The sequence below is a fragment of the Pituophis catenifer genome, unplaced genomic scaffold (assembly GCF_029215685.1).
Source record: "Pituophis catenifer annectens isolate HBS135680 unplaced genomic scaffold, rPitCat1.0.hap2 SCAF_7, whole genome shotgun sequence".
Classification (NCBI taxonomy): domain Eukaryota; kingdom Metazoa; phylum Chordata; class Lepidosauria; order Squamata; family Colubridae; genus Pituophis; species Pituophis catenifer.
In genome coordinates, this window is record NW_027256887.1 from 9,197,057 (window position 1) to 9,269,145 (window position 72,089).

The 72,089-nt window shown below is 44.3% G+C and overlaps 1 protein-coding gene across 3 annotated transcripts; it reads left to right on the forward strand.

The window, feature by feature from the left end:
• The first annotated feature begins 12,337 nt into the window (after positions 1–12,337).
• On the forward strand, positions 12,338–37,601 carry PTHLH (parathyroid hormone like hormone). Of its 3 annotated transcripts, none has more exons than XM_070947510.1 (4): positions 12,338–12,479; positions 16,337–16,470; positions 29,524–29,928; positions 37,380–37,601. In XM_070947510.1, the coding sequence occupies exons 1-4, from the start codon at positions 12,465–12,467 to the stop codon at positions 37,387–37,389; spliced, it is 564 nt and encodes a 187-aa protein (XP_070803611.1). In that variant the 5' UTR covers positions 12,338–12,464; the 3' UTR covers positions 37,390–37,601. The 3 variants fall into 3 exon arrangements, with proteins under 3 accessions (XP_070803611.1, XP_070803612.1, XP_070803613.1); XM_070947512.1 differs by lacking the exon at positions 12,338–12,479 and adding an exon at positions 16,076–16,087; XM_070947511.1 differs by lacking the exon at positions 37,380–37,601 and having other exon boundaries at positions 29,524–29,932.
• Positions 37,602–72,089: the final 34,488 nt, after the last annotated feature.

Genomic DNA, 72,089 nt, shown 5'->3' on the forward strand with positions numbered 1-72,089 from the left:
ATAGGAGTACAAAAATGGCCTTTCAGAGGGTTAAGTGATAAAATCCTTATTTAGAGAGTACTGAGCTCACATTTTCAAAACAATACGCATCCTTGTCCGCAGAGACATTTCCCTAATCCAGTTAAAATACCTCCCTCCGTATCTAAGCAGATTTACTTTCTACTTAAATGCTACAACATGACAGAGAAGACATCGAAAGTTCAAGCCAATTATACCTTTTTACCCTCCTAACTTTGTTAGTACCTGTTCCACTAAATTGCTAGGGGGGAAAAACAACAACAATCAGTTGTTAAAACCCGGAATGTTAATGAGTTGCCCTTTCAGTAAATCTTCCTTAAAGAGAAAGATTTCAGGATTCAGCTGGTTGTAAAATATAAGTGGTAGAAGAAGACATAGTGTGATAAAGAAGGGGAGTCCATTTTGTTTGCTTGCACAACTGAATATAGCAAGAGACGTGGTGACGTCACAGTGGCTTAATGACACTGGAACTGCCGGACAGAAATGTTCTGCACTCCGGCGGTTCGAGCCCGGCTCTGTGAGATGGAGTGAGCTCCCATCACTCAATCCCTAGTTCCTGCCCTTCCAGAAGTTTGAATGCACAGAATATTGTGAGTAAATAAATGGGTACCCCTTGAGGGTGAAAAAAACCCCTAGCTGTGTGTGTGGAGAGCAGAAGCCGACACCAGATGTGGCCAGATACAAGGAGGAAGTCTAGAAACTCTAGAAAGAGTGCAGAGAAGAGCAACAAAGATGATTAGGGGACTGGAGGTTAAAACAAATGAAGAACAGTTGCAGGAACTGGGCATGGCTAGTCTAGTGAAGAGAAGGACCGGGGATGACATGATAGTAGTCTTCCAATATTGAAGGGGCTGCCACAGAGAAGAGGGAGACAACCAGTTTTCCAAAGCACCTGAAGGCCAGACACGGAATAATGGATGGAAACTGATCAAGGAGAGATTCAACCTGGAAATAAGGAGAAATTTTCTGACATCAACCAATGGAACAGAAGTTGCCTTCAGAAGTTGTGGGAGCTTCATCACTGAGGGCTTTCAAGAAGAGACTGGAGTACTACCTGTCAGACATGATGTGGGGTCTCCTGCTTGGGTGGGGGGTTGGATTAGATGACCTACAAGGTCCCTTCCAATTGTGTCTAATCACACTTGGCCAATAAAGAAATTCTATTCTATTCTATTCTATTCTATTCTATTCTATTCTATTCTATTCTATTCTATTCTATTCTATTCTATTCTATTCTATTCTACTCTACTCTACTCTACTCTACTCTACTCTACTCTATTTTCTATTCTATTCCAAGGCCCCTTCCAACTCTGTTATTCGATTCGATTCTACTCTACTCTACTCTACTCTACTCTACTCTACTCTACTCTACTCTATTTTCTATTCTATTCCAAGGCCCCTTCCAACTCTGTTATTCGATTCGATTCTACTCTACTCTACTCTACTCTACTCTACTCTATTTTCTATTCTATTCCAAGGCCCCTTCCAACTCTGTTATTCTATTCTATTCTATTCTATTCTATTCTATTCTATTCTATTCTATTCTATTCTATTCTATTCTATTCTATTCTATTCTATTCTGACACGAGGCAAGTCAAGACTGGCAGAGGAGCCTGGAATAGCCAGCAACCTGAGTGTCGCTAGTTAATTAATGTAAAGTTAGACACACACCCCATCTCCATAGTGCTCCAAGGATAGACGCACAAGCGCCCGAATGGAATAAATTAGCAATTAAGGCTGTCAGGACTGCATTGTGTCTAGCATGTGTAGATTTCCCTGACATTGTATAGCATATGCTAAATAAACAAACTTAGTATAGCAATCACATTTATGCAATGAAATCCCTGCTCCTTTTTTACATGTGTCATGTGTACACACAACAAACTTCAATTCTACTGTTGTGGAAGCCATTTTAAGTTTACACACACACACACACACACACACACACACACACACGGAGATCTCTTGAGGGAGATCTCTAGTAGCGCATGGGTGTGTTTTCCAGAGGTCAGGAGCAGAGGTGTGTTTCAGCAGGTTCTGACCAGTTCTGGAGAACCAGTAGCGGAAATTTTGAGTAGTTCGGAGAACCGGTAGTAAAAATTCTGATTGGTCCCGCCCAGTGGTGAAATGTAAAATTTGTTACTACCGGTTCTGTGGGCGTGGCTTGGTGTGGGGGAATAATGTGACTGGGTAGGCGTGGCCAACTTTTTTGTTTTTACTTTTCAAAGCATTTTTTCTACAACCTCTTCGAAGAGGTTGTAAAAAAATGCTTTTAAAAGCCTCTGACGATCCCAGCTAAGCCGCGCGATCATCAGAGGCTTTTTTTTTTTTTACTTTGAAAAGCATTTTTTCAGCCGAAGAGGTTGTAGAAAAAATGCTTTTCAAAGTAAAAAAAACAGCCTCTGAAGATCGCGTGGCTCAACTGGGCATGGGTGGGGGGGGCAGGGATTTTTGCTACCAGCTCTACCAATCGCCCACCGCCATCACTACCGGATCGGGCGATCCGGTCTGAACCAGGAGCATTTCACCCCTGGTTCCGCCCCCATCTATTCTCTGCCTCCCGAGTCCCAGCTGATCAGGAGGAAATGGGGATTTTGCAGTATCCTTTCCCTGCCACGCCCACCAAGCCACGCCCACCAAGCCATGCCATGCCCACCAAGCCACACCCACAGAACCGGTAGTAAAAAAATTTGAAACCCACCACTCGAAAAAAAATGGTTTAATGCACATGTAATATTTTCCGTCTCTATTAACATTTAATGCAATTTCTAAAGGCATTATAGCTAAAACAAAACAACAAAAAACCCCATAAAGATTAGAGTTACATTTCTATTTATTGTTTGTTTTAGAGACACTTGGAAAAGGTAAGCTAATCAAGGCCCAGTTAAGTGAACTGATGTTTTTCATTTGAACCCGTCTCTGAGGCGATAACACACAACAATAATCATAATTAGCTGACATGCAGATTGACGTATGAGATCAGCATACTTGGATTTTTCTCACAGTGCTCAGGAGAAAATGGTATTCCATAATCAAGCTGTGTCAACCAGGTGCTCAGTTCCTAAAGTACTGAGGTATTGAGGTATTCTTAGTAACAGAGACAGTTCCAAATTGTTTAATTAAAAGACGGTCTACATCTTCGCTTATTGGTGTTCAGCTTAGCTTGGTTTTACCCGTGTTTGCGTGTGAGAGAGTACATGTGTGCTTGGACTTCCTATGGTGGACAGAGGTGGTCCTCGACGTACGACCACAATTGAGCCCAACAGTTCTGTTGCTAAGTGAGCTTTGGCCTATTTTACCTTTCTTGCCACAGTTGCTAAGTGAATCACAATTGATAGGGCTTTTGGTTAGGACAGGTAGAGGAAAAAGGACACCGCACTAGGAGGAGACTCTATGGTGGGGGAACTGGACTTCCGGTCGGCTCCAGAATCGAACAGTTAGGACATTTGTGGCTCTTTGAGGGTTTAAGGTTGCCGACCCCTGTCCTAGAAATCTACCTGCTGGACCAGGTGATAGCAAGGAGCAGGACTTTGCAGTCAAAAGCCCAGGGCTGAAGTCACAGATGGAACATGAGAACATCTTCCTTCCTACAGAAGCATTTATAGTGATGGTAGGTGAGATTATAGACTGGCCCTTGGACAAAGGAGAAGGAAGAAGGCAGAAGACTTCATTCATACTGTAGCTCCAGAGTCTAATTCTGCTAACCTGGTGGCCAAAGATTAAGGTCTGCAAAATGGAAATTTCCCATCCCTTCCCTAATTTTTATCAATCCTTGAGGGATTATTCTCTGAAGTGTTAGAAACCATGGATTTCTCTGGATTCAAATGAATCCTGAAGCAGAGGTGAAGTCAGTCATTGGAGAGAAGATTTGGGGCTTCCAAGAGAAGTCTTGACCTCGGTGATGTTCTAGTGCCAGTCTTCACTTCTGCAAGCTATTTTCCAAAGCCGCTGAAGGCCAGACAAAGAATAATGGATGGAAACTGAACAAGGAGAGATTCAACCTGGAAATAAGGGGAATTTGTATGACATTGAGAGCAATCAACTCATGGAACAGAAGTTGCCTTCAGAAGTTGTGGGAGCTTCATCACTGGAAGCTTTCAAGAAGAGACAGGACTGCCATCTATCAGAAGTGGTGCAGGGTCTCCTCCTTGGATGGGGGTTGGACTAGAAGATCTCCAAAAGATCTCTGTTATTCTGTTATGCAAAAAAAAAGTATGAGAAGCTGCAGGAAGGTTCAGGACAACCATTCTCACGAGGCTGTATGAAAGTGTCAGAGGTATCTGAAAAAAAGACGTGGGAAAGCTTGGCAGTTGAAATCTCAGATTCTATGCCTGTTTCATGTTTTTAAATTATGTATATCTACCTTTACACTGTGGCTGCCTCTGAACTTCCCTCCCTGTCCCCCACCCCCAAAATGCTAATAAAATCTGGTGTCCAAATGAAACACGGAGGACAGACAAAGTCTTCTCTTCTTTCAAATTCAAAATTGATTCTAGGAACAAAGAGTCATGGAGCGGCTACATGAGGTTGCAATGAATTCTCACTCACGCTGCTTCAAGAATGCAATTCATTCTCCAGAATGATTGCAACGAGGACAGCTTGCTCTGCCACAGAACTTCTGTCATCGCCGATTAGATCAATTTATACTCTATCCTTTGAAATAAAAAAAAAACATGTCCTGTGATCGAGGTTGATAAGACTTGCCTTATGCACGACTAGACTTTATGACCAGGAAAAAAAAAAAAAAGACAAGAAAAGTATTTCCCATATAAGTTCAGGTACATTTTTTTTTAAAAAAAAATAATTTTTATTGTAGTTTTTCTTTTCCAAAACTCTAATACTTATTCAAACAGACAGTGTCATTTTTATATACTTTGGATTAACAGTTCACATAAAATCTACATTATATACATATATATACATCCTCAACTTCCTTATGAATATTACCTGTTTTTGTTTCTGTTGTCTATCCACCTATACCATTTTTCCCAAACCGCATAATATTCCGAATCCTCTTTTTCTTTTAATTCTAAAGTTAGTTTATTCATTTCGGCACATTCAAATATTTTTTGGATAATCAATCCCTCTGATGGTAAGTTATGTTCTTTCCAATATTGCGCGAACGCAATTCTTGCTGCTGTTAGTATATGTAGGATCAGATATCTTATTTTTTTTTATTAAATTTAGTTTTTAATATTCCCAGGAGAAATGTTTCCGGATTTAACTCAATTTGGCAATTTATTAAATCTTATAGCCAATCTCGTGTTTTGGTCCAATACTTTTTCGCTTCGGGGCATAACCACCATACATGAAAGAAGGTACCTTGGTGTTGGTTGCATTTCCAGCACTTGGGGCTTAGATTCAGGTACATTTAAAGCTTCATCATGGCCATAAAATAAGATCACCCTTGGAGGTACTTTTTTGGGTTCATCGGTCCACCATGGGGCTAATTGAAAATCTACAGGTAGACATGGGTTATGATGTCACTGCAGCTTCTACATAGACCCCTCGGTTTAAAAATGCTTTTCCGTCCTTCCTTCTCTTTGAGGAATGTTAATGAGGACCAGAAGATAACAGAATAACAGAATAATAGAGTTGGAAGCAATCTTGGAGGTCTTCTAGTCCAACCTCAAGTAGGAGACCCTATACCATTCCAGACATGTCCAGGTAAGTGATGAAGCACCCACAACTTCTGAATGCAAGCCATTCCACTGGTTAATGGTTGTCACTGTTAGGAAATTTCTCCTTAGCTCTAGGTTGCTTCTCTCCTTGATTAGTTTCCATCCATTGCTTCTTGTCCTGCCTTCTGGTGCTTTGGAGAATAGCTTGACTCCCTCTTCTTTGTGGCAGCCCCTCAAATACTGGAACAATGCTATCATGTCACCCTTGCTCCTTTTTTTCATTAGATCAAACTAAGCCAATTCCAAGAAGTTGGACACAACTGAAGGATGCTCCTACTTTTATGTGCCCCACACATTAAAAAAAGAAAACAGGCAAAGATTCAATCATACTCTTGTGACTGCTGTCTCAACTCTTTTTATCATATCCTACAGCTGTCCCAGAGCACAACCTCAGTTTTGCCCAGCTATTCTCATGCTATCCTATGCAAACTAGGATCTCTGATCTAAAGACTGTCTTCAAACCAACATGCCACATCCCATCAACTACGACAGGGGTCTGCAACCTTAAACACTCAAAGAGCCATTTGGACCCATTTCCCACAGAAAAGAAAACACCGGGAGCCACAAAACCCTTCCTGTGCCTGACTATTTCTTGACTAGCATATATAGTTGAATTAAACGTTCTGTTTTCTTCTGAAATTTTCCTTTTCTTGGATTTATCCATGGTTGGCCTACTGGGGGTTGAAAAGCTCAATAAATTGCGTGCCGGCGGGTGTTGCACATTGGTGGTTGTGACTCATATTTTGAGTGACAGGGAGCCACAGCAGAGGGGTGAAAGAGCCACATGCGGCTCCAGAGCCGCAGGTTGCTGACCTCTGAACTTAGGAGGAAATGCACTGTACCTGACACATCCACACTCGGGAGAACTAAATTGTATTGGTTTTATTTCTACTAAGGTTTTTGTTCTTGCTTAGTGTTCACAAGCTGCTCTAAAGATAGTCTAATGATCACAGCATTCAATAAATCTAGTGCCACCCCTGATAATATCCACACTGCAGTTGGGATGTTGGGTAGACCTTTAAAAGTTAGTTCCCAAAGATGACCAAGATACAGTCCTTCAAAGATCTCAGTCTTTACATTTGTTCATTTCATTTCAACTTTATTGTCATTGTACGTGTACACACAGTATACCCATACAACAAAATTCACTTAACACCCAAAGATCAGGTCCAACACACATAATAATCCCCAAACACACCCCCACCCACCATAAATTCCTCACCCCTAAACCACCCAAACATCCACGCAACAGACCAAGTAATGCTGTCCAACAGCTCACCGATGGTGGCCCTTTAGTTCATTGTTGAGTGCAATTATAGCTCTGAGATAAAAACTATTCAGAAAAATGTGTGGTCCGAGTTTTAATTGTTCTGTATCTTCTGCCAGAAGGCAACAGTCCAAAAAGATTGTAAGCAGGATGGGAAGAGTCTCTGAGAATGTTATGCAACTTTTTCAAACAGCGAGATTCGAAGATGTCATCCAGGGCTGGTAGCTGGAGTCCAGTGATATTCTAGGTTCTCTGTAGAGCGTTTTTGTATGCTACAGAGCTGCTCCCATACCATGCAAGAATGCCATATGTCAGGACACTCTCAATGGTGCTGTGATAGTAGGACAGAAGTAGATGCTGAGATAGATTTATCTTCCTGAGCATTCTCCTGCATCCTGCAGCCACCAAAACTGAAGATGCTTACTTTTTTCTTCCATAAATTTTATTACATTTCATTATAAGATAAAATACAGAAGAAACAAAAGTTGAGAGAGAGAGAGAGAGAGAGAGGGAGGGAGGGAGGGAGGGAGGGGGGAGAGAGATAGAGAAAGAGAGAGAGAGAGTGGGGGGTGACTTCCAACTTTTTTCAGTGCAGTAAAATACAAAAACGAATACAATCGCAACCTTTAGCTTGACACTTCACAACATTTCAAGCCATATCTATCATGACAAAATCATTCTAATATCAAAACCTAAAATTATTATTTTTTCAGTTTCAAGCAAAAAGTCCAGAAGTGGTTTCCAAGTAGAAACAGCTCTAGATAAATCCTTCTCTTTAATTAGATCAGTCGGTTTTGCTATGGTTGCTACCTCCATCACCTTCACATCCACTCTTGCATTGTGGGGAAAACAAAGATACTTTCTTAATAGAGTAAATCTCATGTTCTTCTAAGATTCTCCTGACTCAGCAAAGGATAACAATGGTGTGTTTAAGATGACGACGCAAAGCTAGAATGCAATTTCAGGAATTTGTTGTGCATTGGTATACCTAGGGCACAGACATGCATGCATTGTCATATACAACCTCATCTGTATTATATGGTTTTAATTACTCTCGATTAAGGGCAGCCTTTTCCTGCATCTTTGCTTGCACAGACTTGACTTGGTGAAGAGGGACCAAGGATCTGCAGCGCTCTTTCCTGCTCCCAAACGGCTGTTTCCCAACAAATGAAATTTCAGAGAGTGAAGCAATTCACTTCCCATCTGGACTGCTGTGAATTTATGCCAGTTTCCTCCTGTTGAGTCAGCAACCAAGGACAGATTTCACGAGGAAAGGAAGAGTCAAAGGCAATTAGAAAACTGTGTTAAATTCTACTACACTTCTATAGAATGGAATGAAATGGAGTAGGGTAGGGTAGGGTAGGGTAGGGTAGGGTAGGGTAGGGTAGGGTAGGGTAGGGTAAAGTAGAATAGAATAGAATAGAATAGAATAGAATAGAATAGAATAGAATAGAATAGAATAGAATAGAATAGAATAGAATAGAATAAGTTGGAAGGACCTTGGAGGTCTTCTAGTCCAACCCCCTGCTTAGGCAGGAACCCCTATACCATTTCAGTCAAATAGTTGTCCAAACTTTTCTTAAAAACTTCCAGTGTTGGAGCATTCATAACCTCTGGAGGCAAATTGATCCACTGATTAATTGTTCTGTCAGGAAATTTCTCCTTAGTTCTAAGTTGCTTCTCTCCTTGATTAGTTTGCATCTTGATTAGTCTTTCATTGAGACAAGGATTAAAGGTTATGTAGTTAGTTTCCCTGAAAATACCAGCTTGGAGAAGGGAATTTAGAAAAAAATAGAAAAGTGAAGAAATGGGGAAAATCCCAAGCAGAGAAGAACGGACACTGAAAAAGAGGTGCCTGCCGTGGTATAATAGGGTTCACCAAAGATGGGGTGTATTAAGGCCAAGAGAGATGGAGATAGCCATTCGGGATTCCACCATGAATTCCTGAATCACCGGGAGAAATTGCTCCCAGATAGTACAGCAATACTAAATAGGGACGTGATGGCTCAGTGGCTAAGACGCTGAGCTTGTTGATCGAAAGGTCAGCAGTTCAGCGGTTCGAATCCCTAGTGCCGCGTAAGGGGGTGAGTGCCCGTTATTGTCCCAGCTTCTGCCAACCTAGCAGTTCGAAAGCACGTAAAAAAGGCAAGTAGAAAAATAGGGACCACCTTTGGTGGGAAGGTAACAGCGTTCCATGCGCCTTTGGCGTTGAGTCATGCCGGCCACATGACCACGGAGACGTCTTCGGACAGCGCTGGCTCTTTGGCTTTGAAACAGAGATGAGCACCGCCCCCTAGAGTCGGGAACGACTAGCACATGTATGCAAGGGGAACCTTTACCTTTGCCTAGTACAGCAATAAGAAAAGGACATGGAGAAATGGTTCGGATGGCATATTAGTTAGTTTCCCAGGTAGAACCTAAATATGTTCAGCAACTAAAAAAAAGGGCCTGGTGGCTCAGCAGACTAATAGCATTGTGATTAACACCAGCTGTCTGCAATTACTGCAAGTTTGAATCTCACCAGGCTCAAGGTCGACTCAGCCTTCCATCCTTTCTAAGGATGGATAGGTAAAATGAGGACCCGGATTGTGGGGGCAATAAGCTGACTTTGTATAAATATACAAAAGAATGAAGGCTATTGCTTAATGCATTGTAAACCGCCCTGAGTCTCCGGAGAAGGGTGGCATATAAATCAAATTTTAAAAAAAACAAAAAACTAGTACATGATGCTCATTTCAACGCTTCTAAAGGCTCCCAGGTGTCAGCCTTAACAGTGTTAACACAAGAAGGAGTTTACAACCTGCCGGGGGGTGGGGGAAACAGCATCTGCGGATTAGCCCTGGGCTGTAACCACCATGGACAGCTCACTGGGTCTCACCAGCTGGCCCAAGGCGCTCTCTCTCTCCCCCTCTCTCTCTCCCTCTCCCCCCCCCCCCCCGCTCTCTCTCTCTCTCTCTCTCTCTCTCTCTCTCTCTCTCTCTCTCTCTCGCGTGCGCTCCGGGGCCTCTGTGTTTTTCTTGTCCGCAATTCCTTTGGGATTTTGCCATGTCCCCCAGTCTGCACAATAAATGCCAACAGCACTCGGCAGCTAAGAATAGAAGGGTTTTCCAAAATTAAATAACTGACGCTTTCAATCTTCCTCAAGACTGAAAGACGTTCATTAAAAGAAATGCAGGAGATATGTGGACCAGATTAAAAAAAAAACTTGACAAAATTCCTTTTCCCTTCCCTTCCCTTCCCTTCCCTTCCCTTCTTCCCTCTTCCCTTCCCTTCCCTTCCCTTCCCTTCTTCCCTTCCCTTCCCTTCTCTTCTTCCCTTCTTCCCTTCTCTTCCCTTCTTCCCTTCCCATCCCTTCCCTTCCCTTCCTTCCTTTCCCTTCTTCCCTTCCCTTCCCTTCCCTTCTTCCCTTCCCTTCTCTTCTTCCCTTCTTCCCTTCCCTTCCCTTCCCTTCTGTTTCCCTTTCCCTTTCCCTTTCCCTTTTCTTTTTCCCTTTCCTTTCCTTTCCCCTGCTCTTTCCTTCCCTCCCCTCCCCCTTTCCCTCTTCCTTTCCCTCCCCTCCCCTTTCCTTTCCTCTCTTCCCTTCCCTTCCTTTCCTTCCTTTCCCTTTCTCTTTTCTTTTTCCCTTTCCTTTCCCCTGCTCTTTCCTTCCCTCCCCTCCCCCTTTCCCTCCCCTCACTTCTTCTTTCCTTTCCTCTCTTCCCTTCCTTTCCCCTTCCTTTCTTCTTTCCTCCCTCCCTCCTTTCTCCCACCTGTTACTAGACATTCCACAACAAAGTGCGTTGCACGAAAAAAAACGATCCTTGCCACGCCGCGCAGACTCCAGCCAGCGCGGCCCGATCCTTCACCCTTGGAAAAGAGGGAGCCTGTTTTACAATGCAAAGCAAGGGAAGTCAGGAGGCTCTCCCTGGGGTTTACGGGAATACCGGGGAAATGGGGGAGAAAATCCGTTCCTAGCAGGCGTGAGAAATCAACCGGCCTTTTTGCAAGACGACAAATGCCCCCAAGTCAACGATTCTCCGGGGTGTGTGATGGGGAAGCCCAGAGACTAGTAAACCACTTCGCTTGCTTGTTGTAAAATTCTAAGTTCTTGGCAGCAGCAGCCGCCGCCGATACACGTGCTCGCGCCGACCCCCCCCGGCGTTACCAGCTTGAGGCTTGAAACTTGGGGGTACCCACCACGGTGGGCTGCGTCTCCTGCCTGTTTTGGGGAGAAGGGGACCCACACATTGCCTTTCTGGCTGCCAATGTGTGGGTCTCTTGGTAGAAGTGCTGGGGCTAAGGAGAGATCCAGCCAGGCAAAAGAAGAGAAATGAAAAGAGAGCATCCAAATGTTGTTGTTGTTGTTGTTGTTGTTGTTGTTGTTGTTGTTGTTGTTGTTGTTGTTATTGTTGTTGTTGTTACTATTATTTGCTTTAATTTATATGCCGCCCTTCTCCGGAGACTCAGGGCGGCTTACAATGCGTTAAGCAATAGCCTTCATACTTTTGTATATTTATACAAAGTCAGTTTATTGCCCCCACAATCTGGGTTGTTGTTGTTGTTGTTGTTGTTGTTATTCTTTAATCTTTATTATTTAATTATTATTATTATTTAATCTATAGTGAGATTCACAGCCTTTGAGGCTGGTTAATAGCTCAGCAGCTCGAGTCCTTGGTTAGGACTCGAGCTGCTGAGTCTATCATCATCATCATCATCATCATCATCATCATCATCATCATCATCATCACTGCACTGCTTCAAAATTCGGAGCCCCCTTCCCATCGCTTCGGGAAGCCCCCTCTGTTGGCTCCCAGAGTTAGTCTCAACGCCCCGAGTCCAAGCTTTGAAAGGGGGCTCCCTTTCTCCAAATCCAAAAAGGAGGAAGGGGTCGGTTTGTTAGCTCTCCATCAGAGAGGCTGTGCCGGTGGATTCCCGTCCGGGCATGGTGGATGGGGGATGGACTAGATGGTCTCTAATCTTCCCCCCGACCTTTCCAGAGTCTAAGTAGGATTCAGTCCCGGAGCAGTTCCAGAACCGCGATCTTGCATCTCATCAGCCTGCGGGGAATGCGCGCCCCCTCGGGATTCGGGCGCGCAGACAGGTGGAAAATCCGAAGGAGGATCCCGCACGATCCCTCGACCAATGGCCCAGCGTGGGAGCCCCTCCCTCGCACCGCGATTGGCTGAACCTAGCGGGGTGCGCGGGCCGGTTCCTCTCAAGGCTAAGACGAGGGGGTCGCCCACCCAAGCCCCCCCCTCCCGGCCAGGGTCCTACAAAGCCCGGGATCCCGCCCGGCTCCTCCAGTGAGTTCCGAGAGGGAGCGACGAAGCGCACCTGCTCTTCCCGAGTCCCTTTCTGGAGATAGGAAGGAGGGGAGAGAAGACGCCCCCAAGGACCCCCTGCGGAAGAAACCCACCAGCCTTGGAGAGGCGCCCTGCTCTACCCTGCCCTGCCCGGCAGGCTCTGAAGGGACCAGCGCGCAACGAAGAGGAGGAGGAGGAGAAGAAGGAAGAGGAGGGATGGCCATGGAAAAGGTGAAGGCTGGAGGAGGGAAAACGGGGTGCGCGTCCGTCCCCACGGTTTTGACTTAATTGATTTCCAAACTCTCAGTCCTCTCCCCTACCCCGGCTCGGAGACGTGGTTTTTTTCGGGAAAGTAGATGGCTCAGTGGCTAAGACACTGAGCTTGTGGATCAGAAAAATCGGGAGTTCGGCGGCTCGAATTCCTAGTACAGGTTATTATTATTATTATTATTATTATTATTATTATTATTAGTAGTAGTAGTATTAGTAGTAGTAGTAGTAGTAGTATTATTATTATTAGTAGTAGTAGTAGTAGTAGTAATAGTGTTAGTGTTAGTGTTAATATTAGTATTAGTTCGATTTATATATGCCGCCCTTCTCCGGAGACTCAGGGCGGCTTACAATGCATTAAGCAATAGCCTTCATACTTTTGTATATACCTGCTTAGTAGGGGTTTTTGGCCCCCCCTGAGCGGTGTTCTATTTTATACAAAGTCAGCTTATTGCCCCCACAATCCGGGTCCTCATTTTACCTACCTCGGGAGGATGGAAAGTTGAGTCAACCTTGAGCCTGGTGAGAATTGAACTCGCAGTAATTGCAGGCAGCTGGCAGCTAAGTGCTACTTTAACAGTAGTTTAGTCCGCTGCGCCACCAGGCTCCTCAGGTTCTCCTGCGTGAGTAGGGGGTTGGATTAGATGACCTCCAAGGTCCCTTCCAACTCTGTTACTGTCCCCAGCGCCGAGTGGTACCCAGGGAGCGAAGGATGAAGGAATGGATGGATGATGGAGCGGGCGCTGCGAGGGGGCTGAGAGGGATCATTTGTTTTAGGGGGCGGCAATGAGCCCAGCCCCGTCGTCTTTGCCAATGGGAGACCAAGAGTTCCAACAGTCTTGGAAGGGAGGGTGTCAGTCCTTCCTTGCCAGGCACACTCGCCCCTTGGCCGCGTTCACACGACCGGCAAGTCAGGAAGACCGCATAGCCCCCGTCCGCCCCCTCCGAGTCCTCGGGACGTTGCTCAAGGACGCGCGCTGCTCTTAGCTCAGAGAAGCCAGGCAACGAACGTCTGAACGCGCTCCGAGAGATTAAGTTTGAGGCCCGAAAACCCCCGTTTCTTTGGGGGAGGCTGGAGAGCTGCGTTCTCACGACCCGCTGGGCTGAATACAGAGAACAGCCGTCTAGGGAGATTCTCAGTCACGCAGGTCACGGCTGTCCCAAAAGTGCTTCTCGAATTGGATTTTCTGGGGGGTTTTTTCCCCTTGAAGACGTTTCGCTTCTCCTCCCAGAAGCTTCTCCAGCTCTGACTGGATAGTAGAATCCTTCCATTCTCCCACCATCCAGTTAGAGCTGAAGAAGCTTCTGGGAGGAGGAGCGAAACGTCTTCAAAGAAAAACCAGTTGCCTCTTTGCAGGGAAAAAAAACCACCTTTGGGACAAGAGAACAGCTGTACAGACAATACAGCAGCTTTCACACAATACACCCATTGCCGCATTAGAGGCGAACCGGCCTTCAACGGTCCTCCTGTTGAAAGGCCAAGCAGCTGCGCTTGACCGGACGGCCTGGTGGCTCAGCAGACTGATAGCATTGTGATTAACACCAGCTGTCTGAATTACTGTAAATTCAAATCTCACCAGGCTCAAGGTGGACTCAGCCTTCCATCCTTTCTAAGGTAGGTAAATTGAGGACCCAGTTTGTGGGGGCAATAAGCTGACTTTGTATAAATATACAAAAGTATGAAGGCTATTTCTTAACCCATTGTAAGCCGCCCTGAGTCTCCGGAGAAGGGTGGCATATAAATCATTTTTAAAAAAAAAAAAAAAAAAAAAAAGTGGGGAGCGGCCCTTGGCGGCACGGGCTGGCACCTCCTCAGAGTCAAAGTCTCTAAACCAGGGGTGAAATCCAAAATTGCAAAATCTCCATTCCCACTCCACTCCAGGGGGAAGGATACTGCAAAAATCTCTGTTCCCTCCTCTCCTGGGGGGAAAGATATTGCAAAATCTCCTTTCCCACCCCACTCTGGGGCCAGCCAGAGGTGGTATTTGCCGCTTCTCCGAACTATTCAAAATTTCCACTACCGGTTCTCCAGAACCTGTCAGAACCTGCTGGATTTCACCCTTGCTCTAAACCCCACACACACGCGCGCGCGCACCCGTCGCCCCCAGACACCCGACGAGGGCAGCCTGTGCTTCGCCGTGGCCTCGTTTGCCGGGTCTCACTTGGAGGGCGCCCTGACCTAGACGTGACACCCTGATAGGGATTTTCAGAGGAGCCCAGCCAGACGAGTCTCGTGGAAGAATGGGGCCGGTACTGGCCAGTCTCCAGCTGAGCACAGCTGGCGGCCGGGGGGGGGGAGGGAGGTGGGGGGCGTAGAGGAAGGGCGTAGATCCGCCCTCCCAATACTTTTTGTAGAGGCCATTGGAAGAATGACAGGAGGGGATTCTGGGGGGGGGCGCCCCCCCCCAATAGACTGGCACTGCTTTTTGCTTGGATTCTTGGCTGGCAAGAGGGGACCCCCGGAGGGCTGAGCAAGGTGTGACCGTACATTCGAGACGGGCCCTGACCAACCCCCTCCCCAGAGTCGATCTGCTGAGGTTTGGGACTTTGGTTCCATGTTCCCCTGCCAGGAAGGCAGGAGTAAGGACTCCGGAGGTGTGGGAGTCCCAATTCGTGGAGGGCCAGGTCGTTTCTCCCTGCCCGATCATTCTGCGCAGGGCGAGGCTAGCGGTGGTGGGCTTTGGGAGCTGCTGCTCCAGTTGCCTGGTGAGGGTACAGCCGACCTGGATCCTGGCAGCCACCCTGCCCGCTTCTAGGACTCTGCCCTCTTTAACTCTCCCCTTCCCAAACGTTGGCCTCTCAGGGAGGCTCCATCAGGCAAGGAAGAGCTCGGGACCCGCCGCTGCTGCGCTAGATTTCTGCGGGCAGGGAGTGCGCCTCGAACACCGAACTCTGATGGGCAGCCTCTTCCCCAGTGCCTGGGTTCAGCCTGTCTGCCCGGATCCTCGGCGTGAGTGACAGGGCCGAGTCGCCCGCTCCTGGGCTCTTCTCCCCCAAGGGCTGTGGGTGGTCCACCCCACCCACCCAACCGGGCGGCCAGTGCCCAATGGAGGCGGGCATCAGTGGTGTGGCTGCTCTTTTCTTGGCATCTCAAGCTGGCCTCCTCCTCCTCTTCCTCCTCCCCATCCCATGGCGATCCAGAGGGAGGAAGGGAGGCAGAAAGGCAGCTGCTGAGAAGCGCAGCGGGCAGAAGCTGGGGACCTGAGCAAGGTACGGGATGGGGAGTCCTCCTGCTGGCCGGAGGGTCGTCGTTCCCCCCTCTCTCCTCCTCCTCCTCCTCCTCCTCCTCCTCCTCCTCCCCATCCCGTGGCGATCCAAAGGGAGGAAGGGAGGCAGGAAGGCAATTGCTAAGAAGCGCAGCGGGCAGAAGTTGGGGACTTGAGCAAGGTACGGGATGGGGAGTCCTCCTGCTGGCCGGAGGGTCGTCGTTCCCCCCTCTCCTCCTCCTCCTCCTCCTCCTCCTCCTCCTCCTCCTCCTCCTCCATCCCGTGGCGATCCAGAGGGAGGAAGGGAGGCAGAAAGGCAGCTACTAAGAAGCGCAGCGGGCAGAAGCTGGGGACCTGAGCAAGGTACGGGATGGGGAGTGCTGGCCGGAGGGTCTCCTCCTCCTCCTCCTCCTCCTCCTCCCCGAAGGGGCGTCCCGCGCGCCTCCGCCGCGCTCCCTGCTTGCTCCACGCCTGGGAGGTTGGCTGGCGTTTGGGGGCGGGGAGCCCACGCCTGGCGCCCTCCCTCCCTCCTTCCTTCCCTCCCTCTCCCCCCAAACCTTCCCGTTTTCCTGGCGTCCCGCTCCATTCGCTCAGCGCCACTTCTCTTTGCAGGTCCCGAAAATCCGCCGGAAAGCGACCATGTTCCCCAGACACTTCCAACAGTGGAGTTTCGTGGTCTTTTTGCTGAGTTACTGCCTGCCGTCCTCCGGCCGATCCCTGGAAGGCCACGGGAACGGACGCCGATTGTGAGTCGCTCTTCTTTTTTCTTCCTTTCTCTGTCCCGAGACTTTTAAGACACCCCACCGTAGCCAAAAAAACTCCAAAAACCGACGGGGCAGCCTTGTGAATGTCCTTTGCTCAGCTCGTGAAGTGATTGGCTCAGAACGACTCGGATTTTTATTTCCTCCTTGAAATATTTAAAAAAAAAAAAAATCCGAGAGGGTCAATTGAATGAAAGAACGGATCGGGTAGAGAGGATGACTTTCATCAACCAACCCTGAACTTCTTAAACTTTTATTCTCCCTTTTCTTCTCTGCCTCCCTTCACTTTTTGAATTGGGAAGGTTCCTTGGCGGCCTTAACCTTTATTTTTAGAGAAACGGAGAGCCAAAAAAACGACCCTCGCGCCGCTTGTTTGTATCGTGTGTCAAAAGAACAATAGCTGTCCTTAAAGGACGTGGGGAGTGTGTGAAGGAGAGAGAGAGAGAGAGAGACACAGAGAGAGAGACAGAGAGAGACAGAGAGACAGAGAGACAGAGAGAGACAGAGAGAGACAGGACAGAGAGAGAGAGACACAGAGAGAGAGAGAGAGAGACAGAGGGACAGAGACAGAGAGAGAGACAGACAGAGAGAGACAGGACAGAGAGAGAGAGACAGAGAGAGAGACAGAGTGACAGACAGACAGAGAGAGAGAGAGAGAGACAGAGACAGAGAGAGACAGAGAGAGAGACAGAGGGACAGAGAGAGAGAGAGAGAGAGAGGCAGAGAGAGAGAGAGACAGAGAGAGAGACAGAGAGAGAGACAGAGAGAGAGACAGAGGGACAGAGACAGAGAGAGAGACAGAGAGAGACAGAGACAGAGAGAGACAGGACAGAGAGAGAGACAGAGTGACAGACAGACAGACAGAGAGAGAGAGAGAGAGACAGAGACAGAGAGAGACAGAGAGAGAGACAGAGGGACAGAGAGAGAGAGAGAGAGAGAGAGAGAGAGGCAGAGAGAGAGAGAGAGACAGAGAGAGAGACAGAGAGAGAGACAGAGAGAGAGAGAGAGGGTTTGGAGGAAGAGCCTCAAGTGGGCATGTTCACATGCGCTGGGAGATTGCGTTTTTATTACAAACTACCATAGCAGGCATATTATATAGACTTCGGATGCTAAAAGATGGCCATAGGCACATTGGCACCGATCCCAGAAACATGGAGAGCGCTCTGGGAGAAAATACACAGCGCTTAAATCACGGCTTTTGCAATCCCTCCGTTGAAGGTTTGTGCCAACGAGCATGAAAACGCTCCGCTTTTGCATTAAACCGCTGATGGAGAGAGCCAAGAGGCAGTTGACTGAGAAGAAACAGGAGAACAGCTCCGAGTCTGGGATGCTCAAATGCCCCTCCGTGCTTATTTATAATAACACCAGTCGGATGACTGGAGCTGTGGGATGAACTCACCAGATCGATGCATCCACCCTGCGGTGTTGTCGCACAATGCTGGATGCGCAGATCCGAAGTTCTGCGCTTGTACTTTATTCTTTTTAGGGGATTGGGGAAGATGGGAAAATAAAGTGACAGGTTTTAAGAGATGAACCGGAACAGTCTAATGAAAAATAGGGAAAAAGGCCAACCTTCAGCAGACTTTTCTCTGGAGATGAATTTGTGAAGGGTCCTTGGTGGTACCCTGAGCTTCTGTTGTTTTCTTGCAAGATGTTTCATTGCCCAAACTTAAGTAACGCCAATTATGGCTTGCTCACAAATGCAGAAAGTCCTGAGTGGGATTGGCACTGATTCTTTTCCCTTGGTGTGAAATATTCCGGATTAGAATGAGGTTCTGTAAAACTTTGGTATGGATTATGCACCACCTCTCCACAGTAGTTCTTCTAACTCTCTTCTAAATCTGAAATGGTTCCCTTCGCATCCTTAATGAAAACCCACAGGCTGAACTCCTGTTCTTGAACAGACCCAACCGAAAGTCAGATGTTGCCCCCCGAAGAACATCTGGCTTTGACCGGGATGGATGCCTAACTCAGCATCCATCCATTGGGCTGGGGGCTCAGAGCAATATAACTTCCTAGCAAGGTTTCCACCCACCCACCCGCATTTTGGAAACAAAGGATAAATTGTAGGGGGGGAAAAAGGCACAAGGCAAGCCAAAGAATTTGGAAACGCAGAAGGTATTTGAACAGTGCTGTAAAGTACAGTAGCCTCCTCAAGTCCTTAAACAGGAGGAGGGAGCGAAGGAACAGAGAGCCATTTCTGTTGAACTTACACGGGAGATCAAGATGTCAAGAGTGACCACTGCTTAGTGAGGGTTGGTTAACCATCTTCCCTTTGGGGATTGGCAGTTTAGCCCCAAGACCGTGGAGGGGGGGGGGACGAGGTTTTCAAGGTTGTGTACATGAGAGTGAATTATAACTCTGGGAACTCAAGGTACAATGTATACAGTAATTTGTGTGAGTGCTTCTGGGCAGCCAAGAAACCATAAACTCTCAACTCCTTCACTCAAAATTGCTCACCGCACCGCATGTTAGCATGGGTATTAACTGCCTCTGGTTTGGGGTCAGGCAGTTTTTCATTGCAGAACTGGGAAGGGACCTCTAGCGGGATAGCGAAAACACTTCCCCCCCCAAAAAAAACCCCAAAAAACTTTTCAGTCTTCTGGGTGCTATTTTTAGAAATGCTGTATTTCTTCCCACCCGTTAATCCACTCTGGCGATTCGGCTCAGTCTTCTCCAGTTCTCACTTCTCCTCACGGTTACAAGAGGTGGATGGGAGGAAGGAAACAAAGAGGTGGATTTTTAAAAGAAGATTTGGTCCCTGTAGCAAGTTATCTTAAGGGCCTCTCGGTAGATTGGCAGGGAATATTCCTGCGTCTTTTTTTTTTGCTTTAATATATATGCCGCCCTTCTCCGGAGACTCAGGGCGGCTTACAATGCATTAAGCAATAGCCTTCATACTTTTGTATATTTATACAAAGTCAGCTTATTGCCCCCACAATCTGGGTCCTCATTTTACCTACCTTTGAAAGGATGGAAGGCTGAGTCAACCTTGAGCCTGGTGAGATTTGAACTTGCAGTAATTGCAAGCAGCAGATGTTAATAACAGTGCTTTAGTCCACTGTACTGCAGGCTCTTTAGTCTCACTGTACTACAGTCTGTGTAATTCCTGCGTCTCCCCCACAACAGACGTTTGCAAAATGGTTGGGAGCTTGCCTTCTGCTGCCTGAAAGCATGAGATGGAATTGGGATTTTTTTTTTATTTCTGGGGACTCTGAGATTGGTTTGCCCTGATGATGTTACCTAATTGGGTAATAAAACGTCTGTGAGAAAATAACCAAGTTTGGAGAGCACCAATGACCCTTATAGTTCAACCCTGAACAACAAATAATCTCTTTTTATCATTTTACCAAAGGGGGGAATGAGAGCCATTGGCATGGTTGAACTTAGTCTTCTTAAGTGAGGGTGGCAAAGAGATTTTCCCCCTCTCCCTTTGTACTTAGTCTCCTTCCAAACTTCCCTTAAGGAATGGGGGCTCTGAGGTCACCCTCCTTGACTGAAGTCATGGCACACCGATGCTACCTCTGTCTTCATTATAATTCTTAATCCTGATGCAACATGTTTAGTCACTAAACAGCGCCCCCACTAGAATAGCTGGATAAAGGAACTTTTCATGTACAATTTTTTAAAAAAGAAGCATGTAGCTTGATAATATCTATAGACAAAATTTTCCTCTTCGAGAATAGGATCAGGTATTATGATACAAACTTGTTTTTTTTTTTTAAAAAAAAAAAAAACCCAACCTAAATGTTCATGCTAAGGAACAGAGAGGTTTCTGAATTCAGTTAATTGAGTTTTGTTTATACAGTAGTGGCTAAAATTGTGCAAACCTTTTTTGGGAAAGTGTATTTTTGAGGTTTCATGGCTAATAACATCACTTTTTTTTTTTTTTTGGAGTTTCAAGATAATCCTATTCCACTGCTGGAATGGCCTGGGAATAGCCCAGACCTTCACCCAATTGAAAATCTATGGAGCCGACTAAAGAAACTTGTTAGTCAGAAGCGACCCAGCAATAAAACCCAGTTAATAGAAGCAATCCTTCAATCTTGGTTTCACATTAGAATAGCTGCAGAACTAAAAGACTTGGTTCCCTCCATGGGAAGACATTGTAAGGACATAATTCATGCTAAAAGTTACCCAACTGAGTATTAACTGACCCGGTGATAATTTTTGTATATCTCATTTTTTTCTATGGTGATCATTTTTGTATATCTTGTTTTTTCTACGTGTTTCACTTGTCTTCTTTATACTGTAACCACTATTCTAATAGCAAATCCTTCATAAATGTTATTGCATTACATTCTTGATTAAATGATCTTTCCATTGATATATAATTTTATGGTACTACTCCCCCCCAAAAATGGTGTTATTAGCTAGTTTTAGAAAATACACTTTTCCCAAAAGGTTTCCACAATTTTGGCCACTACTATAAGTGACTCCACTCCCAAACAATTCTAGGTGACTTACAAGTAAAAAATTGAATATGTTCCACAGCAGTAATCTAGTAACATGGTCTGATAGAGAGCCTTAATTGAGAAATATGTATTTACTATTGGTCTGTTAAGAATATTGTTTTCTCTTATTAGTGGATTGATTGATTGATTGATTGATGACTTTGAGTCAGCTTGACTGTTGGCAATTATATGGGTAAATCCATGTGGTTTTCTTGAGAAAGCTTTTTTCTTGCCTTCTTCTGGAGGCTGAGATAGGGACCAGCCCAAGGTCATCTAGTTGGGTTTAAATCAGGACTAGAACTCCCAATATCTAGTCCAGTGGCTTTTAACCACTACCCAAAACTGCCTTCTTGCAATTGAATTTTGCATGAGTCCATTTTTAACCATGACATTTATTTATTGGCACAGTTAGAAACTTCTTAGAACCCCACCAGAGGCTCCTGTGACAAGAACAATTAATCCGTTTCAAATTAAGGACACATCTTTTGTAGAATGAGAGACTGAAAATGAGAAAAAAAAAAACCAAAAAAAAAGTATCAAGTGGGTTTTGATTGCTATCTGGGTAAGAAAGAGAGGGGGGTGGAAATGAAATTTGGGGTACTTGTATGCATCATAGGGCAGCGGGAGGTTTACAAATTTATTCAGAGTTCAAGATGGCCGAGAATTCAACAGGTGAAGAAAGGAGCTATTCACATTGTGAATACATTTTGAGAAAAAATGAATAGGACTCTCTAGAAAGGGTTTGAGAACCATGATATAAAATAGCCTAAAATAGCACCAAAAGAGAAGCGGTGCGGTGGCCTAGAGGTAGAGCCCTCGCCTCATAATCAGGAGGCTGTGAGTTCAATCTTAGGTAGAGGCAGATATCCCTCTCTCTGGGCACAGTGAGAATATATCTACTTAACAAAACTCTGCCCTGGCGACAGGAAAAGCATCCGGCCAGTAAACACTCTGCTAACTCCATTCAGTTCCCCAGACTCCTCCATCCCGCAAGGGATTATGGGGTCATTAAAAGAAGATGATACAGCACCAAAATATTCAGCCTGTCAAAACGCTGATCCATTCAAAGAAGAGAGTGGCAACCTTAATTAAACGAGCAAAGGACAAGGATAGGATGAGTGTCAGGGGGTGGTATACACTTATGTTCGGTACCGGTTGACAAATGTGAGCACGCGCACCTCCTCCATGCATACGCAGAGCCTTCTGCGCATGCACAGAGGGTCAAAAACAGGACGTGATGACGTCTGGGTGGGTGGGCGGAGCCTCCCACCGCCAGCGCTACCAGATCGCGCGATCCGGATAGAACCGGCTGAAATTCACCACTGGTGAGTGTCATATAAATGGTTGGCTTAAGCCACATTTTGAAGATCAGTTGGAACTCAATGAGAAAAAGGTTCTACAGATCCAGAATTGACATAAGTTGCACCTGTAATTTTAAAGCTGATTGTCTAGTGCAGCATAGCTGGCTGGAGACTTCTGGGAGTTGACGTCCACAAGTCTTAAAGCTGCCAAGTTTGAAGACCTCTGGTCTAGCGCAATATTTCTCAAACTTAGCAACTTTAAGATATGTGGACTACAACTTCCAGAATACTGGGAGTTGTAGTCCACATATCTGAAAGTTGCCAAAGGTTGAGAAACACTGGTCTGGTGGATATGTAAGATGAGCCAGAATGCAGGAATAAAGATATTCTTCCAGAATAACTGTTGAAGATTTTTTTTTAAGCTGGAGAACACATTCAGTGGTTTACTGAGCTCCTGTGCACCCATCAATATGGACACAGTCATATTCCTGCTATATATATTTTTTACAAGGCGTCTAATAAGCACCTTTCATTTTCACCCCAAAACATTTGAATGCTTTTTTTTCAAATGGAGAACATCAACACTCTTTCTAGCCAGATGGTTTGTCTACTAGCTCATGCCACAAATTTTAAACAATCTTCCACTAACCAGGATTGTGCCAAGCTCCCTGGGAAAAGGCCATTCGTTTAGGCATTCGAAGTGGCATTTTGCTGGGCAGACCACGGACCAATGATGCCAACATCTACAAGAGGGTGTTGGTGTTTTTTTTTTCATGCATTCTCTTTAACATTTGGGATAATTTCCATGGATGTACGAGCCGTGAAACAAACACGGAAAACACATATCATTTCTTGAACTGCTCAGAAGAATTTATATGTCTCATCTCTATGCTCTGCATAATTCTGAAGGGAATATAAGCAGCATTATTATTAGGAAGAGAGAATCTTGGTGAGATTTTAGTTATGGTCCTCCCAGTTTTTAGCTCTGTCCCTTGGCTATTAAGAGGCTCCATTCTAACATAGGATGCCAAGTTTTTGTAATATATTATGATATCTCTTCAGATGCAAGGCTCCTTGTATGTTACCTCAGATTGCACCATAACATTTCAGCTCTTGACTAATCAAGTTATACAGCCTCAATTTTTGATATCAGCTGCTATTATAAACCAGAAGAGACTGAGAGTGGTAATAACCTTGCTTCTGTATCAGTTATATAGACTGACTTAACTTTAAGGTTATGTTCAACATTCAATGACTTTTGAGATAGCTTCATTCTATCCTTGACACGTTTCATTGAAATCATATAATAGCAATAGCACTTAGATTTATATACCGCTTCACAGTGTTTTACAGCTGTTTACAGAATCAGCATATTGCTCCCAACAATCTGGGTCCTCATTTTATCGACCTCAGAAGGATGGAAGGCTGAGTCGACCTTGAGCCGGTCAGGATCGAACTGCTGGCAGTGGGCAGAATTAACCTGCAATACTGCATTCTGACCACTGCACCATGAGAAAGGAGCATGAGAAAGGAGGGAGGGAAGAAAGGAAGGAAGGAAGGAAGGAAGGAAGGAAGGAAGGAAGGAAGGAAGGAAGGAAGGAAGGAAGGAAGGAAGGAAGGAAGGAATAGCAATAGCAGACTTATACACCGCTTCCCAGTGCTTTATAGCCCTCTCTAAGTGGTTTACAGAATCAGTATATTGCCCCCCAACAATCTGGGTCCTCATTTTACTGACCTGAAGGAGTTTGGTGTCCTTCAACATGTCCAAGATATTACAGGTATCCTGGACCCTGGCCATTGGTTCACATTTATAACAGTTTGCAGTGTTCCAGGGTCACCTGATTCCCCTTTTGCGAGATGCTAGATGCTTTCTAGGAGCCTGGGGAGGGTGAAAACGACCTCCACCCTGCTGGAGGCCCTCCAGAAGCCAGAAATAGCCTGTTTCCCGATGTCCGGTGGCCCGGAAGGTCCAAAAATCAGCTGGGCGGCATGCGCATGTGTGCTGGAGCTGAGCTAGGGCAACGCTCACATGCCCACAGATATGGCTCCATATGCCACCTGTGGCACCCATGCCATAGGTTTGCCATCACGGCCTTAGCACATTCTGGACAGGACCGACAGATATCCAGTGGAATAATCTACAAACCCACTTGTTGTTTTATTCCTGCAGCTGACAATGCATCCACCTTACCCTGAGGGCCAAGACACACATTTTCCCATCAGTAATTATTTCCCAGGATCGGCTGCTGGACCACAATATTTTGTTTTGTTTTCCGGACTACGGTTCTCTGTCATCCTTGTTCTTCCAGTATGAACTGATTGCGAAACCCCATTGCTTAACTACCCTGAAATTGAGAAAGCTCGAGCAGATCATACCTGTCAATGATGTAAACATCAAGATGGTATTAAAATGTGCCTGGAGAAGAAGACGTGAGTCCTATTAACCCTGTCACTGATTAGAAACCCTAATAATTAGAATAGAATAGAAAGAATAGTGTAGTGTAGTGTAGTGTAGTGTAGTGTAGTGTAGTGTAGTGTAGTGTAGTGTAGTGTAGTGTAGTGTAGTGTAGTGTAGTGTAGAGTAGAGTAGATAGAGTAGGAATAGGAATAGGAATAGGAATAGGAATAGGAATAGGAATAGGAATAGGAATAGAATAGAATAGAATAGAATAGAATAGAATAGAATAGAATAGAATAGAATAGAATAGAGCAGAGCAGAGCAGAGCAGAGCAGAGCAGAGCAGAGCAGAGCAGAATAGAATAGAATAACAGAGTTGGAAGGGACCTTAGAGGTCTTCTAGTCCAACCCCCCGCCCAAGCAGGGGACCCTATACTATTTCAGACAAATCCAGATTTTATTTTATTCTATATTCAGAATAAAGAATAAAAAATAGAATAGAAAATAGAATAGAAAATGGAATCAAATAGAATATAGGAAAAAAAATAGAATAGGATGTAGAATAAAAAACAGAATCGAATAGAATAAAAAACAGAATAGAATATAGAATCAAAAATAGAATAGAATAGAATATAGAATAAAAAACAGAATAGAATAGAACAAGAAACAGAATAGAATACAATATAGACTCAAAACTAGAATAGAATCAAAAATAGAATAGAATAGAATAAAGAATAGTATAGAATATAGAATAAAAAAAGGATAGAATAGAAAAAAGGATAGAATAGAAAATAGAATAGAAAATAGAATGGAATGGAATGGAATAGAATAGAATAGAATAGAATAGAATAGAATAGAATAGAATAGAATAGAATAGAATAGAATAGAATAGAATAGAATTCTTTATTGGCCAAGTGTGATTGGACAAACAAGGAATTTGTCTTCGGTGCATAAGCTCTCAGTGTATATAAAAGAGATAAGTGATAAATCATGATCATAATCGTCATAAATACATTCATCATGAATCATAAGATACAAGACTTAGTGATAGTCATAGGATACTAAATAAGCAATCAAAATCATACTAGGAACCTAAATAAAACAACATAAATCATAAAGATGCAAGCAACAAGGTTATCGTCCTAGGTAGAAAAGGAGATAGGTAATAGGAAGGATGAGAAAAAGAATAGTAATACAGTCTTAGTAAATGGTTTGACAGTGTTGTGGGAATTAGCTGTTTAGCAGAGTGATGTGATCTTGATCTACAGCAAATAGCTGATCTCCGAAAGTGAAGCAGGAAGAGAATTTGGGAGAAGACTGCTAGGAATATCCAAAGCTTAGATTAGTCTGTAACAGAAAAGGCAATGGCAACAATCTTCTGTATCAAGAAAACTAAGGAGTCACCTGGAGTTGAGCCCAACTTGAAGGAGCCTTTCCATTTAGCGATCTAGAACCCATCTGTCAAAAACCATGTGTCCAGGAGCAGTCAATCACAGACCAACTATGGAGAAAAACGTCTTCCAAAGCTAGGTGCATCAAGAGTTTGCTTGCTGGTGGAAAAAGAAAGGGATGGATATTTTCAATTTATAAAAGACAACTAACATATTGGAATTGGAGGCATCTCTTTAGATGTTTACGCCATGCAGTGTATTTAGCCGGTCCTCAGATTGGGGGAAACTCGGAAACAACACCTTAGTTCTAGGTTGCAGCTCACTTAGCAAAATTTGAAAACTCATCTAGAACATGCAGCGTCCACTGTGAACATAGAGGTTGTCCATATTTATCCAAACACCTCTAATCATTTCCATTTATACGCTTCCCCCGAACTTATGATTTCTATGCCTTCCTTTGGCGAACTTGAATGTAACATGTCTTCAAAGCTAATGGAACCAGCTCATTTCTGAAATAGCTTCAAGGCTGCTTAAGAATCAGTGTTTCTAATGTACGGGCCTTTTCCTGGTGTAACTTGGAAAATTCAGTTCTAGATTTGTGAGTGGCTTCTTTAAAAGGCTTAAAATGTGGAGGAGCTAGGGTTATTGTTGTTGTTTAACAAGTGGAGAGTGTTGACCAATCACCAATGTGGTTTTGGACTTGAGTTGTAGCTAATCTTGGTCCAAGATCATCTCCATCAATTGATTTCTTTTTGTTAAACAAGCTGATTTGAAGTCCTGCTTTTCAACCTTGAGCACTTTAACATATCTGGACTTCAACTCCCAGAATTCCCTATCCACATATTGTAATTATTTGAGAAACACTCATCTGAAGGCTGAAGGTCCCTGTTCTGCCCTAGCTACGGACCCCAAAGAACGCAGCACACACAAAGTCTGTACAAACCTTAGTTTACTAAATTAAATCAGTCTTTTTCAAATAAAGGCTGTTAATTAACTTTCTTAACAGCCTACAAGAATCCAAAGAATAAATAATTGTAATCTTACTATGGTTGGCAGAAAGCCCAGAAGCAATTTGCAGGAAACTGATAAGAGAACTAAGATCAGGATGCGAAGGAGAGTGAATGAAGTTGTTCCCTGCAAATTGCCTCAGTTGTTGTCCTTCCTTAAATAGGCTAAGGGAGTGGCCAATTAGCTCCACTCTCGAGGAGACCTCCTCCTGAGGAACCACTCCTGCCTTTTGGCAGCTCTGTGTGCCCGTGCATCGAGAAGAGGCTCCTCCTCTTCTTCCTCTTCACGTATAGGAGCTTCTGGAGGTTCTGAAGGCCCTGGCTGAATCCCCGCCTCTGGCACCACATCTTCTCCAGCCTCCTCATTGTCTGACTCGAGTGCCAGCTGCACAGGCTGCTGGCGCAGCACCACACCAGCCTCCTCGTTGTCTGAATCAGCTACTAGTTGCACAGGCCGCTGATGGGCCACAACAGTCCCGCACCATCCTAGCAATTATAAGTAGTCCTCGATTTACAACCACAACTGAGCCCAAAAGTTCTGTTGCTAAACGAGAAAGTTGTTAAGGGAGTTTTGCCTTTTTTTTTTTTAAATTAGATTTATATGCCGCCCTTCTCCGGAGACTCAGGGCGGCTTACAATGCGTTAAGCAATAGTCTTCATACTTTTGTATATTTTATACAAAGTCAGCTTATTGCCCCCACAAACTGGGTCCTCAATTTACCTACCTTAGAAAGGATGGAAGGCTGAGTCAACCTTGAGCCTGGGGAAATTCGAACTTGCAATAATTGCAGACAGCTGAATGTTAATAACAGGCTTTTAGTCTGTTGAGCTATCCAGGCTCCTTACGACCTGTTTTACGACCTTCCTTGTCACAGTTCTTAAGGGAGTCACTGCAGTTCTTAAGCTAGTAACATGATTGTTATCTGGCTTCCCCAATGAACTTTGCTCGCAAAAGATGATTACATGACCTCGGGACACTGCAACCGTCATAAGTATGAGTCAGTTGCCAACCACCTGAATTTTGATCATGTAACCATGGGAATGCCGCAACGGTCATAAGTCTGAATAACAATCATGAGTCTTTTTTTTCCCCCAGTGCTGTTGTAACTTCAAAAGATCACCGAAGAAAAGTTTGTAAGTCAAGGACTACTGGTATCCATGGTTACAGCAGTGGGTCATATACCAGCTTCCTAGCAAACTATTTCAAATTCAGCTTTTCTGCCACGGTAGGGAATAGTTAAAAAGTTTGATTGATTCAGAGAAAATGTGGAATATGCTGGACTCTTGCTGTGGCGATTATGCTGTACATAGAGAAGACTGGGGTTTTTTTGAACAGACTCAATAAATAACAGAATAATAGAGTTGGAAGGGATCTTCAAAGTTTTCTAGTCTAACCCCTGTTCAGGCAGGAAACTCTATATCATTTCAGACAAATAGTTGTCCAATCTCTTCTTTAAAATTTCCAGTTTTGGAGCATTCACAACTTCTGGACGCAAGTTGTTCCACTGATTAATTGTTCTAACTATCAGGAAATTCCTCCTTAGTTCTAAGTTGCTTCTCTCCTTGATTAGTTTCCACCCATTGCTTCTTGTCCTACCCTCAAGTGCTTTGGAGAATAGCTTGACTCCCTCTTCTTTGTGGCAGCCCCTGAGATATTGGAACATTGCTATCATGTCATCCCTAGTCCTTCTTTTCACTAAACTAGGCATACCCAATTCCACCAATTGTGCTTTTTAAAAAATATGTTTTAGTCTCCCCTAATCATCTTCTTTGTACTAGAGTCTCAACATAGTTTTTATCCCAGAGCTATAATTGCACTCAACAATGAACTAAAGGGCCACTATCAGTGAGCTGTTGGACAGCATTACTTGGTCTGTTGTGTGGATGTTTGGGTGGTTCAGGGGCGGGGAGTTTATGGTGGGTGGGGGTGTGTTTGAGGATTGTTATGTGTGTTGCAGTGGTGGGTTTCAAATTTTTTTACTGTCAGTTCTGTGGGTGTGGCTTGGTGGGTGTGGCTTGGTGGGAGTGGCAAGGGAAGGATACTGTAAAATCTCCATTCCATCCCCAATCCAGGGGAAGGACTCTATAAAATCTCCATTCCGTCCCCAATCCAGGGGAAGGTTACTGCAAAATACCCATTTCCTCCCGATCAGCTGGGACTTGGGAGGCAGAGAATAGATGGGGATGGGGCCAGTCAGAATTTTTACTACCAGTTCTCTGAACTACTCAAAATTTCCACTACGGGTTCTCCAGAACTGGTCAGAACCTGCTGAAACCCACCTCTGGTGTGTTGGGCCTGGTCTTTAAGTCTTAAGTGAATTTCGTTGTATGGGTATACTGTGTATATACATACAATGACAATAAAAGTTAAACTAAACATCTTTTTTTAAAATATTGTGGCGGCCATAATGAATGGATGAATGAATGGACATCCTTTCATGTCCATTAATGTCTGGATTTGCTTTTTTTCTTTTTCTTTTTCGAACAGCAAAAGGACGGTCGCCGAATACCAACTCCTTCACGACAAAGGGAAGTCCATGCAAGACACCCGAAGGCGTCACTTCCTGCAAAACCTCATCGAAGGGGTGAACACGGCTGAGATTCGAGGCGTGTCAGAGGTATCGCCCAACCCCAAACCTGCTGTGGTTCCTGCCAAAAGCTACACGCTCCGCTTTGGCATCGATGACGAAGGCAAAAACCTGACCCAGGAGACCAACAAGACACAACCGTACAAGGAGCAGCCCCTGAAGACCCCCGGAAAGAAGAAAAAAGGAAAACCTGGGAAACGTAAGGATCAAGAGAAGAAGAAGAGGCGAATTCGTTCAGCCTGGCTCAGCTTAAAAGGGTCCGGCAGTGGGATGGACATCTTGCGTGTTGCACCTATTAAGACAAGGTAAGAAGGACTCATGTTCCAGGTGTGTCCGTCCAAAAAAAAGTAAGGTCCAGCTATTCTGCTGTTATAATGTTGCACCAAGGTTAGGTTTACTTGTGTCCTTAACGGTGGAGACCCAAGGAAAATCTTGAGTTGCTTTTAATCTCGGGAGAGAACATGGACAGTGTCTCTATGTCATGTCTGCCGAAGCCATAAGGCAGGGCTGTCCAACCTTGGCCACTTTAAGATTTGTGGACTTCAACTCCCAGAATTCCCCTAGGCTGGCTGGGGGGATTCTGGGAGTTGGAGTCCATGGGTCTTCAAGTGGTCAAGGCTGGACATCTCTGTCATAAGGACTTCTTATTTCAGTTCCAGTTGCTGAAAAATTCTGAAAAATTACTTCAAGGATAGAGAAAATCATTTCCATTCCTGTAGGACCAGAGGTGGGTTTCAGCAGGTTCTGACCAGTTCTGACGAACCGGTAGCGGAAATTTTGAGTAGTTCGGAGAACCGGTAGTAAAAATTCTGACTGGCCCCGCCCCCATCTATTCTCTGCCTCCCAGCTGATTGGGAGGAAAAGGGGATTTTGCAGTAACCTTCCCCTGGATTATTTATTTATTTATTTATTTATTTATTATTTAAATTTGTATACCGCCCTTCTCCCGAAGGATTCAGGGCGGTGAACAGCCAGAATTAAAATACATACAATATAAAATTTAAAATAATTTAAAACCGAATTAAATCGAATTGACATTCCCCAAATTTAAAAACCCATTACCCTTAAAATAACCCATTTAAAATTTTAAGCCATCCCAGCTTGCCGAAATAGGAAGGAAAATCTCCATTCCCTCCCCAATCCTTTAAAGCTTTAAAGGATTGGGGAGGGAATGGAGATTTTACAGCATCCTTCCCCTGCCATGCCCGCCAAGCCACACCCACAGAACCAGTAGTAAAAAATTTTGAAACCCACCACCACTGTGTAGGACAGGGAGTTTTCAAGGAAGTAAGACCTTGAGAACTGCAGTTTTGTCTAAAACTTTTAATAAAAGTTTTTTTTTTTTAATAAAATTGAGAGAGAGAGAGAGAGATGCAGCTTTACACCAATTCCATAAGATCATTTTCTGAAATAATAATGACAACGAATTATCGATACTTAATGTTAATTTCCAGAAAATATGGCCAGTTTAGGCCTTCTGGCAATCGCTGTGCAGGATTTGCATTTGATGTTTCCCATGTGACAGTTCAAATCGCCCAACAGGGTCAGCCTGTACAGCTTGGACCCTTCCAGTTGCGTGAAGTTCTCACACGCTGACCTGTTGTTTGGGTACACGCTGACTCTTTTCACCCTTAAGAGATTCAAGATAACCTTCCAAAAGCATTAAAACAGGAGAAATTTGCAGAGCTGAACTGATTTCAAGGGTAGCTGGTGGTATTGAACGGCGACCACGAATCTTCTAGAACAGGGGTGTCAAACTCAAGGCCCGCGGGCCACATCTGGCCCACTGGGGTGCTTAGATCTGGCCCGAGAAGGCACCTTGAAAACAGCAAAGGACCAGCCCGCGGTGCCTCTGCCAGCAAAAATGGAGCTCAGGAGTGCCGCACGCAGCCCTCCCAGGTTCCATTTTCAGCTGCAACGGCCTCCTGCAGACCTTTGCCTGTGAAAACAGAGCTCGGGGGGATCCCCCCAGCTCTGTTTTCACTGGCAGAGGGTTGCAGGAGGCCATCATGGCTGAAAACATGACCCAGGGGTCAGCGGTGGGTTCTACTTACCTTTACTACCAGTTCGCAACAGGATCTGCATTCGCAGATCGCCAAAGACGACATCCAGGGCGGTGGGCGGAGCCTCCCGCCAGTTTTACTACCGGTTCTTGCGAACCGGTCCGAACCGGAGGCAACCCACCACTGCTGGGGGGGCTGCATGCACCCCTCCAAGTTCTGTTTTCATTGGCAGAGGGCTGCAGGAGGCTGTTGTGGCCCAAAACGGGGCCCACTGGCAGAGGGCTGACACGAGTGACATCAAGCTGACCTCGCCCATCCTGGCCATGTCCACCTGCCCCCCACCCCTCCAGGTCAAACACAACCCTAGTGCGGCCCTCAATGAAATCGAAGTTGATACCCTTCTTCTAGCAGATTGGTATTTTGCTATCATTAGACTATCTCTCCAGGTGTCCTTGACTTCTTGAGAAAGGAATGTTATTATGACTATACATCACCCATGCTCCATACAATCCCCCCTCCCAGTTTCCCACAGTAGTAAATGTGGCAGGCCTGAAGGCCTAATGTAAAAGATGGCTTCCAGGCCTGATACATTTCCTACATTGGCTGTGGTCATGAGTGACCAGTTCTCATGTCTTATGGGTACCGAATATCCTTAGCTGCACATAGGTGCAATGCAGAGGTGGGTTTCAGCAGGTTCTGATCAGTTCTGAAGAACTGGTAGCAGAAATTTTGAGTAGTTCAGAGAACCGGTAAATACCACCTCTGACTGGCCCCGCCCCCATCTATGCTCTGCCTCCTGAGTCCCAACTGATCGGGAGGAAATGGGGATTTTGCCATAACCTTCTCCTGGATTTTATTTATTTATTTATTTATTATTTAAATTTGTATACCGCCCTTCTCCCGAAGGACTCAGGGCGGTGAACAACCAAAATTAAAATACATACAATATAAAATTTAAAATAATTTAAAAACAGAATTAAATCAAATTGGCTTCCCAAAAATTAAAACCCATTACCCTTAAAATAACCCCATGGATTGGGGTGGGAATGGAGATTTACAGTATCCTTCCCCTGCCACGCCCACCAAGCCACACCCACCAAGCCATGCCACGCCCACCAAGCCACACCCACAGAACCCGTAGTAAAAAAATTTGAAACCCACCACTGGTGCAATGAAATTTTGCTTCGTTCTTCATATTAACCCCCGTTTCTCAATCTTTACAGTTTGAAGACATGTGAACTTCAATTCTCAGATTTGCTGCCTGGGGGAATTCTGGAAGTTGAAGTCCACACCTCTTCAAGCTGCCAAGCTTGAGAAACATTGGTATAAACTAAGAGTGTGATAGGTCAGCTCATACCGAGTTAGTAAATTCCAAATCTTGAGATGTTTGTTGTGGAAAGGGAATTTCATTAATGTCGCAGCTATCTGGAATGCCTTTTTATACGCCCTTGTTACATAGGCCAAATACATTTACTTGTATCATATATTTGCCAAAAATGCTAGCACTGTCAGGAGTGCAAACTAAACGTTTAATTTAGGAATCCCCCTGGCGTAGGCCAAATTAAACCCCAGTTCCGTTTACATCACTGAAGAAAAACAAGATAAAAGCAAGAGGATTACGAAACACCTCAAAGTTTGCAATCTGTTGTTTCATCTAATTTCTCATGGATTCCTAGATAAGAGTCATCTTTGGAGGATTGTGTCAAAGTTTTGGGTGCGCTTGGCAGGATAACACGGTCCCTCAAGCTACAGTCAGGTGTGAGAACCTAGGCCCCAGGCCTAGCAAAGATATCAACTGTTATAAAAAAAAAACACTGATATAATTTAGCGTTCTCTGTATCTCATCCACATCCTTCAGAAGATCTTATTCAACCAGCGTAGACTCCAGTCCTCCATTTGCAAACCATGCATTGATCAACAAGTCTTGGGAATAAGTTTGCTAAAATGGGGCAGGGAGGTGGCCATCCAGATGTGGAAACATGCCTTTCTGATAAAGGAGTATATTTCTAACTCAGGGTTGAAATGAAGGGTCCTTGAGGCTTTTCTTGCAGATGTTTCACTACCAAATTAAGTAACATCATCAGTCCTTTTAGAACGTGTCATTCTAAAATATACCCAACAAAAGTCATATAAACTTAGAACTAGAAAGTGTTCCAATATTTGAAGGGCTCCTACAAAGATGGGGGGGGAGGGTCAACCTATTTTCCAAAGCAGCAAAAGGTAAGGCAAGAAACAATGGATGGAAACTAACAAAGGAGAGGAAGGAATCTAGAACTAAGGAGAAAATTATTCATGGTTAAGAGCAACCAACCAACCAATGGAATATTTATTTATTTATTTATTTATTTATTTATTTATTTATTTATTTATTTATTTATTTATTAGTTCAACTTGTATGCCGCCTTTCTCCGAAGACTCAAGGCGGCTTACAATGCATTTAAAAACCATATATAAAACATTAAAAGTTAAACCATTAAAACCCATTAAAACCCATTCACACCATTCATGGCCGGATCTCGCCAAATCACAGCAGCGAGATCAATGGCCCCAGGCCTGCCGGAAGAGCCAGGTCTTCACCGCTTTTCGGAAGGCCAATAGGGTGGGGATGGTCCAGACTTCAGGAGGTAACTGATTCCAGAGAGCTGGGGCAGCCATAGAGAAGGCCCTCCCCTGTGGGCCCGCCAGCCGGCATTGTTTAGCTGACGGGACCCTGAGGAGACCAGCTCTGTGGGATCTTACCGGTCACTGGGAACTATGCGGTAGAAGGCGGTCTGGAAGATACCTTGGCCCTGAGCCATGTAGGGCTTTAAAGGTAATAACCAACACCTTGAATTGTGACCGGAGACCAATAGGGAGCCAGTGCAGCTTGCGGAGAATTGGTGTAATGTGGGTGTACCTAGGTGCACCCACAACAGCTCGCGTGACTGAGTTCTGGACCAGCTGTAGTCTCCAAACACTTTTCAAAGGTAGCCCCATGTAGAGCGAGTTGCAATAATCTAACCGTGAGGTGACAAGGGCATGAGTGACTGTGAGGAGAGCCTCCTGATCCAAGTAGGGTCGCAATTGATGCACCAGGCGAACCTGTGCAATAGCTTGCCTATAGAAATTGTGGGTGCTCCATCACCAAAGGCTTTCAAGAAGAGACTGGACAATCATTGTCTGGAATGATATAGGGGTCTCCTGCTTGGGCAGGGGGTTGGACTAGAACAGTGATGGCTAACCTTTTTGCCATTGTGTGCCAGGAAGGGGGAGCGGGGGAGGTTTGTGCACGTGTGACCCCCTACCCCACCCCGCTCCTGGCATGCGATGGCCCAGTAGGCCCGTTTTTCTTTCTCACCTGGCTCCAGATCCTCTCTACACATTTGGGGAGTTGGAAAACGGGCCATTTCAGGCCTCCGGAGGGCCTCCAAGGGGGTGGGGAAGGCTGTTTTCGCCCTCCCCAGATGCATAGAGAGGATCTGGAGCCAGGTGAGAAAGAAAAACAGGCCTTCCGCATCCCCCACCCAGGCCCTCCGGAGGCAGGAAACAGCCTGTTTCCCTACTTCTGGTGGACCCAGAAGGCCTGAAAATGCAGGCGCCAGAGCTGAGCTGCCATGCCAGGCGACATGGCTCCGTGTGCCACTTGTGGCACGCGTGCCATAAGTTCGCCATCACGGGACTAGAAGATCTCCACGGTCCGTTCCAACTCTGTTATTCTGTGTTTTACTTCTTCTAGACCAATTGACTCTTGCCTAAGGCAGGGACCCTCAAATCATCTCAAACATCTATTCAAGCTTGGTCTGGAAAACCTTTGGTGATGAAGCCATCATGATGCTTTAAGGGTGACTCACTGTTCCCCCGCTTCATAGCTTTCATCATGGTCATCCTGATGGGAGCTTCCTCTGCAAAGCTCTCACCTGTTGCTTTTTATACCTGGACACTATGAGAATAAAGCCAGACCTTCTTCCCAGTTGTAGTCAAAGGCCATGAACTGGAAGACTTCGGTCATGGCTCCCCACCCAAAGCCTTACCTTCTGTATGCTAAATACACCAATTCCTTTAACAAGTCATCACAGAATTCAGCCTCCAAGACCCTCGTCAGATCTATTCTCATTTGTAATGACAAGTCTGGAACACAAGATGAGACGGACTTTGAACACAAATAAGTACCACCAGGCAGAGAAAACAAAACCCAACAAATATGCAGAGAAGTTTAGCAGCCTGGTTTATATTTTTAGATTTTTTTTTTCAGCTTTGTAGCTATTCTTGCCCGCTGGTAGAGTTAAGAGTACACTTTTAAATTATCAGGTTTCTTTTTCCAGATGTTCTTAATCCTTTGGTCCACATCTAATTCTAGGCTACCTTCCACGGAGCATTATTAACGTGTGATCTAAAATGTGACCCATACGGTGCTTAATTACCGTTTGGGAAGGATCATGTTTGTGCAACATGTTTAACCAGATCGGTGAAAGATCTGGTGGCTGCAGCCATGTTAAGTTTGGGACTGATTCTGTTTCTTAGTTCATTGATTGTGATTCAAATCAAGGCCATTCCATGAGGAGCCCTGGTGGCACATGGGGTTAGAATGCAGTATTGCAGGCTCACTCTGCTCACAGCCTGGAGTTCGATCCTGATGGGACTCAAGGTTGACTCAACTTTCTATCCTTTCGAGATTGGTAAAATGAGGACTCAAGATGTTGGGGGCAATATGCAAATAATGCTGACTCTCTAAAATGCTTAGGGAGTGTGTAAAACACTATAGGGCAGTATATAAGTCTAAGTGCTATTGCTATAAGTGCTATTAGTTTATGGTATAATGTAATATGCCCAAACACTGAGTGACTTCAGTAGCCAGGTTAAGCATGTTAATCTAAACACAATAGATAGGGGAGGGGAGGGGAGGATAGGGGAGAGGAGAGGAGAGGAGAGAGGAGAGGAGAGGAGAGGAGAGGAGAGGAGAGGAGAGGAGAGAAGAGAAGAGAAGAGAAGAGAAGAGAAGAGAAGAGAAGAGAAGAGAAGAGAAGAGAAGAGAAGAGAGATGAGATGATGAGATGAGATGAGATGAGATGAGATGAGATGAGATGAGATGAGATGAGATGAGATGAGATGAGATGGGGATACTTGGAGGTCTTCTAGCCCAACCCTCTTCCTCAAGCAGGAGACCCTATACCATTCTGGACAAATGCCTGTCCAGTCTCTTCTTAAAAGCCCCTAGTGATGGAGCACCCACAATTTCTGAAGGAAAGCCATTCCACTGATTAATTGTTCTAACTGTCAGGAAATTTCTCCTCAATTCCAGGTTGCTTCTCTCCTTGGTTAGTTTCCATCCCTTGTTTCTTGTCCTCCTTTCAGGTGCTTTGGAGAATAGATTGGCTCCCTCTTCCGTGTGGCAGCCCCATAGATGTCAGAAGACTGTTATCATCTCACCCCCTGGTCCTTCTCTTCATTAGACTAGACATACCCAGTTCCCACAACCGTTCTTCGTATTTTTTAGCCTCCAATCCCCTAATCATCTATGTCTATATGTGTGTGTATGCTCTCACCCACAAAGAAACCACTTCTTGGAAGATATTTTCCATCACACTGTGCTTTATTAATTTCCTTGTACTGACAATCATGAACACAAGAGACTAGCTGGCCTGAAATTCTTGGAATGATTGTATGTTGTCCATCAACTCTTCCAAGAGAACCAGAATGTTTTGATGAGACTATTAATGTGTCCAGTTATTTGTATGGGAAAATAATTCTCTCCTTTTTTTGTCTTTCCTTCGCAGGAGGCGTTGACATCCTCCGCTAAGATTTTTTTTGGAAAACTTAACTCAAGTGTTCTGTAATTGTGAACATATGGAAAGTATTTATTATCTGTAAATATTGTAAATGATTCAAAAATAAAACCTTGGCTGCAGATGTTCTCCAAAGCTGCACATTTGAACATTGTGAATAATACTGGGAGGGAAATTTTGTACTTTGACAATTCTTGTTGTCACATTTACCATAATTTATTGTGTTGAATAATGTATTTATTTCCATGAACTTTTTATCTTGGTGCTGCTGACTTTCTATATATATATCTATATATATTTTGTAACATAATGCACTTTAGATATACATTATGTCTTATGTTGATAAGACATAAATAAACTACTCCTGGTTTTGGATTGGATTTAATGAGTTGCCAAGGACAATTATACAAAAAAATGATTTTTTTTCCTTCCATACATATATAAAAAAACGGCCGTATTTTTTACCGATTGTTAAAAAAACAAAAGAAACACAAAAGCCTCCAATAAAATGTAATCTAATTAAAATAACACTGTGACTCAGAAGGAAAAATGTGTCCTCTAGGATTTAACGACAAGGAACAATAATTTTCCCTTTACAACATCTGAAAATAGTCTTTAAAAAACTTAACATGTTTACGTTGGTTTCGATTCCATTTTTCACATTAGCTTTTAGTTAAAAATCATTTACAATTCTTTCACTCTGGTAGTTTGGCGAAGTGGAGAAACTGTCTCCACAGGGGGGAAATGCTGCAGACTTTCCTTGGAAGCATAAGGAACCAACTGGAAGTTTTGAAGGCAGATTACAAGGCAGGGAATGGGGGTGGGAGAAGCTGCGATTTCCCTACTTCTGTCTAGCAACACAGTTGTGCCTCGAAATAGAGGAGTCAACTGGACTTCCCTCTAAGCCAGGAACCCAGAGTATCTTGGAACATACAAAATGAGCTTTCGAAGATCCTCCCATTAGAGAGAAATGCCCCCACCCGCCCCCGTTCTAAGGTTCTTTGCAAATTCTGCTACTTCTGTTACACAGAGATAAACTGCAGTCTGAGGTAAAAACTCTCTTTCCCTGCAAATCAGTGGTGGTATACAGCCGGTTCAGACCAGTTCAGGCGAACTGGTAGCGGCCCTGGCACTATGCTGTCCTATTTAACCACATTTTGGAGGCCGGGCGCATGCATGGAAGGCAGACGTACAAGCAAAGTGCATGTGCGGAAGGCCGGGCACATCTGTGGAAGGCACACATGTGCACGAGCGTGTGCATGCAGGGCAAACCTGTGGTAAAAATATGTGAAACCCACCTCTGCTGCAAATAACAGCCAAAAAGTGTAGCCCAGTGTTTACAGGTAGTCTTTGACTTACAACAGTTCATTTAGTGACCGTCCAAAGTTACAACAGCACTGAAAAAGTGACTTATGACTATTTTATATACTTACGACATGATGGTTAAGTGAATCTGGCTTCCCCATTGACGTTGCTGGTCAGAACGTCGCGAAAGGGGATCACAGGACCCTGGGACACTAGAACTGTCATAAATATGAGTCAGTTGCCAAGCGTCTGAATTTTGATCAAGTGACCATGGCAACTGATTCATGTTTATGACAGTGTCCCAAGGTCACGTGATCCCCCCTTTTGCAACCTTCTGAGCAGCAACGTCAATGGGGAAGCCCGATTCACGTAATGACTGTGTCACTAAGTAACTTAACAACTGCAGTCTTTCACTTAACAACTGTGTCTAGAAAGGTCGTAAAATGAGGCAAAACTCACTTAACAAATGTCTCACTTAGGAACACAAATTTTGGGCTCAATTGTGGTCGTAAGTAGAGGACTACATGTATTGCATTCTAGTAGTAACAACTGCAATAAAAATTGCAGTAAAAAACTGCAATTGCAGTGTTAACGTTTCAGAAGTTCCTGGGCATTTAAAGTTATGTTTTCAACATGTTATGTTATGACCGTTGTAGCATTCCATCCCCCTCAATCAGGTGATCAAAATTCAGGCACTTGGCAACCGGTGTGTATTTACAAAGATTTCAGTGTCCTGAGGGCCGTTTGCTGCCTTCCTGGCTGGCTTTTGACAAGCAAAATCCCTTGGGGAAATCTGGTTTTTCTTAATGACCATGTGATTCGCTTAACAACCACTGCAAAAAAAAGAGGCATAAAATCAAGCACGACTCACATAACAACTACCTTGCTTAGTGATGGAAATTGAGGTCCTGATTGTGGTTATAAGTTGAAGACTAGCCTGTAATTGCTGGAAGGAACAGGGACCAGAGGAGAAAAACCACCTGAGATACAAGAGGCAGCTGTTCCTTCTGCCTCTCAGCAGCCTGTGTTTCTCCAGAGTCAACCTTTGTTTTGACATTTCTTGATGCAAGTAAACATGATGAATGCTCAGTTAAAATTCATAATGGTTGAAATACCAAATAAGCCAATAAATAAATAATGCCCCCAAGAAATTATTGGAAAAGGATAATTTGCAAGTAGGTAGAGATATATAATTCCCTGCCAAAGCAAGTATCAAAAGTTAAAAGATGATGCTGAATAAATAAATCCCTCCCTCCCTCCCTTCCTTCCTTCCTTTTTTCCTTCCTTCCTTCCTTCCTTCCTTCCTTTCTCTCTCTCTCTCCCTCCTTCCTTCCTTCCTTCTTCCTTCCTTCTTCCTTCTTTCTATTTTTTTTCCCATTGCTTGCTTGCTTGCTTTCTTTCTTTCTTTCTTTCTTTCTTTCTTTCTTTCTTTCTTTCTTTCTTTTAAATTTTTGTCTTTCCCCATTTTTTTCTTCCTTCCTTCCTTTCTCCCTCCTTTCTTTCTTTCTTTCTTTCTTTCTTTCTTTCTTTCTTTCTTTCTTTCTTTCTTTCTTTCTTTCTTTCTTTCTTCCTCCATCCCTCCCTCCCTCCCTCCCTCCTTCCTTTCTTCCCTTCTTTCTTTCTTTCTTTTTTCTATTTTTCTTTCCATTGCTCTCTTTCTCTTTCTTTCTTCTTTCTTTTAATTTTTTCTTTCCCCTTTCTCTTCTTTCCTTCCTTCCTTCCTTCCTTTCTTTCTTTCTTTCCTCTTTCCATCACTCTTTCTCTCTCTCTTTCTTTCTTTTCTTTCTTTTAATTTTTCCCTTTCTTTCTTTCTTTCTTTCTTTCTTTCTTCCTTCCTTCCCTTCTTCTTTCCATCGCTTTCTTTCTCTCTCTCTCTCTCTCTCTCTCTCTCTTTCTTTCTTTCTTTCTTTTTATACTTCTTTAGATTGGTCATTCTCCAAACAGGATACTTGACTCACTTGAGATATTTGGGAAGGTTTAAACATTTCCTTTTGCTCAGAATTGGATTTTTCTTTTGGTACAAAAGGAAAGTGGCAGATGTTTAAACATGATGGGTGTTGTCTTAAAAAAACAATGGCTATACAAGATTAAATTATTGAAAACCCACTGAGCATACTCGCTTGGGTCCAAGTTTATTTCAAACATATCTTTTCTATGAAATGCCTTCCCATTCACACCCACCATCTGCTCAGAGAACTGCAGAAGTCTTGCAGGAGATTTGAACAGCGTTCCAAAATCACTGGCTACTTTGATATTCTATGGCAAAGGAAAGGATTATGTATTTCTCTCAGCACTGAAGTGAGCTGAGGACAGCATTTCAGGCACAACTGTTTTTTAAATCCAGATGCATCATGGAAATTCATTTTTAATTGGTTAAAAAGAAAACTGTCTCCAAAGAAGCATCGGTAAAACAAATTGTAATTCTTTCTTCTCGATTTATGATTTGGAACCGTATATTAGAAATTATGGATTCCTCCTAAAATAACTCAGGGAGTTAACCAGTGAAACGGCTTGCCTTCAGAAATATGTGCACCATCACTGGAGGCTTTTAAGAAGAGACTGGACAGCCACTTGTCTCAAATTGTATGGGGTCTCCTGCTTTGAGCCGGGGGCTGGACTAGAAGACCTCTAAGGTCCCCTCCAGCTCTATTCCGATTAACTGGTTCTTACTCATTCAATATGATTTACTTCAAAGATGACTCAGCTGAAGTGCTGAGATCTTCTCCCTTTGTTAGCAGACACATACAGAGGAAAAGCAATTTCCTGAAAGTTAGCTGTCTGTAATCTGTTTTAACTCCTATAAAAGTTGCGTTGCTCGAGGATAGAAAATCTGAATGCACAAAGAAAAAGAAACACTATTTTAATCACAAGAAAGGGGCCTGAAAGCGAAGCAGCGTATATAAATCACATTGTATAAATCGTACCTGACTTTGAAAACGATACCGAGCATTTGGTTCTTTGAGATTGGAAAACTATTAAGGCGTAGAAATTTATTTATTTATAAATGTACCTATGCATCACCTTTTGGCCTTAATACCCCTCATGAGAGATTTAAATTAAAATCACACTTGGGCAGTAAAGAATTCTATGTATCAAAGAATATCAACATAACATCCTAAATCAATGATGGCTAACCTTTTCAGCACCGAGTGCCGAAAAGGTCGCATGGAAACGTCGCACATACTCGTTGGTAAAGCTGAACTTCCGGGTTCTATCACGCATGTACACCCAACAATCAGCTGGCTGGCACACATGTACAGGCCGGTTTTTGGCACTGCCATGCGCGCGAAGGGATCGCACTCCGGAAAAGCTGAACTTCTGGGTTCTGGCATACATGTGCACCCAACAATCAGCTGGCCGGCGCGCATGTGCACACTGGTTTTCAACACTGCTGTGCACGCAAAGGACAGCTGATCATCGTGTGTGCATGTGCGCCAGAAACCTAGAAGACAAACAGGCAAGGCCGCGCGTCAGGAGTGAAATCCAATTTTTTTTACTACTGGTTCTGTGGACGTGGCTTGGTGGGCGAGGTGTGGCTTGGTGGGCGTGGCAGGGGAAGGATACTGCAAAATCTCCATTCCCACCCCACTCCTGGGGGAAGGATATTGCAAAATCTCCATTCCCACCCTACTCTGGGGCCAGCCGGAGGTGGTATTTGCCAGTTCTCCGAACTACTCAAAATTTCTGCTGCCGGTTTTCCGAACTGCTCAAAGTTTCCGCTACCGGTTCTCCAGAACCTGTCAGAACTTGCTGGATTTCACCCCTGCTGTGCGTGCCGGGCAACATGGCTTTGTGTGCCACTTTGGGCACGCATGCCATAGGTTCGCCATCATGGTCCTAGGTAAATTAAAACAGAAGGAAAACAGTTTAAAATCAGAGAACAATGTTCAAACGCCATCGCTGGAGGTTTTCAAGAAAAGATTGGGCCACCATTTGTCTAGGATGGTATAAGATCTCCTGCCTTTGGTGAGGGTTGGACTAGAAGACCTCGAAGGTTCCCTCCAGCCCTGTGATTCCAAAATAACTGGAGCTCACTAAAGCATCAGAAAAGAAATGTTCTGGACAAGAAGTCCTTTCCAAGGAAGAAATATCAGAATTAGGTTGGTGTCACCAGTAAAGGCTTCTTCTGGGTTCCCTGAATCTTAATTTAACGAGCTTAGGACTCATCTGAAAGAATGCTAAACCCCCCCCCAGACCAAAGGGATCTGAAGCAGGGGTGGTATTCACTTACTTTCCCTACCAGTTTGCAAATGTGAGCGCATGTGCGCTTCCATGCATGCTCATGGCCTTCCGTGCATTCACGTTGCTCATGCGCGCGCCTGCTGCACATGTGCCCGGGGCTCAAAAGTGTGCCTAAATAGGACAGCATAGAGGCAGGGCGGGTGGGCAGGTGGGCAGGCTCACCCGTGATTTCCGCTACCGGTACGGGCAAACCAGTACGAACCAGCTGAATACCACCTCTGGTCTGAAGAATTGTTCTGCCCCAGCTCCGGATTCCCAAGGAGTGTAACATACACCAACGGTCTTTATCAAAGTTATAACGTACCAAGAATAAACAAAGTCCGGCAAAGGTTGGCAACCAGCCCAGAAAACAAGATACGATAAGACACTCACTCTCCAAAATGCTCTGTAATAATTACACGTTGTTTCCAGCAAGAAATTACTAACTGCGTGCGACTTAAATAGGCTAAGGGAGTGGCCAATTATCCTCAAACCTTACTCTCAAGGAGACCTCCTCCTCCTCCTGAGTAGCCACTCCTGCCTTTTGGCAACCCTGTGTGCTCGAGCATTGAGGAGAGACTTCTCCACTTCGCTCTCTCCACTTGAAGGAGCCTCTGGAGGTTCTGAAGGCCCTGGCTGAGTCTCTGCCTCTGGCACCACATCCTCTTCAGCCTCCTCGATGTCCAACGCGAGCGCCGGCTGCACAGGCTGCTGGCGCGACCCCACACCAGGGGTGCGTTCTAAATTTTTTTACTACTGGTTCTGTGGGCATGGCTTATTTTGTGGGTATGGCTTGGAGGTCATGTGACTAGGTGGGCATGGCTAGCTGGTCAGAGTCACTTCTGGAAGGTCCTTGCACTTACGACCAGTCCTCGCACTTACGACCCGACTCATTTGTTTGCTTTTAACACTGATCAGCTGTAGGACGGCCCTTTGAAGCCCCGCGGCAAGAGTTTAAACAGTTTTTTTCCCTCTAGTCATCAGCTGGGACTCAGGAGGCAGCAATAGATTGGGGGTGGGACCAAATAAAAGGTAAGAATAACGTGGGGGGGTAGGGGTGTGGGAGGGTGAGGGGGGGGAAACCGGTTTGATGACGTCATATCGTCACCGCTACCAGCTTGGCCGAACCGGACCAAACCGGGAGGAACCCACCGCTGCCCCACACCAGCCTCCTCGTCGTCGAGATCAGCCACGATCCATGCAGGCTGCTGGCGGGCCACAACAAGAATGGTCGACCAATTACATGGACAAAAGAGAGCAGAAGTCAGGTGCCCCCTGAAGCAGCAGAGAGAGTCTGAACTCAAAGGGGATATATTAAGATGGCACCCACTTTTATACACTTTCATGCTTTTCGCCCTTTTGATTTGTTTTGCACCGAGAATTATTCTTCCTTTATAGCCTACACACAATCCAGCAGTTTGTAATGTGATCGTTTTCCATCTTTCTCAGCTTGGAAAAGTTGACAGAGACAAAGAACTCTCTTTGATGGAAGCTATGCAGTGAACTTCCCACACAATGTGTTGGGAGTGTGTGAGACTTCCTTTCTGTGAGCCTCTTTTGATCTATTTCCTGGACTCTCTTTTTTTTCTCTCTCTCTCTCTCTCCCTCTCGCAGTTCAGCTAATCTTTTCCTCTTCCTAATTGTCTATGGAAAATATCCATTCATGAAGGCTCTCCAAGGCCAGCCCTGCAAACAAACAGACACCCACCCACGTTATCTGGGAACATTCGACACAAATCATCAGCTTAAAGGCCGGGATTCATGTCCTGCCATGGACAGGTACCCATCCCAGCTCAGGGTGGGTCTACATTTCAAGCGAGAGCTTTTACCACATGGGTGGGTACCCACATCCTATGCTATCGGTCCTGACAGAACCGGAAAAAATCATTTCTTAGCACTGACCATTGAGAAAGATCATGAGATCACCAGTTCTGCCATTGTCTCCCAGTTGGCTGGAAGGCCTCAATAAAAACAATAGAGAGTTTTATGAGTGTTTCTCTCCTCTCTCCAAATATAGTTTTGCTGAATCATGCCCACTTCTAATTCAAAAGTCTTTATAAAGAAATTCCTCTCAATCCAAGGCAATAAATAATGTTTGCCATTAGACCAGTCTCTCTTATGGCCTGCAATCAGTATCAAGACCGAAGGAGATATGTAAGGCAAAAAAATAATATAATATAATATAATATAATATAATATAATATAATATAATATAATATAATATAATATAATATAATACAATACAATACAATACAATACAATACAATACAATACAATACAATACTATACTATACTATACTATACTAATATAAAATATAAAATAATATAAAATATAAAATATAATGATGAAATGAAATAATGAAATAAAATAGAATAGAATAGAATAGAATAAAAAATAATAAAATGAAATAAAATAAAATGATATAAAATGATATAAAATGAAATGAAATGAAATAAAATGAAATAAAATAATGAAAAAATTAAAAAAAAATAAAATAATAAAGTAAAAAAATAAAATAATGAAATGAAATAATAGGATAGGATAGGATAGGATAGGATAGGATAGGATAGGATAGGATAGGATAGAAAAATAAAAGAAAAGAAAAGAAAAGAAAAGAAAAGAAAAGAAAAGAAAAGAATAAAATAAAATAATAAAATAAAATAAAATAAAATAAAATAAAATAAAATAAAATAAAATAAAATAAAATAAAATAAAATAAAATAAAATAAAATAAAATAAAATAAAATAAAATAAAATAAAATAAACATCTAGCTGACTGTGCAACCAACCATAATAATAATAAAGCTTATAGCCATTTCCAATACCTCTAACACACAGTCAAGCATCTGCCTATCTCAGGTCCTTGGCAAGGAATTGATAGATGGATAAAAATGCCACAGTCTAAACATCTGGCTGACTATGCGACCAACCATTATAATAGCACACATTTTGGTATTCCATTTCCAGTACAGCAAACTTATACTCGACTTACAACCATAACTGAAACCAAAATTATCTGTTGTTAAGGAAGACATTCGTTAAGTGAGTTTTGACCCATTTTATGACCTTTCTTGCCACAGCTGTTAAGTGAATCACCACAGTTGATAAGTTAGTGACACGGTTATTAAGTGAATCTGGTTTCCCCCTTGATTTTTGCTTGTCAGAAGGTTTTTCGCCCTCCCTGAGCCTCCGTGTGCGCCCTGCACTTACCTGCATCCAAAATGGGCCGCGTGGGGACTCCTGGGAGGGAAGGGGCGGGGTGGGCAGGGCCAGCCAGGAGTGGGATTTGGGGGTTCTACAAACTGCACAGAATCTTAGCTAGAGGTTCTCCCGAACCCCTGTGAACCCCCAGCAGCCCCACCCCTGCTTTGATGCCTTGCGTTGCACTTAGATATTACTGAAAACTTTGGGTTTTCAGAGTTTCCACTTAATTTCCATTTTTCTTTGAGACAATTTGGGGAGCTGCCAGAAACAAAAGACATATACTGTAATTGTTCAAGTATCTTTGCACTTATTGAGTTAACCGGTGATATATTCTCTTCTTTGTTAATTAAACTGAAAGGGTTTCCAGTGAGATGGGGGGGATGCAATGTGTATCTAATTACAAGCCACCGACATGCAAGAAATCTAAATGAGGAAAATATGAATTGGCTGGTTCTGGACTCTGATGGAAAAATAACACAGTCCTAAAGCATATCCATTCTTTGCCAAAGAATGAGGAAGATCCATTTAGATAAATACATTTATGTGTATACCACATTTCTATAGCCTTCTTTTAAGGTGGTTTAACCAATGTTCAGAGGGACATGGTGGCTCAGTGGCTAAGATGCTGAGCTTATCGATCAGAAGGTCAGCAGTTCAGCGGTTCGAATCCCAGTGCTGTGTAACGGGATGAGTTCCCGTTACTTGTCCCAGCTTCTGCCAACCTAGCAGTTCGAAAGCACGTAAAAAATGCAAGTAGAAAAATAGGGACCACCTTTGGTGGGAAGGTAACAGCGTTCTGTGCGCCTTTGGCGTTTAGTCATGCTGGCCACATGACCACGGAATTGTCATCAGACAGCATTGGCTCCTTGGCTTAGAAATGGAGATGAGCACCGCCCTAGAGCCGGAAATGACTAGCACGCATGTGCAAAGGGAACCTTTACCTCTACCTTTCAACCAACGTTAAAATCAAAAGTTTAAAACATCCTTCCTCCGAATATTAAAGTTTCAATTCCAGTTGAAGCTCTGATGGAATCATCTGGCTCTTCCAGTAAAAATTGGAATTCTGCGATCGGACAAGCTCCAGGCCACCATAGCTATGAGGCACTATCAAAAGAACCTCCTTCTCCTTCGCAAGGCCTGTTTCAAGCTGCCAGTCCTGATTTTCCATGGCAGTCAGGATGACAATGTGGGGAAATGATCATTCAAGTTCATTGGCTCAAAACTATTTGGAGCTTTAAGGCAGAAACCATTTGTGTATTGATATCCAACTTACTGTTGTTGTTCAGTCTCTAAGTCATGTCCAACTATTTGTAACTTCCTGGACCAGGGGTCTGCAACCTTAAACACTCAAAGAGCCATTTGGACCCGTTTCCCACAGAAAAGAAAACACCGGGAGCCACAAAACCTGGGTGGACATGGCCAACTTGATGTCACTTCTGCCAGTCACATGACACCCCCCTAGCCATGCCTACACAGCCGGTCATTAGGGCAGAGAACCAGTTGTTAAAAAACACCGGGAACCACAAAACCCTTTTGACATATCTCTCTCTCCCCCCCCTCCCCCCTTCTCTCCCTCTCCCTCTGTTTCTCTCTGTCTCTGCCCTGGTCGCTTCTCCATCCCCCGCCACTGCCCTTACCTTCTCAGGTCAGGTGAGGAGTGACTGGGAGGGGAAGGCAAGGGGCGGAGCCAGCCAGTGGTGGGATCACCTGACAGGGAGCCACAGCAGAGGGCTCAAAGAGCCGCATGTGGCTCCAGAGCCACAGGTTGCTGACTTCTGTCCTGGACCATAGCACACCAACTCACCCACCACCTGTCCTCCACTGTCTTCAGGAGTTTGCCCAAAATCATGTTCATTTTTTTTTTTTTTTGCTTTATTTTATATGCCGCCCTTCTCCGGAGACTCAGGGCGGCTTACAATACGTTAAACAATAGCCTTCATACTTTTGTATATTTATACAAAGTCAGCTTATCGCCCCCACAATCTGGGTCCTCATTTTACCTACCTTTGAAAGGATGGAAGGCTGAGTCAACCTTGAGCCTGGTGAGATTTGAACTTGCAGTAATTGCAAGCAGCAGATGTTAATAACAGTGCTTTAGTCCACTGTACTACAGGCTCATTGAGTCAATGACACTAACTAATCATCTCATCTATTGCCGTCCCCTTCTCCTTTTGCCTTCCATCTTTCCCAGCATCAGGGTCTTCTCCAAGGAGCCTTCTCTTCTCATTTGGTGGCCAAAGTACTGGTATCTAACCAGAGGTGGGTTTCACATATTTTTACCACCAGTTCGCCGAGCACATGCGTGCTCGCTTCACGCCTTCCATGCATTCCATGCATGCGCCCAGCCTTGAAAACATGGCTTAATAGGATGGCATAGCACCGGGACAGGTAGGCAGGCCCACCTGCGATTGCCGCTACCAGTTCACCCGAATTGGTTCGAACCGGCTGAATACTAGCACTGTATCCAACTATCTTGAAGCTATTGTCATTTGGGTTCCTGTATTTTGCACCAGATGAGGCTTCCAGAACACCTTTACACATAACCCCTTATAAGTTTATGGTTGCTTGGATGGACCTGAATTTGCCTTCAATGGACAAGCAAACCAGCTAGTTTGTATCTGGTTCTTTTGTAACTTTGATGGTTTTGTTTTTTTGATGCTAGAAAATGCCCAAGGCTTTCCAATTATTCTAAACCACATCCTGTGTGAGTCCTCCTACACTAATCTTTCAGCCATCATCCCAAGCAGTTCACCTCCACCGATGCACCTCTGGAATATGAGCATCATCCTGTTTTTAGTCGGAAAGAGTGGGTGCCTCAAAGCAATAAGGTAATGATTTGCAATCTCCATAAGGGATTACTCATAAAGGACAGAAGGTCTAAAGGAGAAGTCCTTTATAAATCCCATCCCGTCAAGAGCGGAGACAATATTGCAAGCTCCAATGCTTTCCAATGCTTATGTACCCATGATGAAAGACACATTAAAGGTTCCTCTTCCACCATCTCATTCCTGAGAGCATTGTCCCAGAACCTGCATTCAGGTCAGCCTAGGCAACCTAGACAAATCTAGGCAGCATACTAAAAAGCAGAGACATCACCCTGCCAACAAAAGAGCGTATAGTCAAGGCTATGGTTTTCCCAGTTGCAATGTCTGGCTGTGAAAGTTGGACCATAAGGAAGGCTGAGTGCCAAAGAATGGAGGCATTTGAACTCTGGTGCTGGAGAAGACTCCTGCGAGTCCCTTGGACTGCAAGGCGATCCAACCGGTCGGTCTTAGAGGAGATCAACCCTGACCGCTCTTTAGAAGGCCAGATCCTGAAGAGGAAACTCAAATACTTTGGCCACCTAATGAGAAGGAAGGACTCACTGGAGAAGAGCCGAATGCTGGGAACGATTGAGGGCAAAAGAAGAAGGGGATGACAGAGAACGAGGTGGCTGGATGGAGTCACTGAAGTAGTCGGTGTGAGCTTAAATGGACTCCAGAGGATGGTAGAGGACAGGAAGGCCTGGAGGAATATTGTCCATGGGGTCATGATGGGTCGGACATGACTTCGCAACTAACAATAACAAAAGACAACCTTGCAATGGGCACTTCCAAATCTCATTTGCAGCAGAAGGAGTTGTGAAACAAGCAGCACAGTGTCTATGGAGATTCTCAGTCATTCAAGTCATGGTTGTCTCAAAGGTGTTTTTTTGATGAAGCCCTTTTGGATGAGAAGCGAAATGTCTTTTTCTTCCTCAAGGGAAAAAAAAAAAAAACAGAGTCCCATTGCCTTTTGAAAAGGCACCTTTGAGAAAACAACACAGTGAACATCAAGAATGAAGATTTCCTAGGTTGTGGTAGGAGAAGGAGTGGCAGAACTTGGAGGCGGAGTTAAGAGAGGAATGAGCCTAGAATCCCTACATAGCCACAAATCTAAGTCCAACTTCCCTTGAATTATGTGGATGCTTATTTAACTCCTAACTGTTACTTGGAAAGATCATAGGCATATGTAGCAATAAAAGGTAAATGTAAAGGTTCCCCTCGCACATATATGCTAGTCGTTCCTGACTTTAGGGAGGCGGTGCTCTTCTCCATTTCAAAGCCAAAGAGCCAGCGCTGTCCGAAGATATCTCCGTGGTCATGTGGCCAGCATGACTCAACACCAAAGGCACACAGAATGCTGTTACCTTCCCACCAAAGGTGGTCCCTATTTTTTCTACTTGCATTTTTTTTTTTTACGTGCTTTCAAACTGCTAGGTTGGCAGAAGGTGGGACAAGTAATGGGAGCTCACCCCATTATGCGGCACTAGGGATTCAAACCTCTGAACTGCCGACCTTCTGATCAACATGCTCAGCGTCTTAGCCACTGAGCCACCATGTCCCTCTGAACATTGGTTAAGCGATCCTGTTGCAAACCGGTAGTAAAGGTAAGTAGAACCCACCCCTGATTTTTACGTGCTTTCGAACTGCTCGGTTGGCAGAAGGTGGGACAAGTAATGGGAGCTCACCCCATTACGCAGCACTAGGGATTCAAACCATTGAACTGTAGACCTTTCGATTGACAAGCTCAGCGTCTTGGCCACTGAGCCACCGCATCCCTCTTACGTAGCAATAAATCAGTGTAATTGGACCATCACTTGTGGACCTGATCTTTCACAGCTGATAGTTGCAGAGTTGAAACAACTTCAAGTGGAGACGATAAATTAAACAAAGGCACAAAGGGCATTCTGAAGAATAACTGGAATAACTTTACTTTGCCCAAGTCATGTACACTCCATTGCCTTAAATGGCTTAGACTTGTCTTTCTCAACTTTGGCAGCTTTAAGGTGTGTGGGCTTTAATTCCCAGAATTCTTGACTTGACTTGACTGGTTACATATTCAAATCCCCCTTGCCACTGTTGGAAGAAATATCCATCTGGTTCAGCTCCAATCTGGGAAAAAGACACTGGAAACATGGAGGCTGATTGGAAAGATGGTTTAATGGTGAACAGAACCATCAGGCACATGGTTATGGAGTTGAGAGTGATGAGTTTTTATACCTTCTCTGAGCTTTGCACTTGAGCTTCCTGTTCCTATGCAAGAACATGTATTCTATTGGCTGTTGTAGGGGTTATTTAGGGGTCATTAGCTGGCTCTATAGGTTGTCTGAGCTCCCAGGTTTGATTGAAGTTTGGACTGCTGAAACGATGCAATGAAGACCCTTGGGTTCTGAAAGGGTGTTGGGCAATTCCTATTACAGCTTTTTTTTTAATTTGATTTATATGCCACCCTTCTCCGGAGACTCAGGGCGGCTTACAATGCGCTCAGCAATAGCCTTCATCCTTTTGTATATTTATACAAAGTCAGCTTATTGCCCCCACAACTGGGTCCTCAATTTACCTACCTTAGAAAGGATGGAAGGCTGAGTCAACCTTGAGCCTGGCGAGATTCGAACCTGCAGTAATTGCAGGCAGCAGGGTGCTTTAGACCACTGTACTACCAAGGCTTAATGGCTTTGTCCTGGTTTGGATCTTGAGTGAGGGCTAATCGTATCACTCTGCCTTTGTTCAGACTTTGCTGCAGGGAATTTCAAACTATCCTGTCTTGAATGGATTTCTGCCTGCAGTATTTGCTTTGGCTATGAATAGAGCTATCTATCTCTTTATCTCTTAAGTGCTGACATCTGCTACTAAGAAAGGTGGGGGCTGCTTTCTCCCTCTGAAAAAACATGTTTCTCCATTTCTCATCCAGGAAAATATAATATTCGGCCTTTTTAATATTTCTCAAAATATTTCATTCTTCTAGGAGAGGGGTGGGTGCTAACTTTCTATACCACTGACCAAGAAAACCACATTAAGGCTTCCTTAAACAAGGAAGGGACGAGTTAATATTCTCTCCAAAGTATAGTCACTGGACTCCTAAGAGAAGGCAAGGTTGCTTTGGCTTCCTCAATGAAACTGATGCCCTCCATTCCTGCCTGAAGGATACTTTCTAGGCATTTGTGTTAAATCCATCAGAGGTTATTTCTCTTTTTATTCCTCTTTTCAAATTCCCCAGCTTGTTTATGGCTTTCCAACATCTCCCGTGCCAACTGCGCTGATCTGTTTTCCAGCAGCAGTGACAATCTGCATGGAAAACGGGAGAAAGGGAGACTGGTGGGATCCATTGAAGTTATACATCAAAAGCTGTCGGAAGCGGTCAGATTTCAACTTCTCCTCCTCCAAAAAAAAAAAAGGGGGGGGGAGAGAGAAATGATTAAAAGAGCTGATTCCATACGGAGGAAATACAGCAATGAGAAATTGGAAAATACAGGAGCCAAATTTGACATGAAATGAGAAAACCATAAATTGGAGCTTCTGCAACCAGGGCAGGACTGCGATGTGCCATGTTAATCTCTTTGTCTCCGCACTGTCGCAAATAAAATTTCCTTCTATGGCTAATTGTTGGATTAGTATTTCCCACATCAAATCAAAATGATAGATACTGTAGATATAGATGGATATATAGATGAGAGAGAGAGAGAGAGAGAGAGAGAGAGAGAGAGAGAGACAGACAGACAGACAGACAGACAGACAGACAGACAGACAGACAGACAGACAGACAGACAGGTTCTATTTATCTATCCGTAAGCCTGCATCCAGTTTTGGTCACCACAATATAAAAAAGATGTGGAGACTCTAGAAAGAGTGCAGAGAAGAGCAACAAAGATGATTAGGGGACTGGAGGCTAAAACATATGAAGAACCATTGTAGGACTTGGCTTTGTCTAGTTTAGTGAAAAGAAGGACTAGGGTTAATATGATAGCAGTTCATTTCATTTTATTTTCATTTTATTAAATTTGTATACCGCCCTACTCCCGAAGGACTCAGGGTGGTGAACAGGCACGAAATAAAACACAGAAATACAAAAGTTAAGACATGATTAAAACCCAATTTTAATAATTTTTGCCCGAGACAATTTAAAACTCCCAATAATTTAAAACGAATTAAAATTTGAGTTTAAAAATTTAAAAGAAGATAGATAGCAGTGTTGCAATATTTGAGAGGCTGCCACAAAGAACAGGGAGTCAAGCTATTCTCCAAAGCACCTGAGGGCAGGACAAGAAGCAATGGGTGGAAACTACTCAAGGAGAGAAGCAACTTAGAACTAAGGAGAAATTTCCTGACAGTGACAACAATTAACCAGTGGAATGACTTGCCTTCCAATGTTGTGGGGGCTCCATCACTGAAGGTCTTTAAGAAGAAATTGGACAGCCGTTTGTCTGAAATGGTATAGCGTCTCCTGCTTGAGCAGGGAATTGGACGAGAAAACCTCCAAGGTCCCTTCCGTCTCTGTTATTCTGTATAACATTCTATACAACGAGTTAGATGGTAGATTAGATAGATAGATAGATAGATAGATAGATAGATAGATAGATAGATAGATAGATAGATAGATAATTATAGATAGATAGATAGATAGATAGATAATTATAGATAAATAGATAATTATCGATAGATAGATAGATAATTATAGATAAATAGATAATTATCAATAGATAGATAGATAGATAGATAATTATAGATAGATAGATAGATAGATAGATAGATAGATAGATAGATAGATAGATAGATAGATAATTATAGATAGATAGATGAGAGATGGATAGATAGATAGACAGACAGACAGACAGATAGATAAAATAGATAGATAATTATATATAGATAGATATAAATAGAAGATAGATAGATAGATAGATAGATAGATATAGATAGATAGATAGATAATATAGAGATAGATAGACAGACAGACAGACAGAAAGAAAAGACAGAAAGAAAAAAAGAAAAAAGACAGACAGACAGACAGACAGACAGACAGACAGACAGACTGATGCAGAAACTTAACAGGTTCAGCAACCAGCCTTAGAATTAAGATTGATGTAGTGGATAGTTTCTAGGATCAACTACCAACAATTAAGGACTAGCAATGAAGAAATATGCCACAGACTAGCAGCTGGTGGAGCAGCAATGAAGGAAAAGATACACAGAAGCCGTTTTATGCCCCTGTCTGCAAAAAAATATCATAATCGTGCAAGCAGGCATAAGGGGATTTTTTTTGTTTCCTGAGACACCCGATGGAAGCAAACGTCAGGCTTGAAGAAGCAAAATAGAAACAGCATTGACACTTCTGATCGTTGAGTTTGGAGAAGATTCCTGGGCAGGCAGCCCAGAAAATGAACCTTTGAATAAATCAACTCAAAGTTCTCACTCACTTGGATGGCCAGGCACTTTCTCTCCCTTTCTCTCTCTCCCTCTCTCCTTCCCTTCTTCCCTCCCTCCCTCTCTCCCTCCCTCTCTCTCTCCTTCCCTCCTTCCCTCCTTCCCTCCCTCTCTCTCCCTCCCCCTCTCTCTGTCCTTCCCTCCCTCCCGCTCTCTCCCTCCCTTTCTCTCCCCTCCCTCCTTCCCTGTCTCTCTCCCTCTCTCGCTCCCTCCCCCTCTCTCTCCCCCTCTCTCTGTCCTTCCCTCCCTCCCGCTCTCTCCCTCCCTTTCTCTCCCCTCCCTCCTTCCCTGTCTCTCTCCCTCTCTCGCTCCCTCCCCCTCTCTCTCCCTCTCTCTCTCCTTCCCTCCCTCCCTCCCCCTCCCTCCCTCCCTCCCTGTCTCTCTCCCTCTCTCTCTCTCTCCTTCTCTTCCTCCCTCTCCCTCCCTCCCTCTCTCTCCCTCCCTCCCTCTCTCCCTCCCTCCCTCCCTCTCTCATTTATTTCCACCTATCTCACAAACAAGGAGCCCTGAGAAGCATAAAAAAGACCAAAAAGCTAAAATCCTGCCAGAACCGATGAAGCTTCCTGGATAAATCATCTGGGGGGGGGGAGTCCTCACACAGTATTACAGGCTAATTCTGCTACCAGCAGTTCAGCAGTTCAATTCTCACCAGGCTGAAGGTTGACTCAGCCTTCCGTCCTTCCGAGTTCGGTAAAATGAGGACTCAGATTGTTGGAGAACAATAAGCTGACTCTGTAAACCTCTTAAAGAGGGCTGTAAAGCGGTATATAAGTCTAAGCACTAGTGCTAGTGCTATTGCAGCAACCCCGTGGACATGTGATCAAACGGAGCAACTGTGTTTATGACGGTTGCAGTGTCTCGAGGTCATGTGATTACCTTTTGTGACCTTCTGACAAAAGCAAGATCAATGGGGAAGAAAGAATTCATTTAACAACCCTGTTACTCAATGTAACAACTGCAGTGATGCACTTAACAATTGTGGCAAGGAAAGTCGTAAAAAGGAGGGGGTAAAAATCACTTGGCAACTGTTTCAGCTAGCAACAGAAATTTTGGGCTCAGTCGTGGTCCTAAATTAAGGGTTTAATTCAGGGGTGGGTTCTACTTACCTTTACTACCAGTTTGCAACGGGATTGTGTGCGTGCTTTCGCTTCATTCGCGCGCAGCTTCTGCACATGCGAAGATCGCTGATGATGACATCCGGGGTGGTGGGCGGGACCTCCTGCCGGTTTTTACTCCTGGTTCTTGCGAACCGGTCCGAACCGGGGGCAACCCACCACTGGTTTAATTGCAATCTGTTATTGATTAATTTATTAATTAGATAAATTTATATAGCTGCCCAACTCACACACCGTGACTCCAGATGGCATAACCATTAACTAAGCTTCCTTCCGTAAAGCCGTGACAGACTCTTCTTTGGCAATTCCATTGTGTGACCTGCCCGCCATTTTAAGATTTTCACCTCCTCCTCTCACCCTTCCTACTTCTTCCTCCCCAAATATTTTGGAGAACGGCCCTGTCTTTATTCATCTCAGAAAGGATTAAAAAGAAAGAATCTGCTGGGTTTTTTGCTTTGGGTGAGGCATCTGAGTGTACGGATATCAGGGGAATATTTTCTGCTATTTGGTATCTCTATATTTAGCCAGCACAGAATATATTTTACATTTGATGGTTGACTGCCTGACTGACTGCATTTGGCAAAAATACGCATCCTAGTCATTTCTTATCTGAAAACGTATGAACAATAGCTTGAGAGGTTTTATTTAGTTCCTTGCTAAAACTAAATACGTTCAGAGATGTCCAAATCCAAATTAATTGGACTGGATCTATAAAGTACTTTCAAATTTGTGTCATAATAGGCCAAACGAAACTCCTTCTTTAAAGATGGGCACTGAATATGATTGGATTTATTGCCTCTAAATTCCTTTTTTATGATGATTATTATTTCTTGTAAGAGTTTCTTTTGAAAATGATATTGACCATTCAATTAATGAATGGGCACTAAAAGGTAATGGCTAATTTAATGAAAATATGCCAGGAATTTGATTTAATGAGTTCTAGTAGAATCACTTAAATATAGAATATAGAATTACAGAGTTGGAAGGGACCTTGGAGGTCTTCTAGTCCAACCCCCTGCTTAGGCAGGAAACCCTATATCACTTCAGAAAAATGGTTATCCAACATCTTCTTAAAAATTTCCAGTGTTGGAGCATTCACAACTTCTGGAGGCGAGTTGTTCCACTGATTAATTGTTCTAACTGTCAGGAAATTTCTCCTTAGTTCTAAATTGCTTCTCTCCTTGATTAGTTTCCACCCGTTGCTTCTTGTCCTGCCTTCAGGTGCTTTGGAGAATAGCTGGACTCCCTCTTCTTTGGGGCAGCCCCTGAGATATCGGAACACTGCTATCATGTCTCCCCAAGTCCTTCTTTTCATTAAACTAGACATATCCAACTCCTGCAACCGTTCTTCACATGTTTTAGCCTCCAGTTCCCAAATCATTGTTGCTCTTCTCTGCACTCTTTCTAGAGTCTCAACATCTTTTTTACATTGTGGCAACCAAAACTAGATGCCGTATTCCAAGTGTGGCCTTACCAAGGCATTATAAAGTGGTATTAACACTTCACGTGATCTTGATTCTATCCTTCTGTTTATGCAGCCTAGAACTGTGTTGGTATTTTGGCCGCTGCTGCACACAGCTGGCTCCTATTTAAATGGTTGTCCACTAGGACTCCAAGATCCCTCTCACAGTTACTGCTATTGAGCAAGGTACCACATATACTGTACCTGTGCATTTGGTTTTTCTTGCCTAAATGTAGAACCTTATGTTTTTCATCATTGAATTTCATTTTGTTATGAAATTATGAACTATTGTTATGAAATATGAGCCAGGCTTGTGCTGCAGTCACCAAAAAAGCCAATGCAATTCTAGGTTGCAGGAGTCTGGATAGCTCTGCAGACTAAGCACTGTAATCTAACACCAGCTGTCTGCAATTAAAGTAAGTTCGAATCTTGCCAGGCTCAAGGTTGACTCAGCCTTCCATCCTTTCTAAGGTAGGTAAATTGAGGACCCAGTTTGTGGGGGCAATAAGCTGACTTTGTATAAAATATACAAAAGTATGAAGGCTATTGCTTAACGCATTGTAAGCTGCCCTGAGTCTCTGGAGAAGGGCGGCATATAAATCAAATTTTAAAAAAAGAAAGAGAGAGGGAGAGAATCAAGATCATTTAACGTGTTAGTACCATTTTATAAGGCCTTGGTATGGCGACACTGGGAATACTGCATCCAATTTTGGATATAAAAACGCTGTTGAGACTCTGAAAAGGGTGCAAAGAAGAACAATTAAGATGATTAGGGAGATGGAGGCTAAAACATATGAAGGATGGTTGCAGGAATTGGGTATGTCTAGTCTAGTCAAAAGAAGGACTAGGGGTGAGATGATAGCAGTGTTCCAATATTTGAGGGGATGCCACTGTCATGAATAAATGCCTTGCCCCTGATCCAGAGCTAGAGGCAGGGGGGCTGGACAAGCCAGCCCCCAAGGTCCACCCTAACCCAATGACCCCTCCTTACCTTAGCCACGCCCTGGGGGTACTTAAGGGTCAGCCATGCGGTCCTGCCTCAGTTCCAGACTTGTACCTGTAACGATAAGATGCACAATCAATAAACGATAATTGATCTAATGAAAACCTGTCTATGGAGTTATTGGGCATGATCCTCGAACACATTTAACAATATGGTAGCAGAGGATGGTTTGACAGCCCAATCCTAATACTCCACAGCATGCAAAGAGCCACAATAGACAGGGTGAATACCAGAGCATTCACCAAGAAGATGGCAGAACGATCTGCCCAACCCGAAACCACGCAAGGAGAGGCACCCGAGACTAGCGGCCTACTCCACCACCCATCCACCCCGGTCAGAAGCAACGAGGGGTGGACGAAACACGAAACCTCAAAAGAAGAGATGCACGACCTGAAAGGAAAACTCCTGGAACTGATAGATTCGTCACAAAGCAACACCGACCTCATCGCGGAACTCCGAAGCCTGATCAAAGGCTGCGAAGCAGCGAGTGAGGAAGATGAAGACGAATCCGATTACAGCGATGAAGACCCGGTAAGGGAAGACTTCCCCCACCAAAAACCCACCGAAAAGGCCGAAGGAGACTTCGCGCCCTTTTTACGGCGGCCATCTTGGGAGGCAGCGTCATCAAAAATGGCCGACCACCCACCAATAGACTCCCGAGATTTAAATCCCATGGCGGGAATCGGGGCCTACTCAAAAACAACCGACCAAAAATACTGCAAAAAGCACAAAAGCCCCAAGCCAAAACCTACAGGCCCGCCTACCGAGCCCGAGGTTAATAAAGCCATCGAGCTAATCGCCGCGGCTCTAGGGGACAAGGTGAAAATACCGACCATACACCCCGGTGCCAGGCCAAAAAGCAAAGGGGACCCTAGCGCGAAGAGGGCCGGCACCGACGCCCACCCTGGGGAACTAACCGCCATCGCATGGACCCAGGGCCACCCAGAGCCCCTAAGGAGCCTACCCACAAAAACGAGACATCAAGGGCAATGGGATTACTCACCGGACCGACGACCGGGACCAGATCCATGGACCACGAGGCCATCCGCAGGCAGGGGACGTCCATCGGCGGGCAGGGGGCTCGGCCCGACACCCACAGGCGACATCCGCACGAGGCCGGGCCATCCGGGACCATTCGCGGCCCCAGCGGGACTCCCAGCATCTAGCGACGATCCTCACCACTTCCCGAGACTCCAGACGGCGATCCACGACGATCCCGAGCAAGCGAGGCCGACCGGGAAGGAACCGAAGGCCCATCCGGAAGATTGGGGCCTTCACCCGGGAGCTGCATGGACGAGCTCCTCACTCCACGGCGACTGGGGAGAAATGAACCTCACGCATGCACAGCACATCCCTGCAAGAGAAACGGAACAGGACATAGAGCTACACCGACGCAAGCACATAGAGACAAGTCAGTTCAGACTTGCCACAGTTGTTCCTCTGCCTTATTGTGAGTATCCTTATGTGAGGAACCATGGACAGCGACATAATGTAAGTAATTTAACTTACAATTTGGGGACTTTGCCCAGTGACTTTCCCAAACTAAGGCTAGATGGGGAGAATTTCCTGGACTGGAATCAACAGCTCCAAGCCACCCTGCTAAAGGAAGACCTATTGTCCATGGTTACAGACCCCCCAGAAAAACCCTGGACTTTTGAATTAGATTGTATCCACCACAAAGCATACTGTATTGTCATTGCCAGCATTACCCCCAGTATTTACACCAGCATTAGCCACCACCTGACTGCTCTAGAGATAATACAGAGAATGCACAAACTATTTTACTGCCAAAGCGTTGCCAGCACCACCAGACTGTCCAGGGAATTTTATGCCACCAAACTCAAGGCAGGGACTCCAATGAGCGAGCATTTACTGTCACTAAACAACACCAGGTCCCAGCTGACACAAAGGGGGGAGGTCATAAGTGAGAGGACCATGATAAGTATCATAGTAAATTCCCTAGACCCCAGTTGGGACACCTTCATTACGCAGATAGACAACCTAGGGACAGGGAGGCTCTCACTGGATTTACTAACAAGCAAACTAATAGCCGAAGATAGCATCAGAAAGGACCGCTCACTAAGCCGCAGGGAGCAGAGACCCAGCAGGAAGGTTGAGCCACAGGGTAGAAACCACAGCAACACCAAGTGTTATATATGTGGGTCAAGAAACCATTACAAAAGGGACTGCCCTAAAAATACAGGGGACAGGGGACATAGAAGAGACAGACCAGAACAAAGGGCAAGACATACTAGCGGACGCTCACCAGAGGTCAGACACAGGCGTAGGGATTCCCCTAGCCCCAGGGACAGGAGAGATCACAGGGACAGTTCCAGGGAGAGCCACACTGGATCACTGTATGGCATAGGGGATCAAGAACGACACATAGGCCAGGACAGGAAGGAAGGCACATGGCTACTGGACTCAGGGGCCACAAACCACACCACACATGACCGCAACCTACTAACCTCTTTTACAGGAGAAAGTTTTGTAATAAAAGTGGCTAACCAGAACAACGTACAAGTAACGGGCAAAGGTAACGCGTACGTGCCAGGAATAGGTGTAATACAGGGAGTACTATTAGTGCCAAATATACCATATAACATCCTTGCCACCCTAAAACTGAGCAAGGATAACAATGACTTTCAAGGAAGGAAGGGCACAGGTAACTAGAGGGGGTAAAAGGGTAGGGAAAGTAGTAGTCAGTGGGGAACTACCATTCTTCCACCCAGGCAGGGACAAACAGCCAGAGGTAAACAATCACCGAGAGGTTAGACCCAATAGCCCAGACAACACAAGTGTGGAAGTAGAGGGGGTTAGGCACGCACACACCACTGATGATCCCAGCGAGCAGGGGGCACCCAGGAAGGAGAAACCAGCGATAGGGAAACTGATGCATGACAACTGTGCCCACCTATTACACAGAAAACTAGGACACATTAGCTTCCCCGTGGTGCAGAAAATGTTGGAATGCTCTGAAGGTATAAAAATAAAGAATTGTGAGAACTATCTCGAGTGTTCTATTTGTAAGAGCTCCAAATTAAAAACCAAACCAAGACCCAAAAAGTCAGTACGCACTACTAATTCGATCTTCCAACTCGTACATATGGACCTAGTGGGACCACTAAGGCCCTCCATCAAGTACAGGAAAAGGTACTTCCTGACCATAGTAGATGATTTCAGCCGCTATGGCTTCGTGTACACCCTAAAACACAAGAATGAGGTATTCCAAAAATTTAAGGAATTCTATGCGAGGGTGGAGACACAGCATAATACCAAAATCAGGCAAATAATGACAGACCGGGGGTCTGAATTTTTATCAAGCGACTTCTCGCGGTGGCTGAAGGCACGCAGGATGGTCCATTACACGACTTCGCCATTTTCCGCCTTTCAGAATGGCGTGGTAGAACGAAAAAACGGGACACTGCAGACCATGATGAGGTGCGCTAGAGGATGCCGGCCTAGGGCAACATTTCTGGTCCGAGGCACTCATTTATTCGAATTATACCTTGAACAGGCTATGGTCCAGTGTACTGAATAAAACTCCATACGAGTTGATGTACCAAAGGAAACCACAGGTGTCACACTTACACATATTCGGGGTCACAGCAGATGTGCACATTCCCAAACAACTCAGACGTAAGGGAGACAGGGTATCCAGGAGGCTGAGGTTCATGGGATATGAACCAGGGACAAAGGGATACAGGTTCATAGATAGCAACAACAATTTCGTGATATCACGAACAGCTGTCTTTCACGAAAACGCTAACTGGTCCAAGATACACCTCAACGAGGTGTCCCTTAGCAAGGCCGGACCAGGGGATGATCAAAGGGAAACAAAGCACCAAGCAGGAAGGGGCACAGAGCAGGGAAAGAACAGACCCAAAGGACAGGAAATACCAGTGAAGGGATGGAAGGAAAACCACCCATGCATCAAAGTGGGCTCACTCACCGAGAGAGAAGCTAGGTACATGCATGACACAGAGACACCTCCTGACAGGCCAGTCAGGGTAAACAGGGGCAAAAGGCCAGAAAGGTTAGGGGACTACGTACTATCCCTCCACACTAACCAACTAACCCCCAACACATATGAGGACGTACTAAAGTTACCGGATGAGGAGAGAGAAAAATGGGAACAGGCCATGGGAAGGGAAATGGACAGCCTGAGGGAACTAAACGTATACACTCCCTCTAAAGTCCCAATAGGAAAGACGACCATAGGCACTAGGTGGGTCTACAAAGTTAAAACACTAGAGGGAAACAAAGCGCTCTACAAAGCTAGGCTGGTGGCACAGGGGTTCGCCCAGAAATACCCTGATGACTACACGGAAACATACTCCCCCACAGTCAGGGCTGAGAGCGTGAAGTGTGCGCTGGTAATTGCATCACTGCTAGGGTTAGAAGTGCATCAATTCGACGTGCAAACCGCTTATCTGCACGCTGAACTCGATAAAGAGATATACGTGAGAGCGCCACCTAGTCAAAACACCAAGAAGGGAGAAACCTGGATCCTAAACCGAAGCTTGTATGGACTCAAACAGTCAGGGAAACGTTGGTACGAGTGTCTATCCAAGACATTGAAATCCATGGGATTCTCAGCCACCTCGGCCGACAACTGCTTCTTCACCAAGAAGTCAGACAGTTCCCTCGAGTATGTTTTGATATACGTAGATGATATATTGTATATCGGTGATCAAGCTAGCAAATGTAATAACTTCGCCAATGAGCTGGGAAAACACTTTACGCTAAAAATATTGGGCAAGGTGGATAAATACTTGGGGGTGCAAATCACAAAAACAGGCAAAGTTTTCCAACTGTCACAGAAGGACAAAATTTTGGAACTAATACATAAATGCAACATGACAAACGCAAAGGGGTGTGAAACACCAATGCAACCAGATTTCTTGAAGGACATGTATAATGAGGCTGAGGCGTTCATGGACAACACATTATACAGATCCACCATAGGCTCCCTCCTATACATTGCGAACTGGACTAGGCCAGACATCGCCCTGCCAGTTAACTTGCTGTCACGACATGTGGGTAAGCCTACTGTGTACCACTGGGAAGCCATCAAAAGGGTATTGAGGTACCTAAAGCAAACCTCTGAGGCTTGCCTATCACTAGAGCCCGAGAACACCACAACACCCACACTCACGTGCTATGCAGACGCTGACTGGGCTGGGGATGTGAAGTGCAGAAAGAGCACTTCGGGTTACGTATTCTTTCTAAACAACAGCCCAGTTCATTGGTACACAGGCAAACAGGACCTGGTAGCCACATCCACTACAGAGGCCGAGTATATTTGTTTGTCCAAGGCCGCCAACAACCTGGTCTGGTTCGATGACCTGCTCGCTGACATATGGGCCGAACCAAACTACCCCATCATCATGCATGAGGACAATAAAGCCGCCATGGAAATATCTAAGGCTGAAGCAGTGGGTCAAAGGTCGAGGCATATCGATATAAAGTACAAACACGTTAGACAGTTCGCGAACATAGGATTCATAAGAGTTATACATTGTGACACAGAAGAACAAACAGCGGACATTCTAACAAAACCATTGCAAAATAAACAGCACACGTACCTCACATCAAAATTAGGTGTCCTCTTGAAAAGGACACCTCAGGTATGCACCACGCAAGAATACCTCGGCCAGGCATTTAGAGGGGGTTTTGTCATGAATAAATGCCTTGCCCCTGATCCAGAGCTAGAGGCAAGGGGGCTGGACAAGCCAGCCCCCAAGGTCCACCCTAACCCAATGACCCCTCCTTACCTTAGCCACGCCCTGGGGGTACTTAAGGGTCAGCCATGCGGTCCTGCCTCAGTTCCAGACTTGTACCTGTAACGATAAGATGCACAATCAATAAACGATAATTGATCTAATGAAAACCTGTCTATGGAGTTATTGGGCATGATCCTCGAACACATTTAACAGCCACAAAAAAGAGTATTCTCCAAAGCTCCTGAAGGCAAGGCAAGAAGCAATGAATAGAAACTAATCAAGAAGAGAAGCAACCTAGAACTAAGGAGAAATTTCCTGACAGTGAGAACAATCAACCAGTGGAACAGTTTGCCTTCAGAAGTTGTGGGCGCTCCAATGCTGGAGGTTTTCAAGAAAAGACTGGACAGCCTGTCAGCACTCCAACCTGAATTTACTCTAGTGCTGACATAAGAAGGAGGAGAGGGGGCAGCTGGCAAGAGGACGCTTGACATTTCACCTACTTATTTTCCTTGAAGATAATATCCCCTAGGAGATGAGAGGGAGGGAGGGACATTCCTGGGAGCTTAAGTAGTAGATGTGGGGAGAGTGATTTGGAAGAAGGCCAATGAGACACAGAGCTTTGGGGAACGGAAAGGGAGGGTTTGGGGTCAGGAAGTCAGAGTTGGCTACGCCACGATCGGGGGCAGATGGTCGTGCTTAATAAAATGAAAGATTTCTTCAAAGACTATCTGTTTGGAAATGCAATTAATTTTATTTGAGACGATATCGAAACCTGACACAGTCATTTGTCTAGAATGGTATAGGATCTCTTGCTTGAACAGGGGGTGTACTAGATCTCTAGGGCCACTTCCAATGCTATGTTCTGTGATCTGGTAAACCCTGGGCTTTCACTGAGCTGCAATTTGAGACAGGGAGACAAATGTGCAATTTCCCAATCTGCACCAGTTGTATCCTTGTGGTCTACATGTTGCATGTTACGAAAAGAGGAGAGAGTGACGCGTTCCAATTTCATAGAAACTGGAGGGGAGAAAAAGGAAGAGAAATGTATTTCTACATTAGTCCTTCTTTTTTTGCTTAGTCTTGTCCTTCCTCCTGCCGGCCTGTCTTTGCTGCTTCCAGAAATTTGGATCTTTGCTTCATCTTTATCTTTCCAATCTTGCCCATTTCTTCCCCATCTCTCCGTCTGGCTCACTTTCTTTTACCAGTTCAACTTCACAATTTTCAATCCTTGCTCTCCTCCACCAAACTAGAGTGCAGAGAAGAGCAACCAAGAGCCTGATTCGCCAGTTGCAGCCCTTTCTGGACCGGGATGCCCTGCGCACGGTCACTCACGCCCTTGTCACCTCCCGGCTGGACTATTGTAATGCTCTCTACATGGGGCTCCCCTGGAAGAGCACTCGGAGGCTCCAGCTGGTCCAGAATGCGGCCGCGCGGGTGGTTATGGGCGCAACTCGTTGTTCCCACGTGACACCCCTCCTGCGTGAGCTGCACTGGCTCCCAGTGGTCTTCCAGGTGCGATTCAAGGGGTTGGTTACCACCTTTAAAGCGCTCCATGGCATAGGACCCGGGTACCTTCAAGACCGACTTCTGCCACCAACAGCCTCCCACCGGCCAGTTCGCTCCCACTGAGAGGGTCTCCTCAGGGTGCCATCAGCCAAGTTATGTCGGCTGGCGACACCCAGGGGGAGGGCCTTCTCTGTGGGAGCCCCAGCCCTGTGGAATGAACTGCCCCCGGAAATGAGTAAGACCTCCGACTCCGTGTATTTCGCTGTGCCCTCAAGACCCTGCTGTTCCGCCAAGCCGAGCTATCAATGTAATGATTTTTAAATTGGGTTTTAAATTTTGGGGTTTAAAATTTGAGCCGAAATTATGTAATAATTTTAATTATTTTTAACTGATGTTTGTCTTTGTGTTTTTAATAGGCTGTACACTGCCCTGAGTCCTTCGGGAGAAGGGCAGTATAGAAATAAAATTATTTATTTATTTATTTATTTATTTATTTATTTATTTATTTATTTATTTATTTATTTATTAGGGGCCTGGAGGCTAAAACACATGCAGAATGGTTACATGGCTAGTCTAGTGAAGAGAAGGACCAAGGGAGACATCATAGCAGTCTTCCAATATTTGAGGGGCTGCCACAGAGAGGAAGGAGTCAAGCTATTTTCCAAAGCACATGAAGGCCAGACAAGGAATAATGGATGGAAACTGACCAAGGAGAAATTCAACCTGGAAATAAGGAGAAATTGAGAACAATCAACCAATGAAACAGAAGTTGCCTTCAGAAGTTGTGGGTGCTTCATCACTGGAGGCTTACAAGAAGAGACTGGACAGCAACCTGTCAGAAATGGTATAGTGATGAGTGATGTCGAGCTGGCCACACCCATCCTGTCCACGGCCCCCCCAGCCCCCCTAGATCAAACACAACCCTGATGTGGCCCTCAATGAAATCGAGTTTGACACCCTTGGTGTAGGATCTCCTGCCATGGGCAGAGGGTTGGACTAGATGACCTGCAAGGTCCTTTCCAACTCTGTTATCCTAAATTCCCTATCTATCTATCTATCTATCTATCTATCTATCTATCTATCTGTTATATATATATATATATATATGTTATATATATATATATGTGTGTGTGTGTGTGTGTGTGTGTGTGTTTTCTCAGGTTTTCGTGGGTGTTTGTATGTAGGTCTTTGGTTATTCGGGTCTTCTCCCACGTAAAATTGGAAGTGTCTTGGCCAAGACACTTCCAATATATATATATATCCTATGTATATATATATGAAACTTTGCTTTGGTACAAACGTTTTCATTTAAGCGCGGCTTTCCAAGCGTGCAAAAAGGCTCAGTGAGAACCTACAGATTTGGAATTACTGAACTTCTGCACAGAAGCCATGGTGTGTCTGACATCTGGGAAGGGCCCAAGATGCTATACAGACTTACATTTTCCATGCTGTGGTGAATTTGGAACCTGTACACAGCCAAGGCGGAATAAATGTGGACTTCAACATAAGCCCGTTGATCGTTCCTGTTTCACATGGCGAAAGGAGTTGGGCGAATGTGTGGAGCACATCATAAATCCAGGGATACAGGAACTCAGAAAGCTGCATAAGGCACACACGGCCTGTTATAAAAGAAAGCACTGTGCCTTAATATTATTTTCTGTTTAAAATCTACATGTGTGGTTTGGGACAAAGGCCTTTTGGTGTGGAAATCAGAAGGTTCAGTGTGGTTTCTCCTTCCCTCCCCACTTTTTACCTATTACCCCACCTCCACTTCCAGGACCTGTTAGAACCAGTGAAAAACATATGTAGATAAACGAAATGTGATTCTCTGTGAAAATTTGCGTCCCACTGGAACTATGCATAGGATTGCAGCTTAGGTTAATTTTTTTTAAAAAAGAAAGAAAACAAACTCAAATAAAAACAGAGCTTTTCGTATATTCTGTATGTCCTGCTGTTCTTCTCAAATCGATCTTCTGGTCAAGAGTCAACTTTTCAAGCAAAGTGACTAAAATAGCGAACGGCTTGCCTATCAAAACTTTTCTGGTGTCTTGTGTAGTCGTTATTCCTAAATTGGTGTGGCCTGTCAGCAGCCTGTGCAGTTAGTAGCTGATTCCGACAGTGAGGAGGCTGGTGTGGTGCTGCACCAGCATCCTTTGCACTCGAGTCAGACAATGAGGAGGCTGGAGAAGATGTGGTGCCAGAGGCAGGAATTCAGCCAGGGCCTTCAGAACCTCCAGAATCTCCCATAAGTGAAGAGGAAGAAGAGGAGGAGCCTCTTCTCGATGCACAAGTGCACAGAGCTGCAAAAAGGCAGGAGTGGCTCCTCAGGAGGAGGTCTCCTCAAGAGTAAGGGTTGGGGCTAATTGGCCACTTCCCTAGCCTATTTAAGGAAGGACGACGACTGATGCAATTTGCAGGGAACAACTTCATTCACACTCCTTCGCGTCTTGATTCCAGAAAACGTTTGATTCGGCTCTTGTTTCTCTCTTATCAGTTTTCCTGCAAATTGCTTCTGGGCATTCTGCCAACCACAGTAAGATTATAGTTATCTGAAATATTGTGCTTCAGAATTGATTTATTATTCTTTGGATTCTTATCGGCTGTTAATGAAGTTAAGTTCCTCGGCTCAGGATCATTTAATTAGTGACCATTTGCTATTTACAAAGTTATTTACAAAGTTATCAGTTTTCCTGCAAATTGCTTCTGGGCATTCTGCCAACCACAGTAAGATTACAGTTATCTGAAATATTGTGCCTCAGAATTGATTTATTATTCTTTGGATTCTTGTCGGCTATTAATGAAGTTAAATTAACAGCCTTTGTTCAGAAAAGACTGATTTAAATTAGTAAACTAAGGTTTGTATGGACTTTGGGGTCCGTAGCTGGGGCAGAACATAAATGGATAGACCAGTTGCAGCCTTCCAACTCTTAGCTCAGGGGCAGTGCCATTGTAAATATCAAATGGTCACTAATTAAATGATCCTGAGCCGAGGAATACCTGTAATCACCACACTGAAAAGAGTGCTTAAAATGATGTTGAAATTGTACAGCATTTTGCATTAGTATGTCTTCTAACCATTGTCTTCTAAAATATAGAAGCAAAACCAGAATTCTTTTTACTGGGCATTATAGAGGGCAAATACAACAAGGGTACAATTTATCTAACGTTACATATTCTAACAGCAGCAAAATTGGCTTTTGCACAAAAATGGAAAAATAAAGAGAGCCCCCACAGAAGAAGTGTTAGCTAAACGATTAATTTGTGCGGAAATGGACAGACTGACTTTGGAACATAAAGATAAGAATGAATCAGAATATTATGAAATCTGGAACAAATTTTACTATTGGCTGGACAGGAGGAGAAATGCTGGGATAAAGGACTATTGACAAGTTAAATGTTTAGAAGTTTTTATGCTAATTTTCTATGTTAGATACGATTGAATTGGATATCGATGTAACCTTCATGGATGAAAGAATCTATATATTTCAAATGTGATAATTAGTGTAAACTTGTATAGAGATTTATTTATTTATTATTTATTATTCATATTTCTATGCTGCCCACTCTCCGAGGACTCTGGGCGGCTTACACCAAAGACAGTATACTAAATAGCATACTGCCCCCAATAATCTGGGTCCTCATTTTACCCACCTCAGAAGGATGGAAGGCTGAGTCAACCTTGAGATAAGGAAGTGTATCAATTATAAGGTAAAATTTGATGAAAATGTTTAAACTGGAGACGTCGCACTATGTCCACTGTTTTTACTTTGTATTGTTAATAAAAAAACTTTTTTAAAAAAATTGTACAGCATTTATGCATGCAAATCAGCAGTGGGTTTCATATTATGTTACTACTGGTTCAACGCACATGTGCATCAGTGGTGGGTTGCTTGCGGTTCGCACCGGTTCGCAAGAACTGGTAATAAAAATTTGTAGTAGTTCGGAGAACCGGTAATAACTTTGACTGGCCACACCCCCGAACCAGTCCCCGGCCCAGTCGCTGCTCGCTTACCCGGCCCACCTCATCAGAGGCTTTTTTTTTTTAATTTTTAAAAGCATTTTTTCTACAACCTTTTCAGCTGAAGAGGTTATAGGGAAAAAAATGCCTTTAAAAGCCTCTGACAATCCCAGCTGAGTTGCCTGATCGCCAGAGGCTTTTAAAAGCATTTTTTTTCTGCAAGCTCTTAAGGTTGTAGAAAAAAAATGCTTTTAAAAGTTAAAAAAAAAAAGTTGGCCATGCCCACCCAGTCACATTACCCCCCACCAAGCCATGCCCACAAAATAAGCCACGCCCACAGAACAGGTAGTAAAAAAATTTAGAACCCACTCCTGATGTGCATGCTCGCTCCATGTGCGTGCACACCCGGTTTGCACATGCGTCTGGCTTTTGCACCTGCGCCTGGCCTCAAAAACGGGCCTAAATAGGATGGCATAGACTGGGTGGCCGATCCGCTACTGGTTCGGGCGAACCCATCCAAACCGGCTGAATACCACCTCTGATGCAAATGGATCGCCATCTGTAACACAACATACCATATAGAACAACAATGGAAAGAAAAGGGAGATACGTTTGTAGATGCAGCCAAACCTAAGGACACAATTAAAGAAAGAGAATTATTTTTTAAAAATGTACAATATAACAAGGATAACAGAGTTGGAAGGGACATTGGAGGTCATCTAATGCAATCCCCTGCTCAAGGAGACTCATACCAGTCCAGTCTCTTCTTGGGCAATATCCTGCAATTAATATCTTGCCTGCCAAAGTTGTGGGTATTTCATCATTGGAGATTTTCAAAAAGAGATTGGACAACTGTTGAGGATATTGTTGTGTTACCAACCAGCAGAGTGTAGAGCACAGAGAAACGTTGCTGAGAGCAATGAATAAGAGATGTGCAAACTGGTTTATCAAAAGTTTACTTTATAGTGAAAAAACAATCTCATAGTCTTTAAATCAATCCAAGTCTTTGCCAGTTAAATCAGTCCAGTGATACAAAAACTCTTCTTACCACACAAACAGTAGTTGGTTAGAATAACACGCTCACTCTGGTTCACAAACCACGATGGTAGCAGATCCATCCAACGATGCTAGCACAATGGTAGCAACTCCTGACACACTGGTAGCTTATCATCAACTGAATATTTACAGTACCTTTCTTAAATAGGTTTACAACTAGTGATTATCTAATTACAGCATGACTCAGCATTACAATGAATCAGCAGTAAAACTTTAAAGTCACACAATACATATTTATGTTAAAGTCACAGAACACATATATTGCCTGGACAACTTGTTAGGCTCAAACCATATCCTAACAACAGCCACTCAACCAGAATAGAATAGAATAACAGAGTTGGAAGGGACCTTGGAGGTCTTCTAGTCCAACCCCCTGCTTAGGCAGGAAACCTTACACCACTTCAGACAAATGGTTGTCCGACATCTTCTTAAAAACTTCTTTAAAAGTGTTGGAGCACTCACAACTTCTGGAGGCAAGTTGTTCCATTGATTAATTGTTCTCACTGTGAGGAAATTTCTCCTTAGTTCTAAGTTGCTTCTCTCCTTGATTAGTTTCCACCCATTGCTTCTTGTCCTGCCCTCAGGGGCTTTGGAGAATAGGTTGACTCCCTCTTCTTTGTGGCAGCCCCTGAGATATTGGAACACTGCTATCGTGTCTCCCCTAGTCCTTCTTTTCATCAGGCTGGACATGGTATAAGGTCTCCTGCCTTCACTCGGGGGTCAGACTAGAAGACCTCTGAGGACCCTTCCAGCCTGTGATTCTATAAGATATGGCCAGGAGGCTTAAGTTCCTCTGAAGTTTCCTACAGGAATGTATCTTCCATTGGGTGATGGAGGTGGAACCAGATCCTGTCCATGAATTCAAGAGATTGTTCCTTGAATGTCCTGGTGAGCTGTGGTGTCTAATTTATAACATCACTCCTGATTTCTTTCCTATTTCATGTACTGTATATCTATAAGCGTTGTTTTTATGTGCCATTTATAACCACGGAGTATCACTTTGATAATTTCATACGCCCATAAATCAAAATATGTTATGATTTTTTTTTCCTGCCTCACCAAGATATCTCATGGCTCATTTATTTTTATCCACCCATAGTAAGGCTTCTAAGAGTGACGTGTCTTCTAATAAAAACAAATAGAAGGTTTCTTCCCAAAATTTAAGATTAGACTTTCCTTCTGCAATTTCTTACAGGATTCTCTCAGAAATAACTTTAATATCAGCTTTTGACTTGGGGGGAAAAAAAGAAGAATAAATTATGGCCAAACTACTGCTAATACAAAGCAGTGAAATAACCCATATATGTTCCTTATCTGAATCCTCCTTTTTTAAGGAATTCCTACATATCTTTAAAAGTTTAAAAATTCTCTGGCGTGATCAAAATCACACACTAAAAAATGTTTACTTGGTTTCTGCAGATCGGTAATTCATTTGTCCAAGGCTCTTGATTTCAGATTGCCTTCCAAATATACATTTAGGAATTAAAACAGTGGTGGAATTTAATTTTTTTTTTTACTACCGCTTCTGTGGGTGTGGCTTGGTGGGCGTGGCAGGGGAATCTCCATTCCCACCCCACTCCAGGGGGAAGGATACTGCAAAATCTCCATTCCCACCCCACTCCACTGGGAAGGATACTGCAAAATCTCTATTCCCACCCCACTCCAGGGGAAGGATACTGCAAAATCCCCATTCCCACCCCACTCCAGGGGAAGGATATTGCAAACTCCCCATTCTCTCCCCACTCCGGGGGGGAAAGATATTGCAAAATCCCCATTCCCACCCCACTCCAGGAGAAGGATACTGCAAAATCCCCATTCCCTCCCCACTCCTGGGGGAAGGATATTGCAAAATCTCCATTCCCACCCAACTCTGGGGCCAGCCAGAGGTGGTATTTGCCGATTCTCCAAAGTACTCAAAATTTCCG

Bases quoted from the DNA above. Each gene is read 5' to 3' on its own strand.
- PTHLH (XM_070947510.1), top strand. The intron at 16,471-29,523 runs GTGAGTCGCTCT...TTTTTCGAACAG, and splicing joins CACGGGAACGGACGCCGATT to CAAAAGGACGGTCGCCGAAT.